This window comes from Macaca fascicularis, chromosome 1 (genome assembly GCF_037993035.2).
Source record: "Macaca fascicularis isolate 582-1 chromosome 1, T2T-MFA8v1.1".
In the NCBI taxonomy this organism is placed as follows: Eukaryota; Metazoa; Chordata; class Mammalia; order Primates; family Cercopithecidae; genus Macaca; species Macaca fascicularis.
The window spans coordinates 145,287,052-145,359,140 of record NC_088375.1 but is presented as its reverse complement, the minus strand read 5'-3'; the positions used below and the strand labels follow the sequence as shown (position 1 = coordinate 145,359,140).

The window sequence follows — 72,089 nt, the reverse complement described above, 5'->3', positions numbered from 1 at the left end:
ACTGAAATTATTCCAGCTAGCCAATCCTAAACCTGCTTGCCCTGCTAGTTCTAGTTCACACTCGCTCTGAACATTGACTCCAGTTCTTTGCATCCTTGACTGTAATTGGAACCACCTGGAGGTGGGACGCGGCTTTAAAAAAACACTCACTCTCACCCTCAACTCTAGACTTACTAAATCAGAGTCTCTGGTGATGGATCAGAGTTCAAGTTTTTAAGGAGAACCCCAATTGATGTTCATGTGCAGCAAGTATTAAGAATCACTGGTTTAGTCTTTTAACATCTAAAGGAGGCCTCCTACTGGACTCTTTACTTTAGACAAGCTCTGGTCTTTGACTTCTGGCCTCTTCATAAATGCCTTCCAAACTGAAGGTTTCATTCCCTTGTCTGGCAAATGCTATTAGGAAAAAACAGCTTCAATACTCCACTTAACTCTTTGGTCTCCCACATTCCCTTGGAATTTGGTCATTAAGATCATTCATGACAAATTAGTCCATTTTTAATATTGCTTTTGAAAATATTAAACATTTTTTAATCCAGAATTTTACATTTTTAACACAAGTCTTTGTCTGAATAGGTTATGCAGATTAGTCTACCACACTCCCCAAATCCTCAGCTTGTTATTGCCAAAACTCATGTCTGCTCGTTCTGCCACTTGCTTCTATTCTCACATCCATTTAGCAGTGCAGCCATGGCAGACAGTCCCGGCATGCTGCTACGTCCTCTGTCGAGGGTCTTTCTCCTTCTCACTCAGGTATTTCTCCAAGCTGTGAAAGGGTGTCTATTTTGCCCAAGGGCAGCTTATAAATTCAAAATAGTTAAAGTCCCTGGGGATAAGTCTCAACCAATGGAAACTGTGGGTTGTGGGATAAATAGTCCACATCAGGGGTCCTGAACCCCAGACCATGGCCTGTTAGAAACTGGGCCATACAGGAAGTGAGCAGGGAGAGAGCACTAAGGCCTGAGCCCTGCCTCCTGTCAGATCAGCAGCAGTATTAGATTCTCGTAAGAGCTTGTACACTATTATGCACTGCACATTCAAAGGATCTAGGTTGTGCCCTCCTTGTGAGAATCTAATGCCTGATGATCTGAGGTGGAACAGTTTCATCCCAAAACCATACCCCTCCACCAATTCCATGGAAAAATTGTTTTCCACAGAACCAGCCCCTGGTGCCAAAAAGGTTGGGGACCACTGGCCCACATTGTCCGTCTAGGAGACAATTAGGAAATGCAATTAGGTATTTCTTCAGAATATCCTCTTTAGTATTGATCTCTGGTTGCCCACAATGGTAACCAACTCCTTAATTCACCTTTTTGGCTTTTTCATTGTCCCTGGCTTACTCTTTTTTCCTTGGCTTCCTGTCATCATTTCCCACAAAAGCTATACACATCCAAGTGTCTTTCCTTGGAAGGAGAAATCACATAAAGACATATTATCCTCATGGGAATTTAAGACCTTACCATTTGTCTCATTATTGCGATCAAACTTTAAAGAACCTACATCGTAGACAATGTTCACATTATAAAATGCATAAAGGCAACATTGTCAATGTGTTGATTTACTTATATATGTGAATTTCTTCTATACTACAACTTAAATTTTGTTATACATTTATTTTTACTGTAATTACATACTATTTATCAACATTTATTTTATTAATATAATTAATAGATTAACAAACATTCATTTTATAATAAATATTTACACAAATATTATTTATAGTAATAATAAATAATGTTTACTAAATACACAAAAGTTTAAATTTACAATATTTATATTATAATAAACTTAATGTATTAAATATGATAATTCAAACATTTGAGCAATAACTTTGATTTGAATATATTTATATTTTTATAACAAAATTTATGATGAATTTCTGCAAACTCTATATTAACATCAATAATTCTAAAAATTCGACATCAATATCAATAAATCACTTTCTGCAGGAAAATTCAGTCATTCATGTGTGACCAAATAAATTACCAAATCTTACCACAAGATGGCAGTGCCTGCAAGGGCTTATCTTTTCGGCATAGCTTTGTGATACACCCATGATCATTGCGCTGTTTCTTAATCTGTGCTGGGGTGAACAGGTCATGTCTAGCAAATGCAAGCAGAAGTATCCCTGCAAAGTCCTGTATTTATAATCTTCACCATTGCCTGTCCCACTCAGACTAGCTTTAGTCATCATGACATACATCCAAATGTTAGGCTTTCTTGCTCACCCACAGGGGCCTGCAGACCTAAGCAGGTGTCCCCCAAGCCAGACCAGGCTCTTCCTCATTACCACTGATTATGTTCCATCACCACTTGTTACTCTATGGCTTATCTAGGAGGAGCTATGGGGAGTGCTATGTTGTTGGGAGATAGACAATTAATTGAGCAGACATGTCAATGCAATGCCCAGGAACCCAGGCAGAAACTCACTTGGTTGATATTCAGACAATGGAGTAAACACACTCTTTGTTGGTATCTCTGCTCCAGTGAGAATTTTTACATGCTGTCTGACCCAAATACCTTAAAAGTAGACAATCAGATTGGGATTCTGGAATTGTTTCATAACTTGTAAGATAATGATATCTGGGCTGGTGATAGTCCCTTGCACGTTGTTGCATTACATTTACCTAATCCAGGGTCAGCAAACTACATCCACAGGCCAAATTTGTCCCACTGCCTACTTTTGTAAATAAAGTTTCACTGGAACACAGCTACACCCATTTGTTGCACATTGTCTGTGGATCCCCTAGAACACTTGTCACAGAAACTTATGGTATGCAAATTCTAAAATATTAGTGTGGACTTTTTTTCAGAGACAGGGTCATATTATGTTGCCCAGACTGGAACATAGTGGCTATTCACAGATGAGTTCAGACTGTATTATAGCCTCGAACTCCTGGCCTCAAGTGTTACTCCTGCCTTGGCCTCTAGGGTAGGTAGGACTACTTGTAAACACACCAAGCCTGGCTTATTTAACCTTTTGTTAAAAAAATTTACATAGACAGGAATGATGGTAGGGTAAGTGCAAAATAAAAGAACTCCCTCTGTTCTCACACAGCCCAGCTTCCTCAGGCATTTCACCACTTCACCTATCATTTTCCTATTATACATTTCATTCATTTCTTTCTTTTCTTTTTTTTTTTTTTTTTGAGATGGAATTTCGCTCTTATTGCCCAGGCTGGAGTGCAATGGCTTGATCTCGGCTCACCGCAACCTCCACCTCCCTGGTTCAAGTGATTCTCCTGCCTCAGCTTCCTGAGTAGCTGAGATTAAAGGCCTGTGCCACCACACCAAGCTAATTTTTGTATTTTTAGTAGAGACAGAATTTCTTCATGTTGGTCAGGCTGGTCTCGTACTCCCCACCTCAGGTGATCCACCCGCCTTGGCCTCCCAAAGTGCTGGGATTACAGGCGTGAGCCACCGCACCCTGCCCATTCATTTCTTTACTCCACGAACAAATGTATGTACAATCGCTTTATTATCTAACTAAATAAATTCCTTTGAAACTAGGCCAATTGGCTAAATTTCTGTAGACAGAGGATATCTATGTTAGGAGAGTGCCTGTGTGCTGGAAAAGTGCAGGAATTTGAGGAAAATGTTAATAATGTGTATCTGTAGATAATACAATTAATGTTTAGTCATTCTTAGCTTTACTTATCTATATTTTTCTAATTTTTCTATTGTAAAAATGTTTGTTTAACTAGACATATATATGAATACATACATACATAGTCTCCACACACACACACATACATAATATTAAAGTGGAGACTGGGCCTGACAAATCCCTGAGCAAACAAAACCAACTGGGTCTTAAAAATAGCCTTAACTTTGCTCAAACTACAAACATAAGTAAAAATTAACTTGAGCTATTTCTGGTACATGCTTATATTAGAAACAAAAGTTAAGCTCAGCCAATTGAAAGAGTTAAAATAGCTATTCTGGCATATGAAATGTTTAAGCTAAAGGAACTAGAAAAACAGCAGGGTTTGATAGTAATGCTGTTTCTTAAAAGCAGAGGAGGAAACTCCCATGTAAAAGACACACTCTCTATACTAGAAGGAAAGGCAACATCCTTATCTTTAGGATGAGAAGTTGAAACCCAAAGAATTCTGTGCAGACCTTGTTAAAATAGTTTTATCTTTTAAGCCTCTTCGCAAATAATTTAGCTACTTCTTCACAGCCAATTAGTCTTTGTTTAATCCACTATGTAAGTAATTAATTCTAACTGCTTCTTTGGGTCTTCATTTGTTTACATGGCTCTCATGCCACATAAAACATCTTATGCGTCTCACCTGTTACTCTTTCTTATGTCAATTTTTGTACCCAGCAAGGACTTTAAGAGAATGGAGGTAGAGGTTTTTCTGCCCCAACTCAGTCATAAGCAGTGAAATAAAGTATGATTATATGACTAGAGACTTTCCAGCAAGGTAAACTAAAAGCAATACTGTAACTGCTAAAGTAATTTATTTATTTTGCTTCCATAATTGTCTTATAAATACTTGCCTCTGACACTTGGTCATCCTAATGCTAAACCTCCTTGGGTTTGGTGCTTCCCAATTCATGAATTTTTTCTTCCTCAAATAAACTCTAAACATTTCATTGTGCCACAAATTTATATGTAAATATATGTGTGTTTGTGTACATATATGTATATATATATGAGTACATACATACAGGTAGACCTCATTTTATTGCACTTCACTTTATTGCACTTCACAGACATTGTGTGTTTACAGATTGAAGGTTTGTGGCAACCATGTGTAGAGCAAGTCTATCAGTTTCAGCTTTCCAACAGCAGGTGCCCACTTCAAGTCTCTGTGTCACACTTTAGTAATTATCACAATATTTCAAAGTTTTTATTACTATTATATCTGTTATGGTGATCTGCAATCAGTAATCTTTAGTGTTACTATTGGAATTGTTTCCATACACCATGAACCACATCCATATGAGACAGAAACTTTAAAACTGTATGTGTTCTGACTGCTCTAACCAACGGCTCGTCCCCTGCTACCCTCCCTCTCCTTGGGCCTCCCTATTCCCTGGGACACAGCAGTATTGAAACTAGGACAGTTAATAAGCCTACAATAGCCTCTAAATGTTGAAGTAAAAGAGAAGTCATAAATCCCTTACTTTAAATCAAAAGCTAAAAATGGTTAAGCTTAGTGAGGAAGGCATGTAGAAAACCGAGAGAGGCCTCCCGTGGCTGTTCGCCAAGTTGTGAATGAAAAAGAAAAGTTCTTGAAGGAAATTAAAAGTGCTACTCCAGTGAACACACGAATGATGAGAAAATGAGACAGCCTGATCGCAAATAGCAAGAAAGTTTTTGTGGTATTTTATTACTAAAATGTTAGTGGAGAAAGCTTTAGTAACAGTGGAAAGTTTAGTGATCCATCAAAACAGCCACAACATTCCCTTAAGCCCAACGCTAATCCAGAGCAAGGTCATAGCTTTCTTCAATTCTCTAAAGGTTGAGAGAGGCAAGGAAGCTGCAAAATTTTGTTCATGAAGTTTAAGGAAAGGAGCTTATCTTCATAAGATAAAAGTGCAAGGTGAAGCAGCAAGTGCTGTTGTAGAAGCTGCAGCAGGTTATCCAGAAGATATAGCTAAGATCATAGATGAAGGTGGCTGCACTAAACAAAACATTTTCAGTGTAGATGAAACAGCCTTGTATTAGAGAAAGATGCCATCTAGCACTTTCATAGGTTGAGAGGAGAAGTCAATGCCTGGCTTCAAAGCTTCAAAGGACAAGCTGACTCTCTTGTTAGGAGTTAATGCAGTTGGTGAATTTAAGTTGGATCCAATGTTCATTTACTGTTTTGAAAATCCCAGGATCCCTAAAAATTATGTTAAACATATTCTGCCTGTGCTCTATAAGTACAGTACTATAAATGACAGCACATCTGTATAGAGTATGGTTTAATGAGTATTTGAAACCCACTCTTACGACCTACTATTCAGAAAGAAAATACCTTTCAAAATATTACTGCACATTGACAATATACCTGGTCACCCAAGAGCTCTGATGGAGATGTACAGGTAGATTAATGTTTTCGTGTCTACTAACACAACATCCATCCTGTAGCCCATGCATCAGGAAATAATTTCAACTTTCAATTCTCAATTCAATTTCTTATTTAACAAATACATTTTGTAAGTCTATAGCTGATAGGGATAGACAGTGATTCCTCCAATAGATCTGGGAAAAGAAAATTGAAAACCTTCCGAAAAAAACTTTACCATTCTAGTTGCCATTAAGAACATTCATGATTCACGGGAGAAGGTCAAAATATCAGCCTTAACTGTAGCTTAGAAGAAGTTGATTCCAGCCTCCATAAGTGACTTTGAGGGATTCAAGTCATAAGTGGAAGAAGTAACTGGAGATGTGATGGAAATGGCCATAGAACTAGAATTATAAGTGGAGCCTGAAGAAATGACTGAAATGCTGCAATCTTGTGAGAGAATTTTAAAGGATAAGGAGTTGATTCTTACGGATGAGCAAAGACAGTGGTTTCTTAAGATGGAATCTACTGCCAGTGAAGATGCTATGAACATTGTGGCAATGACAAAAAGGATTTAGAATATTACATCAACTTAGTTGATGAAGCTTAGCAGGGTTTGAAAGGATTGACACCAATTTTGAAAGAAAGAAAGACGCTATCAAATAGCATCTCACGATACAGATAAATCTTTTGTAGAAGGAAGAGCCAATCTATGCATCAAACTTCATTGTCATCTTATTTTAAGAAACTGCCACCCTAGCTTTCAGCAACCACCACCCTGATCAGTCAGCAGCCATCAATATTGAGGCAAGACTCTCCACCAGCAAAAAGAATACAACTTGTGGAAGGCTCAGACGATTGTTAGCATTTGTCAGCCATAAAGTATTTTTAAACTAAGGTATGTAATTTTGTTTTCAAACTTAATGCTATTGCACACTTAGTAGACTACAGCATTATATGAACATAAGTTTTATGCGCACCGGGAAACTAAAAGTTTATGTGACTTGCTTTATTGCAATATTCACTTTATTGCAGGGGTCTGAAATCTGACCTGCAATACCTTTTTTTTTTTTTAACTAGTAAAGTCTGGGCATTTATTGTTTCCCTTACACCAATAATGTACATTCTACCCATTAAGTAATTTTTCATCATCCACCCACCCCTGACTCTTCCACTTTTCCAAGTCTCCAGTGCATGTCATTCCACCTTCTATGTCCATGTATGCAGATTATTTAGCTTCCACTTATGAGTAAGAATGTGGTATTTGACTTTCTGAGTTGTTTTACCTAAGATAATGACCTCCAGTTCCATCCATGTTGCTGTAAAAGACATGGTTCATTCTTTTTCTTACACCAGTAATATCTTTAGATCTCTCTCTCTCTCTCTGTCTCTGTGTGTGTGTGTGCATGTGTGAACACATTTAAAATATCAAAAATTCTTCACTAACAAAAGACCGCAGAACTCAGGAATTCCCACTATGAGAAAAAGACTTAAAATATGCTTGGTTTCTAAAGCTTTGCTTATGTGACTACTGTAGATTTCCTGTTTTTCTTGTGTGCCGAGGAGACTAAAGCCACCTGGGAGTGGTATCAAGAAGAAAGTCCGTGAAGCCTTCCAAGATGGGGAAGACAAAAGAAAGCTGGCAGGATTGTGCTTGCTAAGGTGTGACTGCGCAGCATCTGATTTTTTCTGACCTCCTCTCACCCCTGCACCCAACACCCATCCTCAAACTCACATCAGATGATTCAGACATGGCTCTGCTAACACTTTAATAATAGCATGGATTAATTTTAGTTTCAAGTTTAGTTTTACTGCACCACCCCATTTGTGGAAAACAACTAGCTTACTCAACATTTTTTCCCTTTTATAAAGGAGGGAAAGAACAGAAAAGTAGTAGGAGGAAAGAGAACAAGAGGTGAGTGAGGCAACTGAAAACTGCTCTTGGACCTGCGGTGCTGTAGGGCAGGTATGTTCACTTTCTCTTAAATGCAACTTAGTCCCTAACTCAAGACTTGGTTTCTGATTCAGAGTGGCAGCTGAGGAATGGGCAGGAAGGGCAGGGTGCCTGCTGCCTGGCCTGCAAGAGTCTGTGGCTGCCTTTAGTTCTGGGGAAGCTCAGCCTCTCCACTTGAACCAGTGACAGCTGAGCGGTGACAGCCAGGCACACCGCGACCCCCTGGGTGTGCTCCTCCCTGATCATCAACTCAGGACAGCAGTGAGTGGCCTGGAAAGAACTCTGGTGGGCGCCTGCCTGACTACCTCTAACAGGCCCTGTCGCAGGCCCCAGAATGCAGAGAACAAGGAGATTCCAGGCAATTAACCTGAAGGCAGAATTTCTTTTCTATCTTTCTAGTGGTCACACTTAGGAAAGCTTCAGAATAAGAGCTCTATAAATCTCTATGTAGAAATAAACTTAGGCCCCACATCGTTGGTCTTTATTACTTAAAAATAATTACATAGTTGAAACTGTGTGTGTTTGTGTGTGTGTGTGTGTAGTGTTAGTTTCCCATAGGAACATCAGAGTCACTTGTAGCTCTTGCTAAACAGATAGATACTTAGGTCTGGGAATCTGAGTTTGAACAATACTCTCAGGTGATTCTTCTTCTTCTTCTTCTTCTTTTTTTTTTAAAGAAGAATAGAAACTATTTTTAAAATAAAGAAGATTTTTTTTAAACCACCATGTCCCATGCATTAGGTATTTGTCCTAATGCTCTCTCTCCCCTTGCCCTCCACTCACCAACAGGCCCCAGTGTGTGAGTTTCCCACCGTGCTCCCCAGCCCCCCGTGTCCATTTGTTCTCATTGTTCAACTCCCACTTAGGAATTAGAACATGTAGTGTTTGGTTTTCTGTTCCTTTGTTAGTTTGCTGAGAATGGGAGCTTATTAAAGACCTTCTGCACAGCAAAAGAAACGATCCTCGGAGTGATCAGGTGATTCTTATGTACATCCGAGTTTGAAAACCAGTCCTGACTAGGATTGAACAGCTGTATTTCATTTAGTAGAAGTTAAAAGGTCTGTGGTTCCCACACAGCTAAGAAACCAGAGGCCTGGTTTATATAAAGTTGTTTGCAGGAGCAGCCACATCTTCCTAGAGCTTCCTTTACTGTTCACTTTAAAGAAGGGACTGTACAGCTGCAGTCACTATAATGTGATGAACACGTTACACATCACATTACAATGCATTTCAGTGTGGAAATCAGGACCTCATGTTTGATCTCCATTTTCCTTACTCCCCTCAGTGAAGAATCAGACAAGAGCAGGTTGTACAGCAACAGCGTGCTTGAACTTTACAGTTTTGCTCTCGTGGAAAATTTATTTGTAGTTTTTGTTTCTTAGTAATTTATAATTTGTTTATTTTGTTGAAATATATAATCTAATGGACCAATTGTTATTGTAATTGTTGTAGCTTAACCTCCATTTAATTCAACATTTACTGAAATCCTCTTTTTGTGCTGCATGCTATGCAAAGACATAAACTTACAATGTCTTGTTTTATTATCAAAATACCCTCCGGGTTGGATGTATGATTTAACTCACAGACCCCTATAATTAATAGGCTCAGCTAGATGAAGCTCCTGGGTCAAGGCCACATAAGTAGTGAATGATACAGCTGGTATTTTTGATGGGCATTAGATGCATCTTGAATGTTTGACATATCAGTACAAAACTGAGTATTTGAGACATTTGAACACAATATTATTTTTACATTTTTCTGATTACAAGGAATTACAGACATCATAGAAAACAATTTTAATATAATGGCAATACAAATGTGCCAGGAGATCTACAGAATGATTGTACTTTCAATACTAAATTTATGGAATTAAACTTCACCTCTAAAAAAATTGCAATTAAATCCCATATGCCTTTCACCTCGATTCACCCAACAGTGACAATTGACTTTATCTCTCAAAAAGAAATCTAACTTATCTATTAATATATATGTAGATAATTTATCTATCTATCTAGATATCTATAATTTATCTCTCTCCATAATATGCAATATTATATGTATTGTTATTCTTACTCTTTTTCTTATTCTTATCTGTGGGAGTAAATTGCAGAGAACCTGACCCTTCTAGGCTATGTACTTCAGCCTGTACTTGAATTCTTTAGATTCTGGACATTCTCCTGCTTCCCTTTTGGAAAGATAGCCTGTATTCTCTAGAGTTTCCTCATCCCACAGTGGATCCTTTCCCTTCTCCCTTCTATTCCCATCACTCTTCCAAACCTATAGATAAAAGACAAACATATAAGGTCACACTGATGCATTAGAGAACAAGTTTCAGTATATGGTGATCATTAAAAAGTTACTGCAGGTTGTTGATCAAAAACCTTATAGCGTAACCATTGTCTTTGAGGTAAATTATTCTGACAGATAAGTGGTTGCAGTAGCATAACACAGAGTAATAAGTTGCCAGATTATCCAGGCTTTTGTCTTTTCCTCTCTTTTTTTGTTGGTAAATATACATAATAAAATTATTATTTTACTAATTAAGAATATACTTCGGTGACAGTATATTCACATTGTTGTGCAGCCATCTTCAGAACTTCATCATGTAAACTGAGTCTCTCTACCTTTGAATGACAATTCTACATTCCCTCCTCCCCCAGCCCATGGTAGCTATACTTCTACTTTCTGTCTCTATGTATTTGATTATTCTAGTACCTCATATAATATTTGTTCTTTTGTGTCTGGCATATTTCACTTGGCATAATGTCTTCAAGGTGATCCATGTTGTAGCATGTGTCATAATTTCATACATTTTTATGGCTGAATAATAGCTCGTTGTAGGTATATACAACATTTTGTTAATCTATTCATCTTTTGATAGTCATTTGGGTTGTTTTCATCTTTTTTGGCTATTATGCATAATGCTGCCATAAACATTGATGTACAAATATCTGTGTGAGTCCCTGCCTTCAATTTTTTGGAGTGTATATGTAGAAGAATTGCTTGATCAAATGTTAATTCTATGTTTGGTTTTCCAAGGAGCCATCATACTGTTTTCCATAGGGACAATACCAGTTTATGTTCCATGGACAGTGCACACAGATTCCAAATCCTCAACATCCTAGCTAACACCTATTTTCTGTTTTGGGGTTTTGGGCTTTAAAAAAAAAATAATAGTCCTAATGGGTGGGTCTAACATGTTACCTCATTGTAGTTTTGATTTTCATTTACCTAGTGATTAATGATGTTGAGCGTGTTTTCATGTGCTTATTGGCCATTTCTTCTTTGGAGAAACATCTAGTCTACTCTGCCCATTTTTGAATTTGTTTTTTTTTTTGTTTTTTTTTTTTTTTGCTGTTGTTGCTATTGAGTTTTATGAGTTCTTTATGTATTCTATCAGAAACATGATTTGCAAATATTTTCTCCCTTTCCATAGGTTGCCTTTTTACTCTGTTGACAGTGTTCTTTGATGCACAAAAGTTTTTAATTAAGATGAAGTATGGTGTATTTAATTTTTTTCACTTGTTTTCAGTGGTTTTGGTATCATACACAAGAAATTATTGTGTATGATGCCAGAAATCATTGTGTATGACATACCAGAAATCCAAGGTAGGCAGAACAGGTAGTTCCCAGTCAGATTAGTGTGTTACAAATAAGGTCTTTGCTCCCTCCACTTCAAGGGAAGGAATTGGGAAGTGAAACACCACCTCCTCCAAACTAAGACCATGTCACTGAGTGGAGTGGGTAGAATTGGCAAACAAAATGCCATGGAATCTCCTACCATTTTGAATGTGCCTTTTAAAAATATTGGACATTTGCCTGGTTGCTGTAGACTTATGACTGTTTTCCAGAGCTCCTATCAGATCATTTTAGCCATTTTTTAGAGTTGTTTTGTGATGTCTCCAAGGAGAGAAGGGCTTAGAACTTCCTAGCCTGCTATTTTACTCAATTGTCCAGGTTCATAATCCTGGTTATATGATTTCTGCATTCATCCTTTGTAAGACTCATGATATCATTTGCATATTCGTGGCTATAATAATCTCTAACTTGCAGATTTTTGTGCCAGTGAGATCAGATACTTAAGGCATGCATCACAGGACTTAGACTATTAGTGGGCCCCCTATTATGGTAACAACTACTTGGATTTTAATATTACTACTGAAATAAAACTTTAAAGAAGATAACGTTCCATGTTTCATCACTTAACGTCATTACAGATTTGGGAGAGTGATAAAAGAAGCCTTCCCTGCAGTCAGCTAATGCTAGATTACATGTTGTCCAATAGAAACACAGACGTCTCATCAGTCCTATGTTGATGGGTGTTTGGGAAACACTGAGACAGAGAATGACAATGTAACGTTATTTCTACTGGGAGGCTCTTCTAGGTTGGAAGTTGCCATGGAATCTGGACCCAAAATGTTGGCCCCCATTTGCCTGGTGGAAAACAACAATGACAAGCTGTTGGTGAACCAGCAAGCTATACAGATTCTTGAAAAGATTTCTCAGCCAGTGGTGGTGGTGGCCATTGTAGGACTGTACCGTACAGGGAAATCCTATTTGATGAACCATCTGGCAGGACAGAATCATGGTAAGTGGTACCCTGGGACACAGGCCGGTTGCTTGATTCCAGCTATATCTCAGTTTCGTCATTCTCTACCCCAGGCACATGAAGGTAGACTCCAATTCCTTTCAATAAACCAACATTCTCATTCTAATTCTTACCACCAAACCGCTACGTTACAAGAATCCGTTCTCATATTTTTTCCCTCATTCCCATTAAGGAAACTCTCCATTACTAGTGCCCAGAATCCTGCCTTCCCTTGTGTATTCAAGTCCTGGGTTCCTCTAATTGTGTCTCCTTTCTCTCACAAAGTATTTTGCTTTCTTTATGTAATATTCCCATCAACATATGAAGATGTTTTAATCTATATAATCTTAAAAACTCTTCCTGAGTTTCACATCCCATCGTGGCCACCGACTTCTGTTTTTTGTGTTTGTTTTAGTTTTTAACCACATTTCAATGCAAAAAAATGATCTCAATTTCCCTTTTTGAGTTTTTTTTCTCTTGTCTTTTTTCTCATGTTTGTTTCTCATGTGTTTCTTCAACCCACTCCTCTCTGACTTTGAACCCCACCACTTTTTAAGATGTTCCTTTATTAGTAACCTACATTTTGTCTGATTCATAGATTCCTCTTTGTCACCATTTTGAATCCTTGCTTGGCATCATTCTCACATTTAGTGTCCCTTGTTTTTTTATAAAGATTATTCATAAAATAAGCCATTCTTGAGGAAATACAGAAAGCACCATCTTGTATGCTGGGTTAGTTACAATCCAACCAGTCTGAATCTGTGGCCCCAGGGCTGCTTGGCTGCTCTGCTGTCCCCATGCTTAGCTTCCTCCTCTTCCCTGCAGGCTTCCCTCTGGGCTCCACGGTGCAGTCTGAAACCAAGGGTATCTGGATGTGGTGCGTGCCCCACCCCTCCAAGCCAAACCACACCCTGGTCCTTCTGGACACCGAGGGTCTGGGCGATGTGGAAAAGGTAAGACAGGGAGTCATAGGCAGGTTCTTTTTATTCCAGACATGATCCTTGTAATTTAATTGTTGTGATATATTTGTGAAAACTAGAAATCCAACTACAGTGAATAAGGCAAACTTTGACCTGTTTGAGTCACACTTCCAGACAAGATTAGATATCATGGTATATTAGGTAAAACATTCTTTTATTTCTTGGCACAGTGGTGAATGATTTGATTCAATTTCATAAAATCTTGTTAAGCAGTTGAGTTCCAGGCCTTTGGGCTGAGTAGCATAGACATTGGTGAACAAAGTAAAGGTCCTGCCCACAAAGAGCCCTCAGGGTGTAGTGTGATTGGGAAAGAAGCAGGTTGCTGAGAGGGAGGAGATTGGAATGCAATGCAGTCCCTGCCCTCCGTCAATTCCACCTGGAGCTCTGTGGCTGGAATGGCCCTTTTGAGTTACCATGTTTTGGGACAAGGGTGCTAGGCCTTCATCCCTGGTGCTAGTCAATCACTGGAAGTCTGTCCTGGAAAACTTTCTCATTAAGAGAGCTGACACCTGTGATCCAGGCAGCTCTCACCACGTACAGTTGTGTATAACAGTGCCTTGATAAGAAAGAGAAGAGGTATTGACTCCAATCTCAGGAGATGAGGAAAGGCCTCTCACCCACCTTCTGAGCTACCACGTGAAGAGTACATTTGAGGGTTGAAATTAAGAGAGTTCAGTTTATATTTCTCAGGATAAAGCTCATCAGCCACCCACAGAGCATTCTGGAAGGCTTTGAGACACTTCTGATTGTGCTCCTCATGTAAAAGTATTTGTTCTTCCTACAATAAACATTATAAGATGAATTTTTGGTATTTAGCTTCTTATGAATGGGTGAAATAAATAATTTCTCTCTCTTTTTGTCTTAGTTTGAGACTTATTTGGGAATAGTTTCTAAATTTCTATACACATACACTTTATTTTTGCCCAAACAGGCATTGGAAATTCTGTTTATTTTTCGGCTTTAGTGTTGTATAATTGACAAATAAAAATTGTATATAATTAAGCTGTACAACTTGATGTTTTGATATGTGTATACACTGTGAAATGATCACCACAATCAAGCCAATAATATAGCCATTACCTCACATAGTTACCATTTTCTTTTTTCTATGCTCTCTTTTTATTTTTTGGTGTGGTAAGAATAATTAAGATCTGTCCTCTTAGCAGAAGTTAAGGTCACAATCAATATAGTATTGTTAGTTACAGTCACACTGCTGTACAGTAGATCTCCAGAGTTTATTTATCTTGCATAACTGAAATTTTATACTCTTTGACTAACATTTCTTCATTTCTCCCATCCCCAGCCCGTGGCAACCACTATTCCACTCTGCAGCTATGAGTTTGACAGTTTGACTATTTTAGATTCCACAAATAAGTGAGATCATGCAGTATTTGTCTTTCTATGTCTGACTTATTTCACTCAGCCTAATGACCTCGGTGTTCATCTAAGTTGTTGCAAATGACAAAATTCCCTTTTCTGAGATTGAATATATATATATTATATATATAATATTCAATATTCAATAAATATATATATGCATGCTATGGATGGGTTGGCTGTGTCCCCACCCAAATCTCATCTTGAATTGTAGTTCCCATAAGCCCCACATGTCGTGGGAGGGACCCGGTGGGAGGTAATTGAATGATGTGGGTGGTTTCCCCCCGCTATTCTCATGATAGTGAGTAATTTCTCATGAGAGCTGATGGCTTTATAAGGGGATTCCCCCTTTACTTGGCTATCATTCTTCTCTCTCCTGCTACCATGTGAAGAAGGATGTATTTGCTTCCCCTTCCATCATGATCGTAAGTTTCCTGAGGCCTCCCTAGCCATGCTGAACTGTGAGTCAAACTTCTTTCCTTTGTAAATTATCCAGTCTCGTGTATGTCTTTATTGGGCAGCATGAGAATGGACTAATACAATGCACATACACGTACTCTGTGTTTTCTTTTTCTGTTCGTCTATTGATGGACATTCAGGTAGTTGCCATATCTTGGCTATTTTGAATAATGCTGCAATTATTATGGATATATTTAAATATTCATACTTCCATATTTAAATATAAATATGAATATGAAAGTACAGATATCTCTTTAAAATATTGATTTAATTTCATTTGGATTTATACATAAAAGTAAGATTACTGGATCACATTGTAGTTCTATTTTTAATTTTTTGAGGAACCTCCATACTTTTTCCATAATAGCTGCATGAATTTACACTCCAAAAAACAGCAAATGTTCCCTTATTTTATATTCTTGCTGATAACTGTTATTTTTAATTCTTTTGGAAATAGCCATCTTAAATATGTCAGATGATATCTTATTTTTGTTTTAATTTGCATTTCCTTGATAATTAGCAATTTTATACCCTTTTATATATACATATTGGTCATTTGTATGTCTTCTTTTGAGAAATGTGTATTCAGGTTCTTTACTCATTTTTTAATCTTTATTTTAACTTCAGGGGTACATGTGCAAGATGTGCAGTTTGTTACATAGATAAACATGTCATGGGAGTTGGTTGTACAGGTTATTTTATCACCCAGGTATTAAACCTAGTGTCCATTAGTTATTTTCCCTGCTTCTCTCCTTCTTCCCCTCCCACACCCTCCCATAATCCCCAGTGTGTGTTGTTCCCCTCTATGTGCCTGTATGTTCTCATCATTTAGTTCCCTCTTACAAGTGAGAATATGCAGTGTTTGTTTTCTATTCCTGCTTTAGTTTGCTAAGGATAATGCCCTCCAGGCCCATCCATGTCCTTGAAAAGGACATGATTTTGTTCTTTGTGGCTGCATAGTATTTTATTGTGTTTACTTACCACATTTTATGTATCCAGGCTATCACTGATGGGCATTTAGGTTGATTCCATGTCTTTGCTATTATGAATAGTGCTGTAATGAAAGGAAGACATGCATGTGGCCAACAATCATATGAAAAAAAAGCTCAATATCACTGATCATTACAGAAATCCAAATGGAAACCACAGTAAGATACCATCTCACACCAGTCAGAATAGGATATTAATAGAAAGTCAAAAAATAACAGATACTGGTGAGGCTGTGGGCTTTTACACCATTAGTGGAAGTGTAAATTAGTTCAACCATTGTGGAAGACAGTATGGCAATTCCTCAGAGAGTTAAAGACAGGCCTACCATTGAACCCAGCAATCCCATTACTGGGTATATACCCAAAGGAACATAAATCATTCTATTATAAAGACACATGCACGCAAGTTATTGCAGCACCTTTGCTCATTTTAAATGAGGTATGAGGTTTTATATATTTTTTTTTTTGCTATTGAGTTATATAAGTTCCTTATATACTTTGGATATTAACCTCTTATCAAATATATGGTTTGCAAATATTTTTCTCCCTTTCCCTTGGTTGCATTTTCACTCTGCTGCTGGTTTCCTTTGTTACCTGAAGCATTTTAATTTGATGCAATCCCACTTGTCTAATTTTGCTTTTGTCACCTGTGCTTTTGGTGTCATATCTAAAAACATCATTGCCCAAACCAACGTCAAGTTTTTTCCCTGTGTATTCTTCTGGTATTTTTATGGCTTCATATCTTTTTTTCCCTCTTCTATATAACTAAAATTTTGTGTCCTTTAGCTAACATTTTCCAACCTTCCTTTTCCCCCCTCCACTAGCTCCTCGTAACCATCATTCTGCTTTCTACTGCTATGAATTCAACTCTTTTAGATTTCACATGTAAGTAAAATCATGCAGTGTTTGTCTTTCTGTGCCTGGTTTATTTAACTTAGCTTAACGTCCTCTAGATTCCTCCGGGTTGTTGCCAATGACAGGATTTCCTTCTTTTTGAAGGCTTAATAGTATTTCATTGTATATAGATTTCACATTTTTAAAAATTCATTCATCTGTTGATGGAAACAGGTTAACTCCATGCCTTGGCTATTGTGAATAGTAAGCAATAAATATAAAAGAACAGATATCTCTTTGACATAGTCATTTCATTTTCCTTGGATGTATACACAGTAGTGAGATTTCTGGATCCAGTTTCTGGCTGTCCATTTAAGTCTTTAATCCATTTTCAGTAGTTTTTGTGTATGGTAGGCAATAGGATCAAATATAGATCTCCTGCATACATGTGGATATCTGTTTTCCCAGCACCATTTATTGAGGAGACCATCCTTTCTTCAATGTATGTTCTCAGCACATTAGTCAAAAATGAGTTCACTGTTATGTATGTTTATTTCTGCATTGTCTATTCTGTTCCATTGATCTCTATGTCTGTTTTCATGCCAGTATCATACTATTTTGACTACTGTGACTTTGCAATATATATTGAAATGAAGAAATATAATGCCCCAGGCTGTGTTTTTCTGGTTCAAGATTACTTTGATTATTCAGGGCATTTTGTGATTCTGTGTTAATTTTAGGATTGTTTTTTATATTTATTTAAGAATATTATTGGGGCCGGGTTGAGACAGTGGAGATGACTTAAAGCTAGGAGTTAGAAACCACCGTGGGCAACATAGTGAAAGCCCATCTCTACAAAAAAATAATAATAAACAAAATGCCTTTGGGATTTTTATAGGTACTTTAAAGTAATCTATCAAACGGTAATATTCTCCTGTCTAAATAGTTTGTTTGTCACGAATTCCACTTCTAAGAAGAATCCTCATTGATTACTTTTTTAAAAATTAGGGATTGGGGGACATAAGTAATGAATAGGCTATTCTTCCTACCTCCAAAATCCCATATAAAATCTCCTGGAATCATGTAGAAATCTCTAGATCTCAATTTTTGTATTTGCTATAGGAACCAGTTACACATGCTTTTTAGGGTAGAAATAATTCCTGGACTATCTATAATTTAGACATGCTCTAATTTATAAAAACAAATTTAGCCTGACCTTTAGTGCCCTTAATCAACCAGGTACTGGAGCTCCCTATTCGGTCTTATCTTCTGCACTTACCCTCTGCTCAGTCAGACCAATAAACTCTATTCTTATTGCAAAGACTCCTGAAATCTACAGTCTCTAATTTTGTTTCTGTGGGTCTTTCTACTTGCAGAATCACCTTCATTTCTTCGAATCCACATTCTATCAATTCTTTTTTATTTTTGAGACGGAGTCTCCCTCTGTCGCCCAGGCTGGAGTGCCGTTGTGTGATCTCGGCTCACTGCAAGCTCCGCCTCCCAGGTTCATGCCATTCTCCTGCCTCAGCCTCCCGAGTAGCTGGGACTAGAGGCGCCCACCACTACGCCTGGCTAATTTTTTGTATTTTTAGTAGAGACGGGGTTTCACAGTGTTAGCCAGGATGGTCTCGATCTCCTGACCTCGTGATCTGCCCGCCTCGGCCTCCCAAAGTGCTGTGATTACAGGCGTGAGCCACCGCGCCCGGCCTCTATCAATTCTTTAACATTCAGCTCACAACTTCCAGGAAGCCTTCATACCACATATACTTTCTTCAATTTTCATAGCTCTTATCTTCTAGGATAGACTTGTAATTTTTAATTTAACATTATAGCTATGGGTTCCACTTCTTATGTACATTACTAAGATGTTATCTCTTTATAAATATTGTCATTTTTATTGAATTCATCATTATGAATGTTTGTCACAACTTTGAAATAGTCATCTTGAGAGTAAATTTATTAAATTTGCTTTTCTAAACGTAAGAACAGTGAGAAGCATTCTTCAGTTTCCTGTAAGTGTTTGCTGAATTTAATTGAATATAATTACAATCCCCAGTTATGCATACTATGGTATGGTTTTGTTACATGATGCATGGCCAATAAATATGGGTAGACTGAAGAAGCGTTAACACTCATCATGAATATCCAACTGAGAACCAGATAGTTCAGTAGTTTTTCATATATGCATGTTATTTCATCCAATTGAGGAAAAGAAAAACCCTATGAAGATTAGAATCCTTTTATATGTAAAGAAATTGTGATTAGAAGACATATTGTACTATCAAATTGTTGTTTACATTCATGTCTATCTTCTTTGTACAGCAAGTACATTAGCTGAAATCATAAATGAAAGACTGACAAAATAAATGTCTCTGTGAATTTCTAAAGACTACACCCCTAAGTCCTTTGCTCTAATGTGCTTTTTAGGGTGACCCTAAGAATGACTCCTGGATCTTTGCCCTGGCTGTGCTCCTGTGCAGCACCTTCGTCTACAACAGCATGAGCACCATCAACCACCAGGCCCTGGAGCAGCTGCAGTATCCTTCCAGGAATAGAACAGAATCACCAAGTTTCATTGATGTTATAGGAATGGAGATCCAGTCATTTCCTCCTTCCCTTTAATTTAATTACCTTTGGTGCAGCACAGGGAACCCAAGACAAAAGACAGTATTTATAATATTTTTTTAAAAGAAATGTGTGAATTGTGGGCAGACAGTTGCTTTTCCTTACCTAAGTCCTAGTTATGTGACGGAGCTCACAGAACTCATTAAGGCAAAGTCCAACCCAAGGCCTGATGGAGTAGAAGATTCCACAGAGTTCGTGAGTTTCTTTCCAGACTTTATTTGGACTGTACGGGATTTCACTCTGGAGCTGAAGTTGAATGGTGACCCTATCACAGAAGATGAGTACCTGGAGAACGCCTTGAAGCTGATTCAAGGTATCAGCAGGTGGCCTGGGTTGTGGGTGGTCCAGTGGGTGTGTGATCTGCTAAACACTGCCCGTCATCTCTTGGGTTTCATTTGTATTTGAGACTAGATTGAGGTCTGTAGAAATGGGGACTGAGGGGTATGTTGACGAGCTCTAGGAATGGAGCCTAGTTCACTTAAGAAAAGTAGAGTCTAAAGTGCAGATAAATTATTCAAGACAGATTTGTTCTTTGTACAATTAGTACTTTAGCATTCAGATTACAACGGGTGCTAAGACTTTCTAAAAACAAGATGCTTGTGATCCCTGTTTTCCCCTCTGCTTTTCTGTGTTTAGAAAATGACTGACCAGATAATTGTTAGACATGAAATTACAAAGAAAAGCCTATCTAATAAAAATATGTGTGTGTGTTAGTCCACTTTGCATTGCTATAAAGGAATACCTGAGCCTGGGTAATTTATAAAGAAAAGAAGTTTACTTGGCACATAGTTCTGCAGGCTGTACAAGCATGACACCAGCATCTGCTTCTAATCAGGACCCCAGGAAGCTTTCACTAATGGCAGAAAGTGAAGGGGACAGCTGATGTGTCACATGGTGAGAAAGGGAAAAACAGAGGGGCGTGGTCCCAGACTTTCAACAACCAGATCTTGTGTGAACTCATTACTATAAGGATGATACCAAGGTATTCATGAGAAATCTGCCCCTGTGACCCAAACACCTCCCACTTGGCCCACTTCCAACATGGGGGGGTCACATTTCAACATGAGATTTGGAGGGGATACCAGACTACATCAACATGCTACACGGATATTATTCTTATCATGGAAGGATATAACTTTTCAATACCTGTATAGTTATATCATCTACAAAAATGATTTTGTGTTCTAAAGTCACTTGAAGAAGCATGTGTCTTTATAATTTGTGCCTTTTCAAAATTTCTGATAATTGTTGGAATATTCATTTTACTTTCTATGTTATGATTTTTCTCTTAAACCCAACATATGTGTCCATGCTAGAATTCATAATAATTGTTTCAATGGGTTACATTTATCTGAGTGTGTATCTGATAAAACCTGATGAGAAATATCAATTCCAGTGTACTCATTGTTGCTTTCATTTTTCTATTTATGCTTTCTTGAAACATTTCTTAAAAATTCATAGGCAGAAGAGCAACACTGTCAAATTGAATATGTCTTTTTCTCTTAAGAGTTTATAGAGAAGTGATGATTATCGTAAAACTACATTCTTGGCTGGGCACGGTGACTCACACCTGTAGTGTCAGCACTTTGGAAGGAAGAGGTGAAAGGATTACTTGAACTCAGGAGTTTGAGACCAGACTGGGCAATATAGTGAGACCCTGTCTCTATAAAAACTAGAACAAATCAGCTAGTGTCTTGGTGCACACCTGTATTCTCAATTACTAAAGAGGCTAAGGTGGAAGGATCACTTGAGCCTGGGAAATCAAGGATGCAGTAAGTCGTGATTTTGCCACTGCACTCTAGCCTGGGTAACAGAGGAAGACCTCATCTCGAAAAAACAAAACAAGATTACTTTCTTGTTACATTTAGTCTTCAGAGGATTTTGCTAAAAAATAGCTAACACTATACAAATTCTTTTAGCATCCTTGTGGTTTTCTAAAATAATCATTCTATCTTTTTTACTATACCGAATGTTGCTATTTATAATATTTATCCAGGATACTTTATTTCTGGCTCTTCTTTTTGGTCCCACAGCTCAGTTTATACATGGAATGAAGTGGACAAGAAATTTACATTTGATATTTCATTAATTCAGGCATTCATTTAGTAAACATCTCATAACAATTACTTTATACTCGGCACTACGTTCAGATCCACAGATACTAGCCATGGGTTTTGTTTGTACTTGGATCAGATATCTCCCAAAGTTTCCTGCCAGCATTTTATCACTGGTGCAAGTTTCATGTGTACAGAAGTATTGAACGTTTATGTTAAAGGAGGTCTGTAAGCCTAGAAGATGGCAAAAAGACAATAAACCCTGTGAAAAATACCTTTAGCTCCCTATACCAAGACTGTTGTCACTATATTCTCCGTTTTTCTTTTCCTTCAGGCAAGAATCCCAAAGTTCAAACATCCAATTTGCCCAGGGAGTGCATCAGGCATTTCTTTCCAAAACGGAAGTGTTTTGTCTTTGACCGGCCAACACATGACAAAGACCTTCTAGCCAATATCGAGAAGGTGGCAGAAAAGCAACTGGATCCCAAATTCCAGGAACAAACAAACATTTTCTGTTCTTACATCTTCACCCATGCAAGAACCAAGACCCTCCGGGAGGGAATCACAGTCACTGGGAATCGTGAGTCTCCTTTTTACATTTCTATGGTGCCTCAAGTGTGTTGAATATATTGTATAATGTGTTTCTCAGAATTTTTGTTAGATTCCATATAGAAGAATTATGTGTATACAGGTATCCACACTCAATGAAGAAATGTGTATAATTATCACACTTACTGCAATTTACAAATTCCTCTCCAATATTGCAAACTCTGTCACTGATATCTGTGACTTCCTCATATCTGAAAAAAAAAAAATCCTCTGCTGATAAAATAGCTAACTGAATATAAAAACAGACATATAATATTTTCTCAGGGTAAGTCTTATATGTTCAATATTCTTTGCAAAGAGAATACAAAAGATATGTTGAAGTTTAAAAACCTCTAGAAGGCTGGGGGTGGTGGCTCACACCTATAATCCCAGTACTTTGGGAGGCAGAGACATGCAGATCACTTGAGCTCAGGAGTTTGAGACCAGCCTGGACAACATGGTGAAACCCCATCTCTACAAAAAATACAAAAATTAGCTGGGCATGGTGGAACATGCCTGTAGTCCCAGCTACTTAGGAGGCTGAGGCAGGAGAATCACTTGAGCCCAGGAGGCAGAGGTTGCAGTGTGCCAATATCATACCACTGCACTCCAGCCTGGGCCTCAAAAAAAAAAAAAAAAGGAAAAAAAAAGCCTATAAATAAATAAACATTAGCCCATAATTCCCTGAAAATACATTGGTAGCTTCAGAATTAGGAATAAATGCGATATGATTTACCCTGCCTCATCATTTTATCTGTGTAAACTACTTTTCTTCTAATTTTTAAATGAGAATTTGTACTTCCTGTATACCCTCTAGTATGTTAGATAAAGTAGATATTTAAATTTTTTAGCACTGTGGACTGGTGATCCATAAAAATGAAGAGTCATTATGAAAATAACAGTGATAATAGCAGAAGGAGGTAGGGATGTGGGTGTATGTGTTTGCATGTGTGCACATGTGTGTGTGTGCATGCGTGTGTGTGTGTGCTCAGAAATGTAGCCTAGGATCCCATTGAGCTTTAATTTCATATTTAGCCCCTAAATCTCCTGGTTCATTTAGGTTTGGGAACTCTGGCAGTGACTTACGTAGATGCCATCAACAGTGGAGCGGTGCCTTGTCTGGAGAATGCAGTGATAACTCTGGCCCAGCGTGAGAACTCAGCTGCCATGCAGAGGGCAGCCGACTACTACAGCCAGCAGATGGCCCAGCGAGTGAAGCTCCCCACAGACACGCTCCAGGAGCTGCTGGACGTGCATGCGGCCTGTGAGAGGGAAGCCATTGCAGTCTTCATGGAGCACTCCTTCAAGGATGAAAACCAGGAATTCCAGAAGAAGCTCGTGGTAATTTGCCTTAGCCATTACTGTTCATCATCCTTCCCCTTGAAGAATGAAGCCTATACTTGCCTTTATTGACACCAGTGCTCATCTGTCACTGAGGAATAACTTATCATGGATTCTCATGAGGGATAGAGTTTCAAAAGACTACATATCCCTCTTTTATCTCCCCAAACCTTAAGCACTTAACCAGAAAACCTTCTGATAACTGAGGTAAAAATCAATACAGATCCCTTAAGATCCTCCTTAAGTGAACACTTCTAAGGATTCCTGGCCTGCTCTGAACACGCACAAGTCATCCCTGAGCGGTGCAATTTTTCTGTGCATAGTCTACCTTTCCCAGAAAACAAAGATTCTCTTACCAGATCTTCATTCCGGGCCATTGTTTAACTTACATTGCTCCTTCTTGTATCCTTGTACCACTGAGGACAGGAGCACAGGATGCTACCGCTGCAACAAACCATAGAGATTATGGGATGTAGTCCCATCATGTCACCGATGAAGAACCTGAAGCTCAGGAAGGTTAATGAACTTTTCCATAGCCTTGAATAGAATTTTTAGCATTGTGAATATATGAAATTTTGTGTTTCTGATTCCACATCTACTCCACTAGAAAGTTTTTCTCATGAGGACCACAGTTAGATTGACCCTTCTACCAGATTCTTTAGAATTTCATCTCCTCCATATGTTTCTTCTGGTGACATCTCTCTACATTTCCCTTGCAGGAAATCACAATGAATAAGAAGGGGGAGTTCTTGCTGCAGAATGAAGAGTCCTCTGTTCAGTGCTGCCAGGCTAAACTCAATGAGCTCTCAAAGGGCCTAATGGAAAGTATCTCAGCAGGAAGTTTCTCTGTTCCTGGAGGGCACAAGCTCTACATGGAAACAAAGAAAAAGATTGAACAGGACTATTGGCAAGTCCCCAGGAAAGGAGTAAAGGTGAGGAATAAGGGGAACATGGGGAAGTTTATAGGATAGAGTGAATGGAGTCTTTGGCACCAGCCGTGGGTAATAAGAGGGCAGAGGGATAGCATAACGCCTTAGCTTTCAATGTCCACTATTTGTCACTTATTTCCTAGAATAAAAATTTTTATTCCCAAACAAAGAATATAGTATTCAGAAATCCAGGAGAGACAGAACGAAAATTAGTCATGTGCCAAGAGCTGGTGATTTGTGTGGTTAAAGTAGAATCTTTGCATTCAAAGCTGATAAAAATGAGAGAGTATGAAATAAATAGACAATTGCATACAGAGTAATGACATTTACGGACCTGTGGAAAATGGGCTACCGACCTGGTGTTTATTACCACCACCTAGGTGATGGTAATACAACTAACTCACAATGAGCTGTTATTACCTACAGTGTACTGTTAAACTCTTCCTTTGACATTTTAATTTCATCTTCCTAATGACTTTAAGAAGCACCCTTATTTTGGAAATTTTACAGATCTGAACTTAGTACCCAAGGATGATTACATAACTTGCCTAAAGTTGTAGCCAGCAAGTGGCAGGAGAAAGCAAAAGCATAGGTTAGAGGCAGCAATGTACACTGGAAGACAACCATATATAAGCATCAGAGATTGGGAGTTTGTACACCTGTGCACATAGTTCTGCCTGGCCAGAACCCAAAGCAGGTACAGGGAGATATTATAGCCGTGGGAGAGGCATGGGAGGGAGACAGGAAGCAGGAGTTGAGGAGGGGCTCTGGTCACACTTAACAGCCTGCACACTTTGTAGGGGGCCACTTTAGAATTTTAGGCATCAAGCAAAAGTTACAAGACCATAATTGTTTTTGCAACACTAATGCCCAGAACATCGATTTTCAAAGAAATCTAAGTGCTTTTTCTTGCTTCCATAGGCAAAAGAGGTCTTCCAGAGGTTCCTGGAGTCACAGGTGGTGATAGAGAAATCCATCTTGCAGTCGGATAAAGCCCTCACTGATAGAGAGAAGGCAGTAGCAGGTATGGGGCAGGGCTCAGCTGACAGCAGGAGGGCTATGTTTATACAATGCCCTCTAACAGATCCAAAATGAGGAATTTCCTCTTGTGTGGAGCACACACTCTGCTAAATCTGAAAATAACAAGGGGAGCTATGATTGTACCTCAGCCAGACAGGCAGAGCCTTTCCCATCACATTCTCAAATGTTCTCTTAATGGTGTGGACCTGGGTAAATTCTGTGATTTCTCACCCTGCCTTTCAGATTTGGTTTAGTCTCTGAGCTCAGAAAAGTGGAGATGAATCTTCACCTATTATTTTCTTCTCTTTCTAATACCTTCATGGAGCAGTGGATCGGGCCAAGAAGGAGGCAGCTGAGAAGGAACAGGAACTTTTAAAACAGAAATTACAGGAGCAGCAGCAACAGATGGAGGCTCAAGAGAAGAGTCTCAAGGAAAACATAGCCCAGCTGAAGGAGAAGCTGCAGATGGAGAGAGAACACCTCCTGAGAGAGCAGAATATGATGCTGGAGCACAAGCTGAAGGTAAGTCTGCCCTTGGCCTCAGCAGGCCAGACGGTCCTTGCCCAGGTACCTCAGGAAGGGCTGGTGAAGGTTACAGCAGCATCTTGGAAGGAAGCACATCACCATTTGCTGCTTGGGAGTCACTAAAAGCCCTGAATCCTTCTCTCTCTCTCTCTCTCTCTCTCTCTCTCTCTCTCTCTGTGTGTGTGTGTGTGTGTGTGTGTGTGTTTTATTGTTTCAGTAAGACTTGGAATTCGTCTCTATATTCTCTATACTTAGATTCTGGAGAGGTAAGGTTGAGTATGATCCCTACAAGTCCTTGGGGAATATAAATATGGTTTATATGAGCTGCTGTTTGGGGAGATTTTAAAAGTAATCTCAAGAGGTTAAACATACATTCCACACAGTGTATTAGATGTGAACGGCAACTGGTTTCCTTCACCAAGCACATATTACCAGGAGCTCTACTACCACCCAAACACCCTGAGGTGGATCTATGCTGACGTACAACTCTCAGAAATTTCCGGACTTAAAAGGACAGGAAAGGGAAACTTGCTGCAGTTGTTACCCTGTGTGGGCAGCCTGCCCAAATTAGCACACAGTGTAGGGAGAATTCTTGCATTGTCCATCCGAAAGTTCTCTCATAAGGGATTTCTGCATCAGCTTATAAGTTCCTTTCATTCCTACAATATGGGTGACCATGCTGCCCAATTGGGACTGAGAATTTATGCAATCAGACCAATGGCTACCTCCCAACTGGCATCTTTTGGGCAGGAACATGTAGAATTTGTCCTCATACCTGAGTTAGCACCATAGCAAAACCATAATGTGGGTGAATATTAGTAAAGTTGTAAACTATGCTTCCTCACAATGTCTAGGTCCAAAGTCTCCTCTAATCATTGATAAAATGTTTTTAGGAGTAAAATAAAGAAAGTTTCACACAGGTCTTAAATACAAAATGTAAGTCTTAAGAGAATAGGGATTTTTAAAAATTTACTTTCCTTCCTACATTTTCTTTAGGTCCAAAAAGATTTGCTTGATGAAGGATTTAAGAAGAAATCTGAGGAGATGAATGCAGAGATAAATCAATTAAAACATGTGATTGATACTACAAAAAATGATGATACTCCCTGGATTGCACGAACCTTGGACAAACTTGGCGATGAGCTAACTTCAATATTGTCTGCTCCTGCTAAATTAATTGGTCAGGTTGTCAAAGGTGTGAGCTCACTCTTTAAAAAACATAAGCTCCTCTTTTAAGGATATTATGGATTGTACATATATGCTTTGGACTATTTTTGATCTTGATCTGTATGTTTTTCATTTTCATTCAGAAAAGTTGTTTTTTTTTTTTCTCAGACAGAGTCTTACTCTGTCGCCAAGGCTGGAGTGCAGTGGTACAATCTTGGCTCACCGCAACCTCTGCCTCCTGGGTTCAAGAGATTCTCCTGCTTCAGCCTCCTTAGTACCTGGGATTATAGGTGCACACCACCACACCCAGCTAATTTTTGTATTTTTAGTAGAGATGGGTTTTCACCAAGTTGGCCAGGCTGGTCTCGAACTCTTGACCTCAAATGATCTGCCTGCATCGGCCTCCCAAAGTGCTGGGATTACAGGCATGAGCCACAATGCCCAGTCCTCATTTAGCAAAGTTTTAAACATAAAAAGTGCTGGTTAGAGGATATCAGTGCCTGGCCCACATGAGATAGAAGAGATCCATACCCACTTTGAAAAACTATGTTCACTTTTAGGAAATATAATTTTGAAAAATCATTTACATACAAGAGGTCCACTGGGCCATTGCTTTTAATGGCAAAATATTGGAATGTACTTGAATGTTCTTCAAATAAGATTGGTAAGATAAATTTTAGTATGTGCATGTGCTGGAATATTATACAGCCAGTAAACAAATTGACAGTGAAGCTCTATTTGTACCAGTAAAGAATGGTTAATTGAAAAATGAAAAAAAACAAGTTGTAAAGCAATGTAGATTATTTTATCACCAATGAAAAAATGCAATTATTATATGTGAGCATGCAAAGATATCTCTGGAAAGATTAACGAAAATCTATTATTATAGGCTCCTTCTGGGAAGAACCAGTTGAATGTATGGGTTGAAGGAACACATACTCCTCACTTTAAACTCTTGAATTTTGTAAAGAAATCTTATTTTACTTATTCAGGAATAAATAAGAAAATGTAAGAGACAATGCTGATAATGATAACAATAAAAACATAGTGAAACTGGCTATCAGATGATGAAATTGCTTGTTGCTTCTAGGAATTCTATCAGCCAGCCCAATGAGGGGTCTAAGACTAAGATCTGAGTACTAGAATGCAAAAAAATTGAATCCTATTCTTGTTTTCCTTTTGGCTTGGTTTTCGAGTGCTTCTATCTGTTTTGAGACTAAGGCATACACTTTTCTGTGGCCTTTGAAATCTCAGCTACAGTAGCCTCTACTTCCTTTCTCTGAATTCAAGTGTTAAGGTGTTAGAAGCATAAATTACCAAACATTAAGATTAAGCACGGATAACAGGGATCCTGCCAGTCTTGTCAGTAGTGGTCTCTTTGCAGTAGCCTCAGATAGAAAGGACAATGTGCCTTTCCAGAACCGAACCCCCTGATGGGGGATGATAGACCCAGACACATAGAGGCCTGGTGTTGACCCTTCATTGTTAGAATCTAAGAAGATTCACTTACAGTAATGAGTGGCAGACAGCTAGGCCTGAATGAATGACATAATTCTGAAGATGGCCAATACAATGGACCAGCCATAGGGTTAAACGGGATGGGGAGAAAACAATCAAGTGAAATAAATGCTGTCTACCAGGAGGTTGAGAGGTAGCCCCGATAAAGTGTCACATCCATAGCCTTGATCTGAGCTAATTTCAGACCCTGAACTCAGCTGGAGTGGAGGGCAGTACCCCAGGAAAAGGACACTGCAAATCCAGGACCCAAATAAATGATAATGATTTTCCAAGTTCTCCCCCTAGGAAACCTCTGGAGCCATTTACTGGATACCCATATACTAGGGAAATACAAACACTCAAATATTTCAAGGACCCTTGGAATCTGGATCCAAGTTGCCCATGGTATGCAGATCATGGAAAGTCATCATAAAATACCTGTTAAAATAGGAAGTTAGGGCCTCCAGGTTATAAATGTAGTCTTGGCCCACATGAACTTATTGCAATACAGTATTTGTTTCAAATTAAAAGCTAAGGTTTGTTTGAAGACAGATACCTTGCTTATTTTTCTGTCCATCCCCTTGGGAGTATGTTGAGGCATAGGATGTGCTAAATAAGCTTCTTTTATAAAAACAATAGGATGATGCATGCATGATTATTTTCAATTGACAAAATCTCATGAACTTCCCAGAGATCAGTGGTAAAAAGTTGTTTGAATTCTCGACACCAGGTTAAGGTCTCTGAGGTGGTTTAAAGGCTACGAGGCCAGCTGCAGTGGCTCATGCCTATAATCTCAGCAACTTGGGAGGCTGAAGCAGGCAGATCACTTGAGGTCAGGAGTTTGAGACCAGCCTGGCCAACATGGTGAAACCCTGTCTCTACTAAAAATACAAAAATTAACCAAGTGTGGTGGCACATGCCTGTAATCCCAGCTATATAGGAGGCTGAGGCAGGAGAATCATTTGAACCTGGGAGGCAGAGGTTGCTGTGAGCTGAGATTGTGCCATTGCACTCCAGTCCGTGCAACAGAGCCTGGGTGACAGAGTGAGGCTCTGTCTCAAAAACTAAACTAATATAAACTAAAATAAAAGCTATGAGAAGAAAAGAAATTTTCCTGGTACAGTGTTGTTCTCTAGACCTCATGTATTACAGTCTCTGTGAAACTGGGCCAAAGATGGAATTTCGTTTTCTGTGCTTTATGCAGTGACTCAGACAAATCTATGACCTCACACAAATCTGTAACTTCATGTATCACAGTCTCTATAAAAACTGTATCAAAGAAAGAATTTTTCTCTGTGCTTTATAGAGTGATTCATCCAGATCTGTAAAGAAATGAAAACAATTTTAGAACTTTCAATATCTGGTATTTCATATCAGGTTAAATCTGATACTTTCAAAACTGGAGAAATCTATTTCGGATAGCTTTGATGCTTATAATAAGAATCTTATTGAATGTTATCTAAGGGCTATAGTTCAAGAAGACTAAGACACTATTCAGTCGGGGCACAATAAGAACACCTTATAAGCACCACTCATCCTTCCTTTTCTGAGCATGCTTTTGACGTGTTTCAATGATTCAGAAACATTCTAGTGAATCCCATTTTGACAGAAAAGTGGGATCAAGAGACCCCAAGGCCATCCTCAGGATCAATGACTCTTTAGAAGACATGGAACTCAGAGATACGTCCCATCAGTACCTAATTTACTGAGAGTTTTTAGCATGAAGGGCTGTTGAATTTTGTCAAAGGCCATTTCTGCATCTATTGAGATAATCAGGTGGTTTTTGTCTTCAGTTCTGTTTATGCTGGATTACATTTATTGATTTGCATATGCTGAACCAGCCTTGCATCCCAAGGATGAGGACCACTTGATCATGGTGGATAAGTTTCATGATATGCTGCTGGATTCACTTTGCCAGTATTTTATAGAGGATATTCACATCAATGTTCATCAGGGATATTGGTCTAAAATTCTCTTTTTTTGTTGTGTCTCTGCCAGGCTTTGGTATCAGGATGATGCTGGCTTCATAAAATGAGTTAGGGAGGATTCTCTCTTTTTCTATTGATTGGAACCCACAGCCAATATCATACTGATTGGGCAAAAACTGGAAAAATTCCCTTTGAAATCTGGCACAAGACAGGGATGGCCTCTCTCACCACGCCTATTCAACATAGTGTTGGAAGTTCTGGCCAGGGCAATCAGGCAGGAGAAAGAAATAAAGGGTATTCAATTAGGAAAAAAGGAAGACAAATTGTCTCTGTTTGCAGATAACATGATTGTACACTTAGAAAACCCCAACGTCTCAGCCCAAAATCTCCTTTAGCTGATAAACAACTTCAGCAAAGTCTCAGGATACAAAAATCAATGTGCAAAAATCACAAGCATTCTTATACACCAATAAGAGACAAACAGAGAGCTAAATCATGAGTGAACTCCCATTCACAATTGCTTCAAAGAGAATAAAATACCTAGGAATACAACTTACAAGGGATGTAAAGGACCTCTTCAAGGGGAACTACAACCACTGCTCAAGGAAATAAAAGAGGACAAAAACAATTGGAAGAACATTCCATGCTCATGCATAGGAAGAATCAATATCATGAAAATGGCCATACTGCCCAAGGTAATTTATAGATTCAGTGCCATCCCATCAAGCTACCAATGACTTTCTTCACAAAATTGGAAAAAACTACTTTAAAGTTCATATGGAACCAAAAAAGAGCCCACATTGCCAAGACAATCCTAAACCAAAAGAACAAAGCTGGAGGCATTACGTTACCTGACTTCAAACTATACTACAAGGCTACAGTAACCAAAACAACATGGTACTGGTACCAAAACAGAGACATAGACCAATGGAACAGAACAGAGCCCTCAGAAATAATACCACACATCTACAACCATCTGATCTTTGACAAACCTGACAAAAACCAGAAATGGGGAAAGGAGTCCTTATTTAATAAATGGTGCTGGGAAAATTGGCTAGCCATATATAGAAAGCTGAAACTGGATCCCTTCCTTATGCCTTATACAAAAATTAATTCAAGATGGATTAAAGACTTAAATGTTAGACCTAAAACCATAGAAACCTTAGAAGAAAACCTAGGCAATACCATTCAGGACATAGGCATGGGCAAGGACTTCATGTCTAAAACACCAAAAGCAATGGCAACAAAAGCCAAATTTACAAATGGGATCTAATTAAACTAAAGAGCTTCTGCACAGCAAAAGAAACTACCATCAGAGTGAACAGGCAACCTACAGAATGGAAGAAAATTTTTGCAATCTACTTACCTGACAAATGACTAATATCCAGAATCTACAAAGAACTCAAACAAACTTACAAGAAAAAAACAAACAACCCCATCAAAAAGTGGGTGAAGGATAGGAACAAACACTTCTCAAAAGAAGACATTTATGCAGCCAACAGACACATGAAAAAAATGCTCATCATCACTAGCCATCAGATAAATGCAAATCAAAACCACAGTGAGATACCATCTCACACCAGTTAGAATGGCGATCATTAAAAAGGCAGGAAACAAGAGGTGCCGGAGAGGATGTGGAGAAATAGGAACACTTTTACACTGTTGGTGGGACTGTAAACTAGTTCAACCATTGTGGAAGACAGTGTGGCGATTCGTCAAGAATCTAGAACTAGAAATACCATCTGCCAGCAATCCCATTACTGGGTATATACCCAAAGGATTATAAACCATGTTGCTATAAAGACATGTGCACACATATGTTTATTGCGGCACTATTCACAATAGGAAAGATTTGGAACCAACCCAAATGCTCATCAATAATAGACTGTATAAAAAATGTGGCACATATATATCATGGAATACTATGCAGCCATAAAAAGGATGAGTTCATGTCCTTTGTAGGGACATAGATGAAGCCGGAAACCATCATTCTCAGCAAACTGTCACAAGAACAGAAAACCAAACACTGCATGTTCTCACTTATAGGTGGGAATTGAACAGTGATTACACCTGGACACAGGAAGGGGAACATCACACACCGGCGCCTGTCTGGGGTCGGGGAAGGGGGAGGGATAGCATTAGGAGATATACCTAATGTAAATGATGAGTTAATGGGTGCAGCACACCAACATGGCACATGTATACATATGTAACAAACCTGCACGCTGTGCACATGTACCCTAGAACTTAAAAGTATTATTTAAAAATATTAAAAAATGAAGACATGGAACTCAGAAAAAATGTTATGCTCACAGTTATAGCCCATTACATTGAACAGCTACAAATTGAAACCAACAAAAACAAAAGGGACATGGACCAGAGTCTGACACCAAGCATAGGCTTGCATTTGTGTTCTCCCTTGAGAGTTGCACAGATATTATCTAATTCTCCCAAAATAATATGTGACACATGTCAATCAGGGATGGTCACACAAACTTTAGTGTTTTTATTAGAGGGCAGTCATGTAGGAATGGAGTGCTCATGTGGCTGATCTTATTTGCTCAGACTCCTGCCTCTTCAGAGGTTAAACTGGTATGGTATATCTATCCTAAGACCGCCACCATAAATCACATTTTTAGCATAAAGTACCCGGTATGGCCCAAGCCCTCAACATGTCCAAACATTTATTATAAGGCTGGTTGTTCTAAGGGCCTACCCTTTATGTCCCAGGAACCAGTTGAGGGCAAGACCTTTCTTACAGAATTAACCTTTTATTAGATAGTATTAAAGAATGAAGAAGGTGATAATATGAGAAATACAAAATAAAGGTTTGTATTGTCTTACTGGAAGAATATGTCTATTTTTTTCTTGACTTTTGAAAGTATATTCTTTCTCTGAAAGATGTAACTAGGCTCTAGCAAAATATGCTGTAAGTATATGTTTTTGAAAGTAGTTTATTTTATTTCATTGTTATTCTGCGCTTAGCAACTTCCAATCTGATTACAGTTGACCCTTGAATAACGTGGGTTTGAACTTTGAGTTCACTTACCATGGATTTTTTTCAACTAAAATACACAGTATGAAAATATACTGTTTGAGGAATGTGAAACCCACATATATGGAGGGTCATCTTTTGGTATACACGAATTCTGCAGGGCCACTGCTGGACTTGGGTATGCAAGGATTTTGCATGGATTATCCACAGTGGTCCTAGAACCAATTCTCTATCTATACTGAGGGATGGCTGTAGTTATTTTTCTTGATATAGAACAGAAAAAGTATTTAATAAGGAATATATGTATATGAGACTTAAGAAGGTGTAACACTGATTGTAACCTGGATATGGTACAAATTTCATGGTACTAATTGGCCTAAAATCACTTGATCCAACATCGGGCCTAAATTTCCTTAATGTGTTCAAACTCTAGCTCCTGGAGTTTCTCAAGGAATCACAACCCGTGAAAATAAATTATCAATCACCTTTCAACAACCAGAAATCACCACTGAAACAGGCTTTGATCAATCTTAAAAATTGACATCAAATTTTTAGGTTGATTCCCACCTCCTGTTGAATTTTCTACCACCAAGACCATGCTCTGTCACCTAGAATCATTAAGACATCCTTCAGATAGTCATCTCTGGTAGTGGGGCATTGAACTATCTTCAGTTACAGCACAAACTCCCATACAATTTAAACTAAGCTAAAAAGAAATTCCAAACTCAGTGGAGTTTTCTCCTCCACTCTAAGTGAGGATCATGCCTTGGTTAGCTTTGTTAGTTCAACCACCATAGACCTTATCTAAGGAAAGATAAGTACCCTATCTCACAATTTCCAAGTATCACTTAGAAACAAGTTTTATGAACTTCTCTTTGGCCTTGTATCCTCTTATCTCCAATCTTGATTTTGAGTTATAGTAAAGAGGAACAGTCTTAGTTGCCACTCCTGTAAAATCAGTAAATCATGGTGGTTCAGGTCCTAGAAGGATGCCACAGCTTCTCCTGAGCCTGGTGAGTGATGGTACTCATGGTGTTGTGACACAGTGTCCACTCAAAAGCACTATCAGTGCAAAAATCCACAAGTCATTCTTGCAATCAATCTAGAAAGTATATGGCAGCAAGAGATTTAGGCATCTACTATTCATTCATTCATTTGTTCACTTGCTATTTCAGCTAGGCTATATACAGCTAGATAATGGGACAAAAAACACGTATTTTTGAAGACAGTCTTAAGTTCAAACTTCAGATGTGGATAAGCATTTCTTTAGCAAATTTTTATCAGTTATGGGCTGTATTGAGGATAAAAATGCTGTGAATTAAACCCAACAAGTGTTTATTGTTCATCCACTAAATGCCAGATACTGCATTTTATTTATGTATGATTCAATATACCAGTCTCTGCCCTCATAAAGATGACTTTCTGGTGAGGGAAATAAACAAGGAAAAATATAAATGCAACCAGGGTGATAATGTTTGCCAGAAATGTTATGAAAACTACAATGTAAAAGAAAATGTGGTAATTCCAATAAATGGGAACAAGTACTCTGTGAGTTCAGAACAAGAAGAGACTATAACCATAAAAAACAGCCCTAGGCTTAAAATAGCTGGTCTTTAAAAAAGTTATACAAAGTGTAATTGTAGAGATAAAGGGACCATTCAAGAGGAAAGACCAGCATAAGCCAAGTCAGATATGTTAGAAAGTGTAGGTCTTACTAAAGGTACTGTAGAATTATTCCATTTGACTGAAGCACTGAATAGATGTGTTGAAATGAAAGATGAGACTGGAAATGAGATTAGGGCTTGACAAAAAGGGACTTGAAGATCAGGAAAATAGAATTAGACATCTGTAAACCATACCAGAATTCTAGATTTGGCTTATGGTTTACTGCCATCAAGAGTTTATAATTTGGTATACTGTGGGGTTTTTTGATCAAATTCTTAATAGATTCTATCTGGAAGATTGGAAATAATTTTTATTTTGAGGAAAAATCATATCCATCATATCCCCAGATCCCTTTGTATTATTCCTAATCAATTTAAATTAAAAAACAAACAAAAGTAGGACTTATTTCAACAACATCAATTTATTTTAACTCTGGGAAATCATATCGGTGTTTTCTGAGATTATTATTGAAAATTCAAACTGGGAAATCCATGTTTTAAAAGTATAGGAAGCCAAAGATCTATTTACGAACTACTTTCAATTTATATTTAGAATAATGTACAATAAAGAGAAATGATTCATTGCAAATAATACTATAAAATTATCCCATGTATAATTTTTTCAATGAGTCCATTTTATAATATCAGACAAACAAAAGCTGAAGGATTTCATCAATAACAGACCTGTCTTACAAGAAATGCTAAAGGGACTCCTTCAATCTGAAAGAAAAGGACATTAATGAGCAATTAAAAAAATCATCTGAAGGTACAAAACTCACTGGTGGCAGCAAGTACACAGGGAAAAAAAGAATATTACGTCACCATAATTGTGGTGTGTAAACTCCTCATATCTCAAGTAGAAAGACTAAAAGATAAACCTATCTAAAATAACAACTATAACAACTTTTCAAGACATAGATAGTATAATAATAAATAGAAACAACAAAAATTTGAAAAGCATGGAGATTAAATTAAAGTGTAGAATTTTTATTCATTTTCTCTTTGCTTGTTTGTTATTTGTTTGTTTATGCAGTCAGGGTTGTCATCAGTTTGAAATAATAGGTTATAAAACATTATTTGCAAACCTCATTATAACCTCAAATCAAAAAATGTAAAACGGATACAAAAAGAATAAAAAGCAAGAAATTAAAACATACCACCAGAAAAAAATCACCTTCGCTAAAAGGAAGACAGGAAAGAAAAGAAGACCACAAAACTACTAGAAAAAACATAAAATAGCAAGATTAAGTCCTTACTTATCAATGATTACATTGAATGTGAATGGACGAAACTCTCCAATCAAAAGACATAGAGTGATCCTCCACTGATCAGGCCTCCAAGCACGTTCCCCAGGCCCCTATCCAGGTCTTCATCTCTCCCATTCCTGCCACTGCCACCTCTACCCTTGGAGAATGAGTTAACTAGGAACATGTCTCCTCACATCCAGAGGTCTGGCAGTCAGTTCTTCAGCAGAGGCAGAAGAGGTGGCAGAGTGGCCATGTGCTTCCTAGGTGGAATCATTATCTCCATCATGGAGGTGGATACACAGCACAACCTAGAGCCCCTGCCTCCACACACACATTGCTCCAACACTGAGGCCAACAAGAGTGTGGAGGTCCATCAGTTCTGGAGAGTCTTTGCACAGTTGGCTGGAGATGACATCAAGGTCAGCGGCGCAGAACTGATGAATGTTCTCAACAAGGTTATCAGTAGGACTGAACTGAAGACTCATGGTTTTGGCATTGATACATGTCAAAGCATGGTGGCCATGATGGATAGTGACATCACAGGCAAGCTGGACTTTGAGGAATTCAAGTACCTGTGGAACAACATCAAAAGGTGATAGATAATATACCAGCAGTTTGATGTTGACCGATCTGGAATCATTTGCACCAGTGAACTTGCAGGGGCCTTTGAGGCAGCAGGGTTCCACCTGAATGAACAACTACAACATAATATTCTGACACTATTTGGATGAAGGAGGGAACATGGATTTTGACAACTTTATCAGCTGCTTGATCAGGTCAGATGCTTCATTCCATGCCTTGAAATCTCTTTACAAAGATGACACTAGACCCCTCCAAGTGAATATCCAAGAGTGGCTGCAGCTGACAATGTGTTTCTAAATGGGAAACCCAGGCCTGCCCCTTCATGCCTTGCTATAGGAGTCACCTTGGAGCCTCAGCCTCTCCCAGTGCTGATCCCATTTGCAGTCACATCTTCATGGGTCCTGCTGACAAATGGGCCTTTTGTTCTTCAAGCCCTTGACACCCAGCTTCTCGGTCAACATCCAGGGTCAAATGTGCCCCAACATGCCATGCCCTGAGTTGGCCCCGACTCTAAAACATGCTAACACGCTCTTCCAACAGTCACCCCACCCCACCATACCCATCTCACTCTCACGCCATAACCTCACTCTTGTACCTGTGCCAACGTCAACACTTGCATTGCTCGAATGCCCCAAGGGCCCTCTCTCAGTTCTGGGAGGACGACTCCACTCCCTACACACCCTGGTCCACGCATTCACAGTTACCACCCAAGCAGTCAAACATCAGGCTATTCCAGTCCCACATGTTCCAGTGGTTTCATCTGTATTCTGCTCCTAGTCTGCCAGGCCCAGGAGGAAGAAAAAATGTATGAAAAAAAGAAAGAGAGAGAGAGAGAGAGAGAAAGGAAGGAAGGGAGGAAGGAAGGAAGAAAGGAAGGAAGGAAGGAAGGAAGGAAGGAAGGAAGGAAGGAAGGAAGGAAGGAAGGAAGGAAGGAAGGCAGGCAGGCAGGTAGGCAGACAGGCAGGCAAGCAGGCTTATTTCACTTAACATAATGACCATGAATTCAACCCAAGTTGTTGCAAATGATAGAATCTCATTCTTTTTGATGGCTGAATAGTACTCCATTGTGTATATGTAAGCATTTTCCTTATCCATTCATCTGTTGATTAACACTTAGGTTGTTTCCAAATCTTGGCTATTGTGAAGAGTGCTGCAACAAATGTGGAAGTGCAGATATCCCTTTGATATGCATATTTCCTTTTGGGGTGGTATATGCTCGGCAGTAGAACTGCTGGATCATATGGTAGCTCTGTTTTTAGTTTTTTAAGGAACCTTGTGATTTGAGCTCCTTATATATTCTGGTTATTAATCCCTTGTCAGATGGATAGTTTGCAAATATTTTCTCTTATTCTGTGGGTTGTCTCTTCACTTTGTTAATTTTTTACCTTTTTTAACTTAATATGATTTGACTTGTCCATTTTTGCTTTGGTCACTCAGGAAATCTTTTTCCATACCAATGTCAAGAGTTTTCCTAATGTTTTCTTGTAGTAGTTTCATAGTTTGAGGTCTTAGATTTAAAACTTTAATCCATTTTTATGTGATTTTTGTATATGGTGATAGATAGGGGTCTATTTTCATTCTTCTGCATATGAATATGCAGTTTTCCCAGCACCACTTATTGAAGAGATTTTTCTTTCCCTCATGTATGTTCTCCGCACCTTTGTCAGAAATGAGTGCTCTGTAGGTGTATGGATTTGTTTCTGGGTTCCCTAATCTGTTCCATTAACTACACATACGTTTTTATGCCAGTAACATGCTGTTTGGGTTACGTAGCTCTGTAGTATAATTTGAAGTCAGGTAATGATTCCTCCAGTTTTGTTCTTTTTGCTCAGGACACCTTAGGCTATTCTGGGTCTTCAGTGGTTCCATATAAACTGTAGGATTTATATGGAACCTAAATAATTTTCTCTATTTCTGTGAAGAATGTCATTGATATTTTGATAGGGAATTCACTGAATCTGTAGATTTCTTTTGGTAGTATGGACATTTTTTAAATGTTCATTCTTCAAATTCATGCACATGGAATAACCTTTCCATTTTTGTATACTCTTCAATTTCTTTCCTCAGTGTTTTATAGCTTTCATTGTAGAGCATAACTAGTTGAAGCCTGAGGAAGGAACACATTTAAAATTCTCTGGAAATTATTCTAAGGGTAAACATCAAACTATGAATGCTGATTCACTGTGTTGGATATTTATTCACTGTTAGAATTAATAAGTAAATCAATATTGAATTCCTTACATGCAGCCAGGATGCAAAATACATCCTCTAAATCCTATTCCATCTTCCATTAATTGTCTAGTGAAAATATTTAATAAGAATCCAAAAAGAAAGTTTTCCACAATAAATTAAATGAAATATTTGGGTTGTGAGTGTAGTTGAGTGTTGATGAGGCAGGAAATTAAAGAAAAATACAATTAAAAAGAAAAAGAAATAAGTTTTCCTGTATTAGGCTGATTTGTCCCAGAGGCAGCAACAGGCACAGACCAGACCCAGGAAAAGTCTTCATAATGTTATCTAATGTGCTCTGGAGACTCTCCCAGCACTCCCTCAACATAGGGAGAAGAAAAACTAATTTTCCTTTGTTTAATGGAATAAGTTTTTAGATTCCTGTTCTCTGTAACTAGTGACTTCAAGTATTCTGTTTTATCTAAGAAGTAGAGTGAAGGTCATGAGAAGCCTGAGTAGGCCTGAACTACAGCTGCCTGGGCACCATAGTGAAGGTTATAAGATAAACCAGTATAAGGCTCTTTAGAGCAAAACCTAGATAACAGACATCTGGGTTGCTTGGCAAGGGTCATGTGCAATCCTGAGTTTGTCCTGCCTCTATATCCCTGCTTTCACACCACTGTAAGCTTGCTTCAAGCTAGCCCACCCACTTTTGTGAAGTGTGTATGAAAGTCAAGTGCTGTCTTTGCATGTGAGTCTGCCGGGGCCTGAGTGCACTCAATAAAAATTCTCTTGTTTTAACCCGAGGTCTCTCTCGTCCTCCTGGATCCTGCAACATTGATAAGTCACTGTCAGGCTAACATTTTTCATAATGAGCTACTTTGACAATACTTCCATAACTTTCTCAAATGATACAGATTTTGCCTCCTCTCTCGCTGTCACACACAAAACTTTTGGCCATACTGGGGAATCTTATGAGTCTCCCTTATAATTGCAAAACACTAGAAATTTTCGTTTATTTTGCCTCTTCTCTTGCAGACAAGGGAACACCCCAGACATGGCATCAGAGGTCCACATGACAGGCCCAATGTGCCTCATTGAGAACACTAATGGGCGACTGATGGCGAATCCAGAAGCTCTGAAGATCCTGTCTGCCATTACACAGCCTGTGGTGGTGGTGGCAATTGTGGGCCTCTACCGCACAGGCAAATCCTACCTGATGAACAAGCTGGCTGGGAAGAAAAAGGGTGAGTGGCATGAGCAAAGCTCTGCCAAGTCCCTTCTGTCCATCTACACAGTCAGCATCCATTACGAGGATGTGAGGAGAGAAAGTTAGAGATGAGGATGAATACTGAAAGCTAACTTTCCATTCACAGTTGGTCTCCTTATCTTCACGCTGTTCCAGGGGATAAGATTAAATTCATTAATTATTCCCGCGATATGTTAGTTTCCCTTTCGAAAGCACAAATTATGCCTTTCATAAAAGGAGTAAGACTATAATAAAAATAATTAATGCACATAATAATAACTACAATAAACTATACAATGTTTATTACAATTTTTATGCCATAACAGCGAGTTTACAGTGATCTTTAAGATTGAAAAAATGTTTCAGTCTGTATTGGATATTCTTTTTTATTGTTGTAAAAAAAAAACATAAAATTTAACCTCGTAACCATTTTTAAGTGTACAGCTCTGTGACATTAATTAAATTCACACTGTTATACAACTGTCACCTCCATCCATATCCAGAACTCTTTCATCTTGCCTAACAGAAACTCTGTACTAAATAAACAAAAGCTCCACATTAACCCATTGCCTGCCATCATTCTACATTCTATCTCTATGAATTTGACTACTACAGAAAACTCATAAGTGGAATCATTCAATATTTGTCCTTTTATGACTGTCTTATTTCAATTCATATGTCTTCAAAGTTCATCAGTGTGTTAGCACGTGTCAAAACTCTTCCTTTTTAAGGCTTAGTAATTGTATGATAATTTGTTTATCTCTTCATCTGTCAATGGCCACTTGGATTGCTTCCACCTTTTGTCTATTATAAATAATGCTAATAGGAACATGAGTGTCTGAATATCTGTTCAAGTCCCTGCTTTCACTTCTTTTGGGAATATATCCAGAAGGGGAATTGTTGGCTTATGGAGTCATTCCATGTTAACTGTTTTTTTTTAAAGAAATCACTGTACCATTTTCCACAGTGACTGTACCATTTTACATTCCCAACAGAAATGCACAAGGGCTCTAATTTCTCTACTTCCTCACCAACATTTTTTATTTTCAGGGTTTGTTTTGTTTTGTTTTGTTTGATAGTGTCCATAGGAATGGATGTTAAGTAGTATCTCGTTGTGGTTTTGATTTTGATTTCCGTAATGACTAGTGATATTGAGCATCTTTTCATGTGCTTATTGGCCACTTATATATCTTCTTTGGGAAAATGTCTATTCAAGTCCTTTGTTCATTTATTAATCTGGTTGTTTATTTGTGTTGCTTTGTAAAATTTTTTATATTTTCTAGATATCAATCCCTTATATAAATGTTTAGCAAATCTTTTCTTACATTCTATGTATTGCCTTTTTTAACTCTGTTGATAGAGTCCGTTAACACACAAAAGTTTCAAATTTTGATGAAATCTAACTAATCTATTTTTTCTTTTATTGACTATACTTTTGGTCTCTTATTCAAAAAAATCATTGCCAAATCCAATATTATACAACTTTTGCCCTTTGTTTTCTTCTATAACTTTTATAGTTTTAACTCTAATGTTCAGCTCTTTGATTCATTTTGAGTTCATAAGTTATAAGGTAACAGCCCAACTTTTTTAAGGAGATATCTCATTGCTTCAACATCATTTGTTAAAGAGACTCTCCTTTCTTCATTAAATGATCTTGACATCCATACTGGAAATCATTTGACCATATATGTCAGAGTTTATTCATGGGCTGTTTTTCTATTCCATTGGTTTATATGTCAGTCTTTATACCAGTACCATACATGGTTTTGTAATACGTCTCAGAACTCAGAAACTGTGAGATTCCAACTTTGCTCTTCCTTTTTAAGATTATTTTCATAATTAGGGGATTTCCAGAAATTTCATATGAAAGTTATGGTGGATTTTTCTATTTATACAAAGTAATTGGCATGTTGGTAGGTATTACATCAAACCTGTACATCATTTTGGGTAGTAGTGACATCTTAAGAATATTAAGTCTTCCAATCCATAAACGCAGGATGCCTTTCTAATAATTTATGCCATCTACAATTTCTTTAAAGGGTGTTTTTTTTTTTTTATTATACTTTAAGTTCTAGGGTACATGTGCATAACATGCAGGTTTGTTACATATGTATACTTGTGCCATGTTGGTGTGCTGCACCCATCAACTCGTCAGCACCCATCAACTCGTCATTTACATCAGGTATAACTCCCAATGCAATCCCTCCCCCCTCCCCCCTCCCCATGATAGGTCCCGGTGTGTGATATTCCCCTTCCCGAGTCCAAGTGATCTCATTGTTCAGTTCCCACCTATGAGTGAGAACATGCGGTGTTTGGTTTTCTGTTCTTGTGATAGTTTGCTAAGAATGATGGTTTCCAGCTGCATCCATGTCCCTACAAAGGACATGAACTCATCCTTTTTTATGGCTGCATAGAATTCCATGGTGTATATGTGCCACATTTTCTTAATCCAGTCTGTCACTGATGGACATTTGGGTTGATTCCAAGTCTTTGCTATTGTGAATAGTGCCGCAATAAACATACGTGTGCATGTGTCTTTATAGCAGCATGATTTATAATCCTTTGGGTATATACCCAGTAATGGGATGGCTGGGTCATATGGTACATCTAGTTTTAGATCCTTGAGGAATCGCCATACTGTTTTCCATAATGGTTGAACTAGTTTACAATCCCACCAACAGTGTAAAAGTGTTCCTATTTCTCCACATCCTCTCCGGCACCTGTTGTTTCCTGACTTTTTAATGATCGCCATTCTAACTGGTGTGAGATGGTATCTCATTGTGGTTTTGATTTGCATTTCTCTGATGGCCAGTGATGATGAGCATTTTTTCATGTGTCTGTTGGCTGTATGAATGTCTTCTTTTGAGAAATGTCTGTTCATATGCTTTGCCCACTTTTTGATGGGGTTGTTTGTTTTTTTCTTGTAAATTTGTTTGAGTTCTTTGTAGGTTCTGGATATTAGCCCTTTTAAAGGGTGTTTGAAGTTTTCACTCTACAACTCTTTCGCCTGCTTGGTTAAGCTTATTCCTAGGTAGTTTATTCTTTTGATTTTGTTAAATGGGATTGTTTTCAAAATTTCCTTTTCTTTTTGTTTAGGAAGGAAATTAGAATTCCTGTTCTAATTCTATTTTTATACACTAGCAACTGATTTCTCCATATTGACTTTGCATGCTGCAAATTTGATGAATTCTTTTAAAAGTTCTAATAGGTTTTTGTGGAATATTTAATGTTTTCTACAAATTAGATACTACTCTCAGTAGACAGATAATTTTACTTTTTCATTACCAATTAGGATGCCTCCTTTATGCTTGTCTTGTCTCATTACTCCGGACAGAACTTGCAGTGTTCTATGGAACACAATTGGCAAAAGTAGGCATCCTTCTCTTGTTCCTGATGTTATAGGAAAAGCTATGAAACTTCATCATTAAATGTGAAGTGAGCTGTGGGTTTTTAATATATGGCCTTTATTATGTTGAGGTACTGTTTTTCTATTTCTACTTTGTTGATTGTTTTTATCATGAAAGCCTCCTGAATTTTTCCATGCATTGGATATTCAAATTTCCTATTTCTTTGATTGTAACTAAGTAAGATGAATAGTGATTGTTGTTTCGGTTCTCTCCTAACCTTAAATATGCTACCTTTTCCTTTAACTACCAGAATTGCCTGTTACTAGATCTCCATCTCTGGTCTCCTCTCTCCCTTGCAGGCTTCTCTCTGGGCTCCACAGTGCAGTCTCACACTAAAGGAATCTGGATGTGGTGTGTGCCCCATCCCAAGAAGCCAGGCCACATCCTAGTTCTGCTGGACACTGAGGGTCTGGGAGATGTAGAGAAGGTGAGACTCAAGGATCCAATTGTGGAGTGAGTCCCTCTTCTCTGAATATTTTATGCACCATTTAATTGTTTATTAACTATTAACTACAGGCCATAATATGTGGGGTTTAACACAGATGCATAAAGGGAGCACAAATAATCCCAGTGTCATGAGTCTTATCCTGCAGAGAACTTTAGTTAAGAATTTGGGTGCTAAAGCCCCATGACTTTCTGTTTAAATTTAAATTCTGCCACCAATTCAGTACCCTGAGAAAATTGACTTATTTTATACTCAGCATTCTAATCTTTAAAATGTATGGAAAAGACCTATGTTGGCCACATAGAATTATTTTGAATATTTAATGAGATAAACAGTACATTTCAGGTGTAGATTAATTATTTGATAAAATAGCAACTAATAGTATCAATCTTATATGTGAATTTTGTTATTGAAAAAAGATGAGAAAATTTTAAATTTACATTGTACTCATGCCTTAAAATGCCCACCAACCTTGAATTTTAATTTTACAATTATTTGTTGATGGTCATTAGAAGACTTAATAAGGATCATTGTAACCCAAAAACACTCATCGAAAAACTACCCAAAAGCGACATCCTACTGAGAATACTTTTTGTATTTGGCTTCCTTTGATATGTCATTAGTGCTAAAGAACAAACAAACAAAAAAGAACAAAAACCCTCTAATATATGAACATAGTTTTACTACTGTTACTCTAGAAAGTGCTGTGATGATGAAACTTGCTCCTGACTCCAGTATGTCTTGACTTCCAGGGTAACAACCAGAATGACTCCTGGATCTTCGCCCTGGCCGTCCTCCTGAGCAGCACCTTCGTGTACAACAGCATGGGAATCATCAACCAGCAGGCCATGGACCAACTGCAGTATCCTTTGTGACCCAGAACAGCACCGAAGTCAGAGGCGACACCTGTATTCATAAACTAGCTGCCTGACTGTGAATCCTGATGAATCAAGCTCAAGAGGAGAAAACAAAAAATAATGCAAGTACAGAGGAGAGATCCCATGTATCCACTTTAGAAATTACACTTAGGTTAGGAGCAAAGGAAAATGGAAAGTTTGGGAATGTGTTGAACTAATATGGGACGAGGTCCCTGTTCATTTTGTCACATTTCCTTAGTTAGCTACTCAGCTATATGACAGAGCTGACACAGCGAATCCGATCAAAATCCTCACCTAATGAGAATGAGAATAAGGATTCAGCTGACTTTGTGAGCTTCTTCCCAGACTTCGTGTGGACACTGAGAGATTTCTCCCTGGACTTACTAGCAGAAGGACAACCCATCACAGGAGATAAGTACCTGACATACTCCCTGAGGCTGAAGCAAGGTAACAGAGAGCTTCAACTGATATATGAGGATGAGAAAACAAAAGAAATTACCAGTTTTCAGTTTACTATTGCTAGTTTTCCCAAATTTGCAGTTTTCTATGTCTTCAACTGGCTATTCCTATAAATTAATGCTTGTTGAATATCTGAATTAATAGATTTTATTTTAAATTACGTTTGTCCTTGTTCTAAAACAAGTTTCATGTTCTTTCATCTATGTGTATGCTATGATTAAGTTAATTTTATCTCCCTGCCAAGGGTTTGTGATCTTCTATTTAGCCATAGAATGTGGAGTAAAATGGATATTTATTTAAAGAACATAGACTAAAACACGAACATGTGCTAGTCCAAGCACTGGCAAACTACAGCCCAAGGCAAATCATGGCCAATCCTGCCTGCCAGCTGTCTTTGTAAATAAGATTTTCTTGGAATAATGCTATGCCCATTCATTTACAGATTTTCAAAAACTGTTGTCATACTCCAATAACAGAGTTGAGTATTTGGAAAAGAGACCACCCAGCCTGAAGAGCCTAAAATATTTACTATTTGGCCCTTTACAGAAACACTTATATTAGGCAATTTTATGATTTTTTTGTTTTTCTAGGCACCAGTTAAACAGATAAAACTTTTCTTTTTTTTTTTTTTTTTTTTACCAAGTTCAAGTCCAACCTTCTCTGCCTACATCAATATTTACATATGAATAAAATGCTTCCTCAAATAGAGAACAATAGCTTCCACCTTTTAGGCTGTATTTTGTTTGTTTGCTTTTGTTTTTGTTTTTGTTTTTTTATACTTTACGTTCTAGGGTACATGTGCACGACGTGAAGGTTTGTTACATATGTATACATGTGCCATGTTGGTGTGCTGCACCCATTAACTCGTCATTTACATTAGGTATATCTCCTAATGCTATCCCTCTCCCCTGCCCCCTTCCCACAATAGGCCCCGGTGTGTGATGTTCCCCTTCCTGTGTCCAGGTGATCTCATTGTTCAATTCTCACCTATGAGTGAGAACGTGAGGTGTTTGGTTTTCTGTTCTTGTGATAGTTTGCTGAGAATCATGCTTTCCAGCTGCATCCATGTCCCTACAAAGGACACGAATTCATCCTTTTTTATGGCTGCATAGTATTCCATGATGTGTATGTGCCACATTTTCTTTATCCAGTCTGTCACTGATGGACATTTGGGTTGATTCCAAGTCTTTGCTATTCTGAATAGTGCTGCAATTAACATACATGTGCATGTGTCTTTAGAGCAGCATGATTTATAATCCTTTAGGTATATACCCAGTAATAGGATGGCTGGGTCTCATGGTATTTCTAGTTCTAGATCTTTGAGGAATCACCACACTGTTTTCCACAATGGTTGAACTAGTGTACAGTTCCACCAACAGTGTAAAAGTGTTCCTATTTCTCCACATCCTCTCCAGCACCTGTTGTTTCCTGATTTTTTAATTATTGCCATTCTAACTGGCATGCTATTGTACATGAAGGTGCTGCTCAGGAGGACTGCCATTCTAACTGAGAGATGGTATCTCATTGTGGCTTTGATTTGCATTTCTCTGATGGTGAGTGATGATGAGCATTTTTTCATGCGTCTGTTGTCTGTATGAATGTCTTCTTTTGAGAAGCGTTGGTTCATATCCTTTGCCCACTTTTTGATGGGGTTGTTTTTTTCTTGTAAATTTGTTTGAGTTCTTTGTAGATTCTGGATATTAGCCCTTTGTTAGATGAGTAGATTGCAAAATTTTTCTCCCATTCTGTAGGTTGCCTGTTCTCTCTAATGGTAGTTTCTTTTGCTGTACAGAAGCTCTTTAGTTTAATTAGATTCCATTTCTTAATTTTGGCTTTTGTTACCATTGCTTTTCATGTTTTAGATATGAAGTCCTTGCCCATGCCTATGTCCTGAATGGTTTTACCTAGGTTTTCTTCTAGGGTTTTTATGGTTTTAGGTCTAACATTTAAGTCTCTAATCGATCTTGAATTAATTTTCATATAAGGAGTAAGGAAAGGATCCAGTTTCAGCTTTCTACTTATGGCTAGCCAATTTTCCCAGCACCATTTATTAAATAGGGAATCCTTTCCCCATTTCTGGTTTTTGTCAGGTTTGTCAAAGATCAGATGGCTGCAGCTGTGTGGTATTATTTCTGAGGACTCTGTTCTGTTCCATTGGTCTATATCTCTGTTTTGGTACCAGTACCATGCTGTTTTGGTTACTGTAGCCTTGTAGTATAGTTTGAAGTCAGGTAACGTGACGACTCCGGCTTTGTTCTTTTGGCTTAGGATTGTGTTGGAGATGCGGGCTCTTTTTTGGTTCCATATGAACTTTAAAGCAGTTTTTTCTAAGTCTGTGAAGAAAGTCATTGGTAGCTTAATGGGGATGGCATTGAATCTATAAATTACCTTGGGCAGTATGGCCATTTTCACAATATTGATTCTTCCTATGCATGAACATGGTATGTTCTTCCATTTGTTTGTGCCCTCTTTTATGTCACTGATGAGTGGTTTGTAGTTCTCCTTGAAGAGGTCCTTTACATCCCTTGTAAGTTGGATTCCTAGGTATTTTATTCTCTTTGAAGCTATTGTGAATGGGAGTTCATTCATGATTTGGCTCTCTGTTTGTCTGTTACTGGTGTATAAGAATGCTTGTGATTTTTGCACAATGATTTTGTATCCTGAGACTTTGCTGAAGTTGCTTATCAGTTTAAGGAGATTTTGGGCTGAGACGATGGGGTTTTCTAAATATACAATCATGTCATCTGCAAACAGGGACAATTTGACTTCGTTTCCTAACTGAATACCCTTGATTTCTTTCTCTTGCCTGATTGCCCTAGCCAGAACATCCAACACTATGTTGAATAGGAGTGGTGAGAGAGGGCATCCCTGTCTTGTGCCAGTTTTCAAAGGGAATGCTTCCAGTTTTTGCCCATTCAGTATGATATTGGCTGTGGGTTTGTCATAAATAGCTCTTATCATTTTGAGATACATTCCATCAATACCGAATTTATTGAGAGTTTTTAGCATGAAGGGCTGTTGAATTTTGTCAAAGGCATTTTCTGCATCTATTGAGATAATCATGTGGTTTTTGTCTTTGGTTCTGTTTATGTGCTGGATTACGTTTATTGATTTGCATATGTTGAACCAGCCTTGCATTCCAGGGATGAAGCCCACTTGATCATGGTGGATAAGCTTTTTGATGTGCTGCTGGATTTGGTTTGCCTGTATTTTATTGAGGATTTTTGCATTGATGTTCATCAGGGATATTGGTCTAACAATTCTCTTTTTTTGTTGTGTCTCTGCCAGGCTTTGGTATCAGGATGATGTTGACCTCATAAAATGAGTTAGGGAGGATTCCCTCTTTTTCTGTTGATTGGAACAGTTTCAGAAGGAATGGTACCAGCTCCTCCTTGTACCTCTGGTAGAATTCGGCTGTGAATCCGTCTGGTCCTGGACTTCTTTTTGGTTGGTAAGCTATTAATTATTGCCTCAATTTCAGAGCCTGCTATGGGTCTATTCAGGGATTCAATTTATTCCTGGTTTACTCTTGGGAGAGTGTAAGTGTCCAGGAAATTATCCATTTCTTCTAGGTTTTCTAGTTTATTTGCATAGAGGTGTTTGTAGTATTCTCTGATGGTAGTTTGTATTTCTGTGGGGTCAGTGGTGATATCCCCTTTATCATTTTTTATTGCATCTATTTGATTCTTCTCTCTTTTCTTCTTTATTAGTCTTGCTAGTGGTCTATCCATTTCGTTGATCTTTTCAAACAACCAGCTCCTGGATTCATTGATTTTTTGGAGGGTTTTTTGTGTCTCTATCTCCTTCAGTTCTGCTCTGATCTTAGCTACTTCTTGCCTTCTGCTAGCTTTTGAATGTGTTTGCTCTTGCTTCTCTAGGTCTTTTAATTGTGATGTTAGGGTGTCAATTTTAGATCTTTCCAGCTTTCTCTTGTGGGCATTTAGTGCTATAAATTTCCCTCTACACACTACTTTAAATGTGTCCCAGAGATTCTGGTATGTTGTATCTTTGTTCTCATTGGTTTCGAAGAACATCTTTATTTCTGCCTTCATTTCGTTATGTACCCAGTAGTCACTCAGGAGCAGGTTGTTCAGTTTCCATGTGGTTGAGCTGTTTTGATTGAGTTTCTTAGTCCTGAGTTCTAGTTTGATTGCACTGTGGTCTGAGAGACAGTTTGTTATATTTTCTGTTCTTGTACATTTGCTGAGGAGTGCTTTACTTCCAATTATGTGGTCAATTTTGGAATAAGTGTGATGTGGTGCTGAGAAGAATGTATATTCTGTTGATTTGGGGTGGAGAGTTCTATAGATGTCTATTAGGTCTGCTTGCTGCAGAGATGAGTTCAATTCCTGGATATCCTTGTTAACTTTCTGTCTCATTGATCTGTCTAATGTTGACAGTGGAGTGTTGAAGTCTCCCATTATTATTGTATGGGAGTCTAAGTCTCTTTGTAAGTCTCTAAGGACTTGCTTTATGAATCTGGGTGCTCCTGTATTGGGTGCATATATATTTAGGATAGTTAGCTCTTCCTGTTGAATTGATCCCTTTACCATTATGTAATGGCCTTCTTTGTCTCTTTTGATCTTCGATGGTTTAAAGTCTGTTTTATCAGAGACTAAGATTGCAACCCCTGCTTTTTTTTGTTCTCCATTTGCTTGGTAGATCTTCCTCCATCCCTTTATTTTGAGTCTATGTATGTCTCTGCATGCGAGATGGGTCTCCTGAATACAGCAAACTGATGGGTCTTGACTCTTTATCCAATTTGCCAGTCTGTGTCTTTTAATTGGACCATTTAGTCCATTTACATTTAAGGTTAATATTGTTATGTGTGAACTTGATCCTGTCATTATATTAGCTGGTTATTTTGCTCGTTAGTTGATGCAGTTTCTTCCTAGCCTCGATGGTCTTTACATTTTGGCATGTTTTTGCAATGGCTGGTACCGGTTGTTCCTTTCCATGTTTAATGCTTCCTTCAGGGTCTCTTGTAAGGTGGGCCTGGTGGTGACAAAATCTCTAAGCATTTGCTTATCTGTAAAGGATTTTATTTCTCCTTCACTTATGAAACTTAGTTTGGCTGGATATGAAATTCTGGGTTGAAAATTCTTTTCTTTAAGAATGTTGAATATTGGCCCCCACTCTCTTCTGGCTTGGAGAGTTTCTGCCGAGAGATCTGCTGTTAGTCTGATGGGCTTCCCTTTGTGGGTAACCCGACCTTTCTCTCTGGCTGCCCTTAAGATTTTTTCCTTCATTTCAACTTTGGTGAATCTGGCAATTATGTGTCTTGGAGTTGCTCTTCTCAAGGAGTATATTTGTGGCGTTCTCTGTATTTCCTGGATTTGAATGTTGGCCTGCCCTACTAGGTTGGGGAAGTTCTCCTGGATGATATCCTGAAGAGTGTTTTCCAACTTGGTTCCATTTTCCCCCTCACTTTCAGGCACCCCAATCAGACGTAGATTTGGTCTTTTTACATAATCCCATACTTCTTGCAGGCTTTGTTCATTTCTTTTTCTTCTTTTTTCTTTTGGTTTCTCTTCTCACTTCATTTCATTCATTTGATCCTCAATCGCTGATACTCTTTCTTCCAGTTGATCGAGTCGGTTACTGAAGCTTGTGCATTTGTCACATATTTCTCGTGTCATGGTTTTCATCTCTGTCATTTCGTTTATGACCTTCTCTGCATTAATTACTCTAGCTATCAATTCTTCCACTCTTTTTTCAAGATTTTTAGTTTCTTTGCGCTGGGTACGTAATTCCTCCTTTAGCTCTGAGAAGTTTGATGGACTGAAGCCTACTTCTCTCATCTCGTCAAAGTCATTCTCCATCCAGCTTTGATCCATTGCTGGCGATGAGCTGCGCTCCTTTGCAGGGGGAGATGCGCTCTTATTTTTTGAATTTCCAGCTTTTCTGCACTGCTTTTTCCCCATCTTTGTGGTTTTATCTGCCTCTGGTCTTTGATGATGGTGACGTACTGATGGGGTTTTGGTGTAGGTGTCCTTCCTGTTTGATAGTTTTCCTTCTAACAGTCAGGACCCTTAGCTGTAGGTCTGTTGGAGATTGCTTGAGGTCCACTCCAGACCCTGTTTGCCTGGGTATCAGCAGCAGAGGCTGCAGAAGATAGAATATTTCTGAACAGCAAGTGTACCTGTCTGATTCTTACTTTGGAAACTTCCTCTCAGGGGTGTATCCACCCTGTGAGGTGTGGGGTGTCAGACTGCCCCTAGTGGGGGATGTCTCCCAGTTAGGCTACTCAGGGGTCAGGGACCCACTTGAGCAGGCAGTCTGTCCCTTCTCAGATCTCAACCTCCACATTGGGAGATCCACTGCTCTCTTCAAAGCTGTCAGGCAGAGTCATTTGCGTCTGCAGAGGTTTCTGCTGCTTTGTTGTTGTTGTTGTTGTTTAGCTGTGCCCTGTCCCCAGAGGTGGAATCTACAGAGACAGGCAGGTTTCCTTGAGCTGCTGTGAGCTTCACCCAGTTCGAGCTTCCCAGCAGCTTTGTTTACCTACTTAAGCCTCAGCAATGGCGGGCACCCCTCCCCCAGCCTCGCTGCTGCCTTGCGGTTAGATCGCAGACTGCTGTGCTAGCAATGAGGGAGGCTCCGTGGGCGTGGGACCCTCCTGGAGAGGTGTGGGATATAATCTCCTGGTGTGCCCGTTTGCTTAAAGTGCAGTATTGGGGTGGGAGTTACCCGATTTTCCAGGTGTTGTGTGTCTCAGTTCCCCTGGCTAGGAAAAGGGATTCCCTTCCCCCTTGCGCTTCCCAGGTGAGGCGATGCCTCGCCCTGCTTCAGCTCTCGCTGGTCGGGCTGCAGCAGCTGACCAGCACTGATTGTCCGGCACTCCCTAGTGAGATGAACCCAGTACCTCAGTTGAAAATGCAGAAATCACCGGTCTTCTGTGTCGCTCGCGCTGGGAGTTGGAGACTGGAGCTGTTCCTATTCGGCCATCTTGCTCCGCCCAACCCAGCTGAATTCTAATTGATTAATACAGCTGAGCCTTGATTGGCAGAAGCAGGGGAGCTGAAAAGCCCCAGAATAATAAGGTATGTCTTTTGGGTGAACTCAGAACGTGTGTGTGACCCTCGTTAACAAATGGCCCCTTGGCTCAACTTTAAATGTAGGCCCAGTTAGCCGCTCAGTATGCATCTTTAAGGACTGGCTCAAACTTGTTGACAGACAGAGTTAGCCACTCAGGATGCATCTTGAAGGACTGGCTCAAACTTGTTGACAGACAGCATTGCATTCCATCATGGCGTGGAAGTGATTAGCTACCTGCTTCAGGTTTATCTGGTCTTTTCTAGGGATCCTGGTGGCAGAGCAGTGGCCAATTGAGCAACTAGAGTGATTTACTTACAAAAGGCACTCAGGTACCTGTTAGATTCTAATCAAAGTCTCCCAGGTTATGTTGATTCTGGTTCCTGTCCAGAGTAAATTTAAAGTCTCATGGGTTAGGTCGCATGATCCAAGTGTCTTGCAGATATCTATTAAAACTGGCTAGAACAGCTGGGCGCAGTGGCTCACACCTATAATCCCAGCACACTGGGAGGTCGAAGCAGGCAGATCACCCGAGGTTGGGAGTTTGAGACCAGCCTGACCAAGATGGAGAAATCCCATCTCTACTAAAAAATACAAAACTAGCCGGGCATGGTGGCGCATGCCTGTAATCCCAGCTACTCAGGAGGCTGAGGCAGGAGAATCACTTGAATCTGGGAGGCAGAGGTTGCAATGAGCTGAGAACCCACCATTGCACTCCAGCCTGGGCAACAAGAGTAAAATTCAATTTCCAAAAAAAAAAGAAAAAAAGAAAAAACAGGCCGGGCGCGGTGGCTCAAGCCTGTAATCCCAGCACTTCGGGAGGCCGAGACGGGCGGATCACGAGGTCAGGAGATCGAGACCATCCTGGCTGACACGGTGAAACCCCGTCTCTACTAAAAACAATACAAAAACTTAGCCGGGCGAGGTGGCGGGTGCCTGTAGTCCCAGCTACTCGGGAGGCTGAGGCAGGAGAATGGCGTAAACCCGGGAGGCGGAGCTTGCAGTGAGCTGAGATCCGGCCAGTGCACTCCAGCCTGGGCAACAGAGCGAGACTCCATCTCCAAAAAAAAAAAAAAAAAAAAACAGGCTAGAACAATTTGAAAGAGTACCCAAGTGATTAATCCAAATAGAAGGATCATTAATATTTGTAGGATGGAACACAGAAGGTATCCTAGACTAGAGACAAAAGCCAGCTGAAAATAGGTGGGAATTGTACATTCAAGCCAGGAAGTCCAGCCAGGAGGCTTTTTGAAGGTGTCCCTTTCAGAAATGTGGCTAACTTTAGAATCGTAGATGTTTCCAATTCAATGTAGCTGGATGTATTTACCCAGGTGCAGCAGCAAATGTTAGCAACAGCACCGACATCACCCTGTACAGCAAGGAGAGAGTCTAAGACAATGTCGTTGTCTAGGACCACATGAGCAAGGGAGTTTGGGATTTCTGCTGTGCTCTGATGGTTTGGCCAGTGGAACAGGTCATTCTATTAACAGTACAAGAAAGATTTCTGACCCTATATTCATTCCAAGCAGAGCATAGTCCAAACTCGGACCCCAGTAACCTTCCTCATCTGGCTGCTTTGCTAGAGTTAATCCTTCTGGGTAAATCACATCCTTGGTAATATCCCCAACTATAATCTAAGAGATTATCATTAGTGTTCAGTTGTGTCTCCAAGACTCTCAGGTAGCTCTTCAGGTAGCAGTGGCGAGACTAGCTGAATAGATTAAAACTTGAGTTACTCATTTCTGTAGCCAAATCTCCTGATGAGGATAACTTAGGTATTGTTTTTTGCCTTTTGGTGGAGGAAATATGGGCCTGAGAGGTTTCTAAGAAGTCTCTTCAGGCTGAAGTGCTTCGTCACTTATCAAATGTTCCCTTATCAGACCTTGAAACCCCAGCTCTCCCACATCTTGTTTGTCCTATATTCTTAAATTCTCACATGAAACACCTTCTTTCCATAATGATTAATGGTGGATTTGTTTCCATGACCAAATCCAGACTGATTCACCAACATTTAGTATAATAATATAATTCTAATAGAGAATGATTCCAACATTCCCAAAAGTGTTCACTCTTCTGTGCCCCTACACTTTTCCCACAATATGAGCACTAGGTAAAAACAGATGAGTGATTTGACTAGAAGATGGTGTCTATAAAGCCATGGTCTGACGACACTGATTTAGACCATTTTTGTTCTATAAAGATATACAACACTATGTAACTTCTTCATATATTCTCTCATCCTGAACACGTTTTATAAATATATATGAAATTTCAAAACAGGCCTGGCATGGTGCCTCATGCTTATAATGCCAGCACTTTGGGAGGCCAAGGCAGGTGGATCACTTGAATCTAGGAGTTTGAGACCAGCCTGGGAAACATGGGAAGACCCCATCTCTACCAAAAAAATATATGTATATATATTAGTCAGATGTTGTAATACGTGCCTGTGGTCCCAGCTATTCGAGAGGCTTAGGCAGGAGGATCACTTGAGCTAGGGAGGCAGAGGTTGCAGGGAGCTGAGGTTGCACCACCGCACTCCAGCCTGGGTGGCAGACCCAGACTCTGTCTCAAAAAAAAAAAAAAAAAAAATCAAACCAGAAATTAGGAAATATATTTTTTTAAACTCAACTCTTTATTATGTTGAAAAGAATTTTGATAATTTCAACAAATGGTTTATTTGGAATTTCCTATACCACTAACTGTACACTGATATGTTTACTTACAATGCATTGTATTATTTTGTACTGATTGCTAAAAGCAACTGGATGAGCAAAATCATAATTAAATTGCAAGAAAATTAATATGCAACACATAATTGATAAGATGAAACGGGGAAATCTTACAAAACAATGGATAATAATGCAGCTGCAAAATAATCACTGTTCTCTCACACTATTAATTTTTTTGTCATATCCTCCAACAAGAACACTGTTTACTATGTTATATTTGGTTCACAGTGCAGTCTTCTCTTGATAATCATACTATGTTCTATTAAATGGAATTCTCTTGACTGGGGTTTGTACATTTTTTAAAATGTGAATTAATGTTAGGAAGGATGTGAAGGATGTGAATCTGAGTAGTCAGAGGAAGGGTTAGCATCGTGGATAACATTATTTTAATTCCAAGAGCCTTCTGTTTCTTGCTGCTTCCATGATATTTGGCAATAATTAGCGGCAACTGTTTCCAAATAGTTCTATAAGTCCCCTACACTTCACCCAGTGGTGGGAACAGTGACAAAACAAGAAACAGGCAAAGTCAGTGGAACTCCTGCTTCAATCAGAGCAATTCCACTTCTTATTTGTTTCCTATACTAGCATTTCATGCTCAGTTTTATTTGCAAAAAATGTTCTGGTGCTACCGTAATTTTGAAAAACACTGATAAAGGGCATAGGTGCTAATTAACTTTTAGCAAGAAAGATTTAATTAACAAAACATGTGATCTTTGACTCAGAAAACAGTGGATATTCTAAAGATTTCCTATCCTTTTTTACCTTCTATTTTGCAGAAATGTGGGCACATCTTATTATTATATAATGTCTGGATCCTTACTGGATTTCACATTGAGCCTTATTAGAAAATTAGTAATACATTTGTTCTGGCCAAAAAATGGCTCAAAAATATAATGGAAATAAGCTTAACTCTATTTTAAAAGAAAGCTAGTATTTCATTAAAATATGCAAATGCACTATGACTTTTAATGCAATTAAAATACGTAGCAATGAACTACTCTCTACCCTTCCCATGATGGAAGAGATCCAACAGCAGTGGCTGTAGCCAGATTAGCCTTGGTGAGTGGAAGTCCATGTTGCTGAGCCCATGTATAACCTCCATCCCTGCCACTATGGCCACTTTGTTCATGGGACCATTGATGATGACAGGGGTGGCTGGGGAAAGAGGCTGAGTGGTGTCCACAGAACGAGTCATCCTATTCACTTGGTTATTAAAATCCTTCTCTGCTGAGGTCACCTGTTGGTGAGCACTCACATGGAATACAAATATCTTCACAATTTCTGACCACTCAGAGAGGTCCATCCACATACCTCTTCCCCAAATTTCTTTGTCATCAATTTTCTAATCATGTTTCTTCCATGTCACTGATTATCCAGCCAAACCATTGGCTACAGACCATTAATCAGTATATAATCACACATCTGGCCATTTCTTCTTCCATGCAAAGTGCCCAGTCAGGTGCACTGCTCAAAGTTCTGCCCACTGGGAAGATTTCCCTTCACCACTGTCCTTCAGGGAGGTCCTAGAAAGGGGCTGTAGTGCTGCAGCTGTCCACTTTTGGGTGGTGCCTGCAAATTATGCAGAACCATCTGTGAACCAGGCCCTGGTCTTCTCTTCCTTTGTCAACTGATCATAGGGAACTCCCCATGAAGTCATCGGTGCAGCCTAGGGGAGAGTAGGCAGGGTGGCAGGAGTGGAGACCATGGGTATTTGAGCCACTTCCTCATGTAACTTACCTGTGCCTTCAGGACCTGCTTGAGACTGATCATGAATATATCACTTCCATTTGATGGTGGAATGCTGCTGTGTACAACCCAATTTGTGGCCAGATAGGTCAGAGAGCACTCAGTTCATAATAGGCAGTTCGGGTTACATGGTGACTTGATTACCTATAGTCAAAGGTTCATTTTCCAAGAGTTGTCTCTCAAAAGGAGAATCGTTATCTGCAGAAGATGGCAGGGCCTTGCTCCAAAATCTTAGAGGTCTCTGCTGTGATTCACCTATGGGGGCCTGCCAAAGGCTCCAATCAGTATCCCTATCTGCCACTGACACTTCAAGTACCATTAGATCTGCTGGGTCATATGGCCCAAGTGACAGAGCAGCTTGCACAGCAGCCTAGACCTGTTGCAGAGCCTTCTCCTGTTATGGACCCCACAAAAAACTGTCAGCCTTTCAAGTCATTCAATAAATGAGCTGGAGTAACACACCCAAATGAGAAATGTATTGCCTCCAAAATCCAAATAGACACACTAGTAATTGTGCCTCTTTCTTGGTTGTAGGAGGAGTCAAATGTAGCAACTTATCCTTCATCTTAGAAGGAATATTTCAGCAGGCCCCACATCACTGGACCCATAGAAATTTTACTGAGGTACAAGGTCCACAAATTTTAATCGGATTTAGTTCCTGTCCTCTGGGATGAAAATGTCTCACCAATAAGTTCAGTGTGTTTGCTACTTCTTGCTCACTGGATCCAATCAGCATAATATCATCAATGTAATGGACCAGTGTGGTATCTTGTCGAAGTGAAAATCAATCAAGGTCTCTTCAAACAAGATTCTGACACAAAGCTGGAGAGTTGATATACCCCTGAGGTAGGACAGTAAAAGTATATAGATGGCCTTGCCGGTTGAAGGCAAATTACTTCTGGTGGGCCTTATGGACAGGAATGGAGAAAAAGGCATTTGCCAAATCAATGGCTTCATGCCAGGTACCAGGAGATGTGTTAATTTCCTCAAGCAATAAAACCACATCTGGTACAGCAGCTGCCTTTGGAGTCACCACTTGGTCAAGCTTACAATAATCCAGTGTCATTCTCCAAGATCCATCTGTCTTCTGCACAGGCCAAATAGGAGAGCTGAATGGGGATGTGGTGGGAATCACCACCCCTGCATCTTTCAAGTCTTTTATGGTGGCACTAATATCTGCAATCCCTCCAGGGATGTAATATTGTTTTTGATTTACTATTTTTCTAGGTAGAGGCAGCTCTAATGGCTTCCATTTGGCCTTTCCCACCATAATAGCCCTCACCCTATCAGTCAGGAAGCCAAAGTGGGGGTTCTGCCACCTGCTAAGTCTGTCTATGCCAATTATGCATTCTGACACTGGGGAAATGACCACAGGATGAGCCTGCAGACCCATTGGACCTACTGTAAGTAGGACCTGAGCTAAAACTTCATTAATTACATGACCTTCGTAAACCACTACTTTAACAGGAGGACCACAGTGACATTTTGGGTCCCTTGGAATCAATATCAGCTCAGAGCTAGTGTCCAGTAGTCCCCAAAATATCTGATCATTTCCCTTACCCCAATGCACACTTAACCTGGTAAAAGGCTGGAGGTCTCCTTGGAGAAGGATGAAAGAAAGATTCACTGCATAAATTGTCAGTAGTGTAATGGAGTCCTTCCTCAAGAGGACCGAGCCTCTCCTTTATTCAAGGAATTCTGGGTCTATAAACTGGCTCAAGTCTGGAAATTGATCAATGGGCCATGATTCTCTGTTTTTATACTTCAAATTAGTCTTTAGAATTTGACCAGAAGTTTTCTGCTTATATAAATTAAGTAGGAATGCAGTAGGCTCCCTATCGATTTCATATCTAGGAACACCGTGATTAGTCAATGCCAGAGCTCTACATGAGTCAGACTATTCTGCTTGCCACTTTATCTCTTCTGTCCATGGTAGCTACACCCACCTTGCCTTTGATGGTTGAGTCCTGCCACTTGGCCCCTGCCACTTCAGGATCCAATTATTCTCATTGTATTTAAATTTTGTAGTTGAGCGACTGAAGTTCCCAATGTTAGATCTGACAGACAGACAAGAGCAATTATGGGCTCTACAAAGATGCAGATACTGCCCTCACAAAGCTATTTTGCAAGGCATTGGTCAAGAGTATATCTTCTGAACCCTCCCAGCTGGGTTGAGTAGGTCTAAAGTGACTAATCCCCTCCACCACCCAAATCTCCCTAAACCTTTGGAGCCCTTCCCCTACATTAAATCGAGGGAGATCAGGCATTTCCAGCTCACTGATAGTGGGCCATCTTTTAATCTATATTTCAGCTACCCAAGCAAATAAACTATTAGGATGTTTCTCTAATTCCCCAAGCTGCAACATTAAATGCAGAGTCTTGACTTAGTGGGCACAAATCAATATATTCAGCCTGATCCAACTCTGTGTTCTTTCCACCATTATCCCACACCCTTAATATCCATTCCCATGGCTGTTCTCCAGATTTTTTTTTATATAAATTAGAAAACTCAAGCAGTTCTTTTCGAGTGTAGCACACCTGCTCATAGGTCACACTCTCAACTTCACATGTAGGGGCCCACCAGGACTTTAGTCTAGTTACAGGTCTAGAAGCAAACAGGGGTGTTGGGGGTGACTCCTGAGGAGAATCAACATTATCTTGCCTGGCAACTGCCTCAGGGGAGGCCATCACTGTTGCCTCAGGCAGCACAGGGTTTATTTCCTTAGACAAATGTGGAAAGGCTGATGGCAGCATGGGTTGGGGAGGGGATGTTGCTATTACTGGGGATGGGGAAGCTGTTTCTTCTGGCAAAAATGTTTCATCAGTGTTTACAAACTCAGTGTCTCCAGCTTCATCAGGGTTCACCCACATGTTCCCATTCCAAGTTGCAGGCTCCCATTCTTTTCCAATCAATGACCTCACTTTAATAATAGACACCTCGAGGGGCTGTGCATGCACCTTTCACTGCAGGTCAGCCACTTGCATAAGAGCTGTGTCTGTTTTTCCACGATTTCAGCTCTTTCTTTATAGGAGATAATTCTCTTACTCAGGGCAGTGTTAGCAGATTTGAGGCTCAGTATCTGCTTCTGAATCCAGGAGAGAGAACCCTTGAATTTATCATTTACTTTCATCACTTTGTCCACTAAACTTAGGAGCAACTAACCAGCTTCATTATGTTCCGTGGCTCTCCACATATGGTCAAAGTTATTATGTATAGAGTCACTAAACTCCTTGTCTCTCATGAGGAATGAATCAGGAGTATCAAATGCATTTATTTTGCATAACTCTCCAAACAGTTCATGCCAAGGACTATCAGTGTTTTCCATACTATTAGAAGTAGAGTCCTTAACATTTTGAGGTCTAATAATATTAAGCAGCCAACTCCAGAAACCTCAAAACCAAAAAAGAACTCCATCCTTAATATTCTGTTCCTTTAGAACCACTCCTAGTACCAAAATCTGTATTAGTCAGGGTTCTCTAGAGGGACAGAACTAGTAGGATAGATATGTATATGAAGGGGAGTTTATAAAGGAGTATTAAATTTACACAGTCACAAGATTCCACAATAGGCCATCTGCAAGCTGAGTAGCAAGGAAGCCAGTCAAACTTCCAAAGCTGAAAAATTTAAAAGTCTGATGTTCAAGGGCAGAAAGCACCCAGCACAGGAGAAAGATGTAAGCTGGGAGGCTACGCCAGTCTAGTCTTTTCACATTTTTCTGCCTGCTTTATATTTAGGCCATTCTGGTAGCTGATTAGATGGTATCCACCAGATTAAGAGTGGGTCTACCTTTCCCAGCCGACTGACTCAAATGTTAACCTCCTTTGACAACACCCTCACAGCCACACCCAGGATCAATACTTTGCATCCTTCAGTCCAATCAAGTTGACACTCAGTGTTAATCTATCACAATAAGTATAGCTATTCTTGCTCTTTTTTGGTTTCCATTAGCATGGAATATCTTCTTCTATTTCTTTATTATCATTCTGTGTGTGTCTTTGTAGGTGAAGTATGTTTCTTGTAGGCAATAGGCAACAGATCATCGGGTTGTGTGTGTGCGTGCGTTTTGTTTTGTTTTGTTTTGTTTTGAGACAGAGTTTTGCTCACTGCAACCTCCACCTTCTAGTTTCAAGAGATTCTCCTGCCTAAGCCTCCCAAGAAGATGGGATTACAGGTACTCGCCACCATGCCTGGCTAATTTTTGTATTTTTAGTAGAGATGGGGTTTCACCATTTGGCCAGGCTGGTCTCAAACTCCTGACCTTGTGATCCACCAGCCTTGGCTTCCCAAAGTGCTAGGATTTCAGGCATCAGCCACCACACCTGGCCTGGGTCTTTTCTTTTGTTTATTTGTTTGTTTGTTTTGTTTTGAGATGGAGTCTCACTCTGTTGCCCAGGCTGGAGTGCAGTGGCACGATCTCAGCTCACTGAAAGCTCTGCCTCCCAGGTTCATGCCATTATCCTGCCTCAGCATCCTGGGTAGCTGGAACTACAGGCACCTGCCATCACGCTTAGCTAATTTTTTGGTATTTTTAGTAGAGACAGGGTTTCAACGTGTTAGCCAGGATGGTCTCGATTTCCTGAACTCGTGATCTGCCTGCCTCGGCCTCTCAAAGTGCTGGGATTACAGGCATAAGCCACCACGCCCAGCCTCGGTCTTTTTTTTAAAATCCATTCAGGCACTCTGTCTTTTGATTGCATAGTTTAGTCCATTTACATTTCATGTTACTAATAAGTAAGGACCTACTCCTGCATTTTGTTATTTTTTTCTGATTGTTTTGTAGTCTTTTCTTTTCTTCCTTAGATTATTCCTGTCTTCCTTTTACTGAAATTGATTTTCTCTGATGGTACAATTTAATTTCTTGTTTTTTACTTTTTGTGTAGTCATTGTATATTTTTCTGATTTAAGCTTACTATGAGGCTTGCTAGTACTAGCTTATAACCCATTATTTTAAATTGATGACTACTTAACACCAATTGCATAAACAAAGAAGCAAAAAGAAAACTAATAAAAACTCTACACTTTATCTCCCCACTTTGTAACTTTTTGTTGTTTCTCTTAGTGTCTTAGTATACTAAGTCTTGAATAATTGTTGTTGTTCTTATTTTTTATTGGTAATATCCTGGGTTTTTCTGTATATCTTATGTTACTAGTGAGTTTTGTAACATCAGGCAATTTCTTATTGCCCAATAACACCCTTTTATTTCAGACTGAAGAACTCCCTTTAGCATTTCTTGTAGGACAGGTCTGATGTTGGTGAAATCTCTTAGCTTTTGTTTCTTTGGGAAAGTTTGTATTTCTTCTTCATGCTTGAAGGATAATTTTACTGGAGATACTATTTTGGGTAAAAGTATTTTTTTCCTTCAGCACTTTAAATATGTCATGCCACTCTCTCTTAGCCTATAAGATTTCCAATGAAAAGATTTCCACTGAAAAGTCTGCTGACTGATGTATTGGAGCTCTACTGTATGTTGTTTGTTTCTTTTCTCTTGCTTCTTTTAGGATTCTTTCTTTATCCTTGTCCTTTGGGAGTTTAATTATTAAGTACCTTGAGGTAGTACTGTTTGGACTAAATCTTCTTGGTGTTCTATAATCCTCTTGTACTTGAATTTGATATTTTTCTCTAGGTTTGGGAAGTTTTTCAACATTATCCCTTTAAATAAACTTTCTACTCTTATCTCTTTCTTTACCTCCTCTTTAAGCCCAATAAATCTTAGATGTGCCTCTTTGCAGCTATTTTCTAGATTTACTAAGCATGCTTCATTCTTTTGCATTGCTTTTTCCTGTGTCTCCTCTGGCTGTGTATTTTCAAATAATCTGTCTTCAAGCTCACTCATTCTTCCATTTGATCAGTTCTGCTATTAAGAGACTCTGATACATTCCTCAGTATGTCAATTGCATTTTTCAACTCTAGAATTTCTGCTAGAGCCCTTTTAATTATTTCAACATCTTTGTTAAATTTATCTGATAGAATTCTTAATTCCTTCTCTGTGTTAACTTGAATGTATTTGATTTTTCTCAAAACAGTTATTTTTTATTCTCTGTCCTAACAGTCATATATCTCTTTCTCCAGGATTCGTCTCTGGTGCCTTATATAGTTCACTTGGTGAGGCCATGTTTTCCTGGATGATCTTGATGCTGTGGATGTTTGTCAGTGTCTGGGCTTTGAAGAGTTAGGTAGTTATTATAATCTTCACAGTCTGGGCTTGTTTGTGGCATCTTTCTTTGGAAGGCTTTTCAGGTATTCAAAGGAATTTGGGCCTCAGCCCCAATAATGCTATGGTTTTTTAATACTCCAAGGTACCATCTTGATAGTTATGGATTAGATCCAGAAGAACTATCTGGACTGCCAGGAATATAATCTTGTTCTTTTCCTTTACTTTCTCCCAAACAAATGGAGTATGTCTTTCTCTGTGCTGGGTCACCTGGAGCTAGGAGTGAGGTGACACAAGTACCACTGCAGCTACTACCACAGGGATTGCACTGAGTCCGACCTGAAGCCAGAATAGCACTGGGTCTTGACCAAGGTCCACTGTAACCACTACCTGGCAACTATCTATGTTCACTTAAGGACCTAGGGCTCTACAGCCAATAGGTGGTGAAGCCAGTCCGATTTCTGCTCTTCCCTTCAGGGCAACAAGTTCCCTCAGGTCCTGGGTGGGTCCAGAGATGCTGTCTGGGAGCCAGGGATTAGGATCAGAAATCTTAGAAATTTACCTGGTGTTCTATTCTACTGAGGCTAAGCTAGCCTTCAACCCACAAGACAAAATCCCTCCCACTATTCCCTCCCTTTCCATAGGCAAAGGAGCCTCTCTCAATAGCCACCACCACTACCGGCCCATGAGGAGTTCTTCCAGGCCACTGCCAATATTCACTTAAAGTTCAAGGGCTCTTCAGTCAGCTTGTAGTGAATGCCAGGCCTGAGACTCACCCTTCAGGCCTGAGACACACCCATCTGGTCTAGGGCAGGTCCAGAAATGCTATCCAAAACTTAGGTCTGGACTCAGGGATCCCAACAGTCCACTAGGTGCTCTACCTCACTGGGGTCAAGCTGTACTTCAGGTACAAGACAAAGTCCTCTTCACTTTTCCCTCTGCTTTTTGCAAGCAGGAGTCTTTCACCATAGCCACCAGAGCTGGGAACATGCTGTGTCTCACCTAAAACCAGCACATCTCCGGTCTTACCCAAGACCCACAACATACTACCTGGGTATCACTCTTGGTTATTCAGGTCCCAAGGGCTCTTTAGTCAGCAGATGATGAATCCTGCCAGGACTGGGTCATACTCTTTTGGGAAGCAGGCTCCCTTCTACTTCAGGGTATATCTAGAAATGTAGTCTGGGAGCTAGGGCCTGAAATATAGAGCTCAAGACTCTGCCAGCATCCTATCCTATTGTGCTGACCTGGTATTGAAGATGCAAAATGAAGTCATCTTTACTCTTCACTCTCCTCTCCTTGAGGAGAAGGAAGGAGTCACTTTCATTGCTGTGAGCTGAGCTTCCTGGGGTTGGAGGAGGGGAGGTACAAGCACTCCCTTAGCTGCCTGGCTGGTATCTCCTTGGATCACATGCCACCCTAGTCCACCAGCTCTAAGCTCAGCCTAGCACTAAGACTTGCCTAGGAATTGAAGCCCTTGTGTCCTAGACTGCCTTTCAACTTTTCCTAGGACCCCAGAGCCCTTTAGCCCACAGTAATGAGGCTTGCCAAGAAACTCAAGTTCCAGCTGCTGGGATGGGCAATTTCCCTCTGGCTAGGGCTTATCCAAATACTCCCTCCTTGGCGCAGGCACCAGCTGAGTTCAACATGATTTTGCTTTCCACTATGACAAGGCAGCACTGAGTTCAATGCCAAGTCCCTTAGTCATTGTGCTTGCCCTCCTCCAAATACACAGATTCTCTCTCCATAATCGGTGAGGTAAGGCATTGATGATTGATGATTGAAGACTGTCTTTCTTACCCTCTTCAGTGACTCTTTTAGTGATATGAAGCTAAAACCAGATATTGTGATTGCTTACCTGATTTTTAGTTCTTATGATGATATTTTTGTGTGTAGTTGTTAAAATTTGGTTGTTCCTGTAGTGGGGACAATCAGTGGAAAATTCTATTGAGCCATCTTGCTCTGTCATTTTCTAAATACCCTGATGAACTGATGCTAAAATCCTCAACAAAATACTAGTAAACCAAATTCAACAATACATCAAAAAAAAATAATTTATTATGACTAAGTGGGATTTATCCCAGAGATGCAAGGATGGTTCAACATATGCAAACCAATCAATGTGAAACATCACATATATTACATGAAGAAAAAAGCAAATAATCATTTCAACTGATGCTGAAAAAGCATTTGATGAAATTCAACTTCCCTTCACAATAAGAAAAAACTTAAAAAACTGAGTATAGATGGAACATATCCCAACACAATAAAATCCATATATGACAGACTTACAATTAGTATCATACTGAACAGGAAAAACTGAAAGTCTATCCTCCAATACCTGGAACTTGAAAAGCATACCCACTTTTGCCACTGTTATTCAACATAGCACTGGAAGTCCTAGCTAAAGCATTCAGATAGGCAAAGAAATAAAGAGCATTCAAATTGAAAAGGAAGAAGTCAAGTTATTTTTGTTTGCAATTGATATCTTATATTTGGAAAAACCTAAAGACTCCACAAAAACATTCTTAGAACTAATAAATTAATAAGTTTGCAGAATACAAAATTAGCATATAAAAATCTGTAGCATTTTTATGTGCCAATAGCAAATAACCTGAAAAGAAATTAAGAAAGTAATTTCATTTATAATAGCTACAAATAAAATAATATACCTAGAGATAAGCTTAATCAAAGAAGTAAAAGATCTCTACAACACAAACCATAACACATTGATGTAAGAAATTGAAGAGGACTCAACAAATAGAAAGATATTCCATGTTCATGGATTTGAAGAATCAACATTTTTAACTGTCCACACTCCCTAAAGCAACTTACAGATTCAATAGACTATCAAAATATCAAGGACATTCTTCACAGAAATAGAAAAAACAATCCTAAAATTTATATGAAACAACAGAAGAGCCAAAAGAAACCAAGCTATCCTGAGTGAAAAGAACAAAACTGGAGGAACCACATTACCTGACTGCAAATTATACTATAGAGCTATATAACCAAAAGAGCATGGTACTAGCATAAAAACATACAAGAGACCAATGGAAGAGAATAGAGAACCTAGCAATAAGTGTATACATCTCCAGTGAACCCATTTTCAGCAAAGGTGTCAAGAATATACATTGTGGAAAGGATAGTCCCTTTAATAAATGGTACTGGAAAAACTGGATATCCACATGCAGAAGAATGATATTAGACCCCTACTCTTGTTCTATACAAAAATCAGACCAAAATGGATTAAGATTTAAATTTAAAACCTCAAACTATAAAACTACTAAGAGAAAACATTGAGGAAACTATCAAGGAATTGGACTGGGCAAAGATTTCTTGAGTAATACACCACAGACACAGATACTATAGTCAATATTTAATTGTACATTTTAAAATAACTAAAAGAATATAATTGGATTGTTTGAAACAAAAAATGATAAATGCTTGAGAAGATGGATACCCAGTTTTTCAAGAGGTGATTATTACACATTGCATGCTTGTATCAAAGTATCTCATGTTCCCCATAAATATACATACCTGTTATATACCCACAAAAATTAAAAAATAAATTTAAAAAATAAAATAAAATGGACACTGGGCATGAAAAATCCCTGAGCAAACAAATTAACTGGGCCTTAAAAATAGCCTTAACCTTACTCACACTACAAACATAAGTGAAAAGTTAACTTGGGTAATTTCTGGCAAATGCTTGTGTTAGAAAAAAAAAGTTTAAGCTCAGCCAACTGAAAGAGTTAAAATATGCTATTCTGCCATATTGAATGTTTAAGCTAAAGACACTAGAAAAATAGCAGGCTTTGATCATAATGCCGTTTCTTAAAAGCAGAATATGAAACTCCCATGTAAAAGACACACTCTCTATAATAGAAGGAAAGGCAACATCCTTGTATTTAGGATGAGAAGTTGAAACCAAGAGAATTCTGTACAGACCTTGTTAAAATAGTTTTATCTTTTAAGCCTCCTCAACTAATTTAGCTACTTCTTCATTGCCAATTGTTCTTTAATTCACTATATAAGTAACTAATTCTAACAGCTTCTTCGAGTCTTCATTTCTTTACATGGCTCTCATGCCATGTAAAACATCCTATGTATCTTTCCTCTTAATCTTTCTTAGGTCAATTTTTGCGCCCAGCAAGGACTCTAAAAGAATGGAGGTAGAAGTTTTTCTGCCCTGACTCAGTCATAAGCGGTGAAATAAAGTATGATTACAAGACTACAGACTTTCCAACAAGGTAAACTTAAAAAGGCAATCCTGTAACTGCTAAAGTAATTTATTTATTTTGCTTCCATATTTGCCTTATAAATACTTGCCTCTGATGCTTTGTCATCCTAACACTGAACCTCCTTGGATATAGTGCTTCCCAATTCATGTTTTCTTCCTCAAATAAACTCTAAACATCCATCGTGCCACAGATTTATATGTGTGTGTGTGTGTGTGTGTATATATGTAATTATATATACACATATATATGAATACATACGTACATACAGGTAGACCTCATTTTACTGCACTTCACTTTATTGCACTTCGCAGACATTGTGTGTTTACAGATTGAAGGTTTGTGGCAACCCTGTGTAGAGCAAGTCTATCAGTTTCAGCTTTCCAACAGCAGGTGCCCACTTCAAGTCTCTGTGTCACACTTTGGTAATTATCATAATATTTCAAACTTTTTCATGATTATTATACCTGTTGTGGTGATCTGCAACCAGTGATCATTGGCGTTACTATTGGAATTGTTTTGGTGCACCAAAAACAGAAACTTTAAAAATGTGTGTGTTCCCACTGCTCTACTCACCAGTTATTCCCCTGCTATTCTCCCTCTCCTTGGGCACCCATATTTTCGAGGACACAGCAATATTGAAATTAGAACAGTTAATAAGTCTATAATGACCTCCAAGTGCTCAAGTGAAAGAAAAAGTTGCAAATCCCCTACTTTACATCAAAAGCTAGATATGATTACCTTTAGTGAGGAAGGCATGGAAAGCGGAGATAGGCCTCATGTGGCTGTTACTAAGTTGCAAATGAAAAAGAAAAGTTCTTGGATGAAATTAGAAGTGCTACTTCAGTGAACTCACGAATGATGAGAAAGTGAGACATCCTAATCGCTAATAGCAAGAAAGTTTTTGTGGTCTTTTATTGCTAACATTTTAGTGGAGACAGCATTAGAAACAGTGGAAAGTTTAGTGATAGATCAAAGCAGCCACAACTTTCCCTGAAGACCAATCCTAATCCAGAACAAGGCCATAGCTTTCTTCAGCTCTATGAAGGCTGAGAGAGGTGAGGAAGCTGCAGAAGAAAACTTGGAAGCTAGCAGAGATTGGTTCATGACCTTTAAGGAAAGAAGTTGTATCTATAACAGAAAAGTGCAAGATAAAGCAGCAAGTGCTGATGTAGAAGCTGTAGCAAGTTATCCAGAAGATCTAACTAAGATAATTGATGAAGGTGGCTGCACTACACAACAGATTTTCAATGTAGAAGAAACAGCCTTGTATTGGGAAAAGATGCCATCTAGGACTTTCATAGGTTAAGAGGAGAAGTCAATGCCTGACTTCAAAGCTTCAAAGGACAAGGTGACTCTCTTGTTAGGGGCTAATGCAGTTGGTAACTTTAAATCAAATCCAACATTTGTTTACTATTTTGAAAATCCTAAGACCCTCCCCTGAAAATTATACTAAATGTACTCAGCCTGTGGTCTATAAATGGAGCAACAAAACCTATATGGCAGCACATCTGTGTACAGCATGGTTTAACGAATATTTGAAGCCCACTGTTAAGACATATGATTCAGAAAAAATATATATCATCCAAAATATTACTGCTCATTGACCATGTACCTGGTCACCTTAGAGCTCTGATGGAGACGTATAGGGAAATTAATGTTGTTTTCATGTCTATTAACACGGCATGCATTCTGTAGCCCGTGGATCAAGAAATAATTTCAACTTTCAATTCTCATTACTTAACAAATACATTTTGTGAAGTTATAGCTGCCACAGATAGCAGTAATTCCCCTGATAAATCTGGGCAAAGTAAATCGAAAACCTTCTGGAAAAAACTTACCCATCTAGGTGCCTTTAAGAACATTTGTGATTCATGGGAGGAAGTCAAAATATCAATGTTAACTGCAGCTTAGAAGAAGTTGATTCCAACCTCCCTAGATGACTTTGAGGGATTCAAGATACAAGTGGAGGAAGTAACTGGAGATGTGACGGAAATAGCATGATAACTAGAATTGTAAGGAGAGCCTGAAGAAGTGACTGAATTGCTGCAATCTCATTAGAAAACTTGAATGGATGAGGAGTTGCTTCTTATGGATGGGCAAAGAAAGTGGTTTCTTGAGATGGAATCTACTCCTGGTGAAGATGGTATGAATGTGTGGCAACGACAACCCAGGGTTTAGAATATTGCATCAACTTAGTTGATAAAGTCGTGGCAGGGTTTGCGAGGACTGCCTACCATTTTTTTAAAACTTGGTAAAATAATATCAAATAGCATCTCAGGATACAGATAAATATTTTGTAATGGAAGAGTAAGTCAATGCATCAAACTTCACTGTCATTTTATTTTAAGAAATTGCCACAGCCACCTTGACCTTTGGTGACCACCACCCCAATCAGTCAGCAGCCATCGACAGTGAAGCAAGACTCTCCACCAGCAAAAAGATTACAACTTGCTGATGGCTCAGATGATTATTAACGTTTTTCAGCAATAAAGTATTTTTAAATTAAGGTAGGTAATTTTGTTTTTAGACATAATGCTATTGCACACTTAGTAGACTACAATATAGTGCAAACCTAAGTTCCACGTTGCACTGGGAAATCAAAGTTTTGTGTACTGACTTTATTGCAATATTCACTTAATTGCAGTGGTCTGGCACAAACCTGCAATATCTTTAGGTATGCCTGTGGTGGGAGGTAGGAGTCATGGAGACGGGGGAAACATACTTAAAATGTCAAAAGCTGTACACTACAAAAAGAACACAGGAATTCTAACTAGAAGAAAAATGCTTAAAAATATTCTTGGTTTCTAGAGCTTTGTTTATGTTTCCACTGTGGATTTTATCTTCTGTGCAAAAAAAAAAAAAAAAAAAAGCTGAAAAAGCTAAAGCCAACTGGGAGAAGTATCAAGAAGAAAGTCCGTGAAGCCTTCCAAGATGCAGAAGACAAAAGCAATCTGACAGGACTGTGCTTGCTAAGGTGTGACTGTGTAGTATCTGTGGCTTTTTCTGACCTCCTCTCACCCCTGCACCCAACCACCATCCTCAAACTCACATCAGATGATTCAGGCATGTCTTGGCTAACTCTTCAATAATAGCATGGATTAATTTTAAATTCAAGTTTAGTTTTGTTGTACCATCTCATTTGTGGAAGGCTCCCTCAGCTTTTTTATTTTTTCTTCCTTTAATGGGGAACAGAAAAGAAAAGCAGAGGGAGGAAAGAGAGGAAGGGGTGAGTGAGGCAACTGAAAACTGCTCTTGGACCTGTGGTGCTGTAGAGGAGGTATGTTCACTTTCTTTTAAATACAACTTAGTCCCTAACTCAAGACTTGGTTTCTGATTAAGAGTGGCAGCTGAGGAATGGGCAGGAAGGGCAGGGTGCCTGCTGCCTGGCCTGCAGGAGTCTGTGGCTGCCTTTAGTTCTGGGGAAGCTCAGCCTCTCCACTTGAACCAGTGACAGCTGAGCAGTGACAGCCAGGCACACCATGTCCCCCTGTGCTGCTCCCCAAACATCAACTCAGGGCAGCAGTGAGTGGCCTGGAAAAAGCCATGGTGGGCGCCTGCATGGCTACCTCTATCAGGCCCTGCGGCAGGCCCAAAAATGCAGAAAGCAAGACTGTCCCTGTCAAGGAGCTTCTAGGCAATCATAACCGGAAGAGAGAGTTTCTTTTTTATCTTTCTAGTAGTCACACTTTGGAAAGCTTCAGAGTAACAGCTGTATACACTTCTATTAGAAATAAAATTAGTCCCTATCTGGCTGATCATTATTACTTACAAATAACTATATAGTCCAAATTCTGTGTATGTATGTATGTGTTTTATGGATATATATATATTACAAAATATTATTTTCATAGGTAGAGAAGAGAAGTCAATGCCTGGCTTCAAAGCTTCAAGGGACAAGCGAACTCTCTTGTTAGGAGCTAATTATATATTACATACCAATATATAAATATAAATGTATATACTCATATATTTGTGTAGTTAAGCAAGTGATAATTTTACAATAAAATAATTAAAAAATAAAGACAAGTAAAGATAAAAATGACTAATCCTTAATTGCATGCTCTAGAGATGCTCATCCTTAACATTTTGCTCAAATTCTTGCACTTTTTCAATGAAAGGCTAAATATGCCAAGCATGTTACCATGCACCGGGAGTAATAGCTACTCTAGAGGCTGAGGCAGGAAGATCGCTTGAGGCCAGGAGTTTGAGGCCATCTACTACACTCCAGAT

The 72,089-nt window shown here is 39.0% G+C and overlaps 1 protein-coding gene and 1 pseudogene across 1 annotated transcript; both read left to right on the top strand.

Annotated features, from left to right (window-relative positions):
• The first annotated feature begins 12,329 nt into the window (after nt 1-12,329).
• On the top strand, nt 12,330-28,498 carry LOC102144345 (guanylate-binding protein 6). The gene is made up of 10 exons (XM_015433151.4): nt 12,330-12,547; nt 13,373-13,500; nt 19,614-19,723; nt 19,928-20,124; nt 22,200-22,445; nt 23,514-23,794; nt 24,514-24,726; nt 25,645-25,747; nt 26,072-26,265; nt 27,265-28,498. The coding sequence occupies exons 1-10, from the start codon at nt 12,358-12,360 to the stop codon at nt 27,502-27,504; spliced, it is 1,902 nt and encodes a 633-aa protein (XP_015288637.3). The 5' UTR covers nt 12,330-12,357; the 3' UTR covers nt 27,505-28,498.
• A 7,430-nt stretch (nt 28,499-35,928) lies between these two features.
• LOC102144708 (calpain small subunit 1 pseudogene) lies at nt 35,929-37,645 on the top strand (annotated as a pseudogene).
• The last annotated feature ends 34,444 nt before the right edge of the window (nt 37,646-72,089 follow it).

Bases quoted from the DNA above. Each gene is read 5' to 3' on its own strand.
- LOC102144345 (XM_015433151.4), top strand. From the start codon at position 12,358: ATGGAATCTGGACCCAAAATGTTGGCCCCCATTTGCCTGGTGGAAAAC. The intron at 12,548-13,372 runs GTAAGTGGTACC...TCTTCCCTGCAG, and splicing joins TCTGGCAGGACAGAATCATG to GCTTCCCTCTGGGCTCCACG. The intron at 24,727-25,644 runs GTGAGGAATAAG...TTGCTTCCATAG, and splicing joins TCCCCAGGAAAGGAGTAAAG to GCAAAAGAGGTCTTCCAGAG.